The 72,089-nt window shown below is 46.8% G+C and overlaps 1 long non-coding RNA gene across 1 annotated transcript; it reads left to right on the top strand.

The window, feature by feature from the left end:
- Positions 1–10,816: 10,816 nt before the first annotated feature.
- On the top strand, positions 10,817–25,623 carry LOC139033822 (uncharacterized). The gene is made up of 5 exons (XR_011486305.1): positions 10,817–10,961; positions 11,445–11,541; positions 23,616–23,718; positions 24,549–24,656; positions 25,127–25,623. It is a non-coding gene; the product is annotated as an uncharacterized lncRNA (long non-coding RNA).
- The last annotated feature ends 46,466 nt before the right edge of the window (positions 25,624–72,089 follow it).

Consider the following 72,089-nt stretch of genomic DNA (forward strand, 5'->3'; position numbering starts at 1 on the left):
TACTTTGGCCACCTGATGCAAAGAATGGACTCATTTGAAAAGACCCTGATGCTGGGAAAGATTGAAGGCAGGAGGAGAAGGGGATGACAGAGGATGAGATAGTTGGATGGCACCACCAACTCGATAGACATGAGTTGGAGGAAGCTCTGGGAGTTAGTGATAGACAGGGAAGCTAGGCATGCTGCAGTCCATGGGGTCACAAAGAATCGGAAATGACTCAGAGACTGAACTGAACTGAATGTAGAGGACACAGGTGTGACCCTTGGATCAGGAAGATCCCCTGGAGAAGGAAATGGCAACCCACTCCAGTATTCTTGCCTGGGAAATCCTGTGGACAGAAGAGCCTGGCAGGCTACAGTCCATGGAGTCGAAAAAGAGCCGGACACAATTTAGTCACTACATGACAACATGCTTAGTAAAATTAGGGATTTTCAAACAAAGAAAGTATTTCATGTCGTTGCTCCCAGTGATGGAGAAAACAGTTACTGAGAAGAAAGTGGGCCAACGTGGGAAGAATCTTGACATTTCAAGAAAGAATTTCAGACATTTTAGGATCTTGTCGAAGTTGGAATTTAATTTTTTAAAAAATTCATAGCAAATAACCTATTTGCAAAGACAGTTTATGGAATTTATATGAACCCTTGAGAACCTTGTTCCTCTGGAATCTCTCCCAGCCATTTCGGTCCTTTAACAACAGCTTTGACCTCTGGCCGAGGCTCAGTGTTGATGGTTTTAGTATCTTTGAGGAGGATTTTACAAATGTCAGGAGTTCTGTGGACTGTGTGACCCAGGAGGAGAGGGCTGGCCTATAGGCTTCATTTGTTTCCCCTCAGAAGGGTGACCATAGCTGTGTCTGGGATCCTTTCCAACCTTTCTGCTGCGATGCATGCCTGGCTGATGTGAATTAATTATTCACGTACGGCCTGTGGGGAGGAACCCTTTTCCCCCCCCAGTTCAGTCCTTCTCTAGCTGCTGGTCCTCTGCTATGGAGGTGCACAAGCTCCATCTTGATGCAAGAAACATTAGTCCTCAGCTCTAGGCTTCCCAGGTGGCTTAGCAGTAAAGAATCCACTTGCCAATTCAGGAGATGCAGGTTCAATCCCAGGGTTGGGAAGATCCCCTGGAGAAGGAAATGGCAACCCACTCCACAATTCTTGCCTGGGAAAATCCCATGGACAGAGAAGCCTGGCTGGCTACAGCCCATGGGGTCCCAAAGAGTGGGACATGACTGAGCGACCGAGCTGCACATTCACTCTTGAATGTGTCTCTTCATGGTCCAGCACACCCAGGATTTGATAAGGGCCCTAGAAACACAGACCTTCCCACCAAACCCTGCACCTATCCCACAGGGTCCTCTGCTGGGTCACCTTCTGGAGGAGTTGCTGCAGATTGAACAATGATTTTGGTTTCCTCATGGGAACCCATGAGAAGCATGTCATGCTTGGGTTCTGTTGAGGTCTATTCTCTCCAGATTCCTGCAAGGAATGTGAAGATTTTCACTTTTTTTTCCCCTCTCATTGATATTCAAGAAAAGTTTGGGCTTCCAACTCAGGTGAGCCTCAGAAATGTCGACCACAAGTTGGCACTTGCTGTGGGCTTGCCGTCTTCCTCAACGAGGGTTAAGTCATGAGCCGCTGCAGCTGATGACCTCCAACGCCCTGAAGGAGCTGAGGGTGGAGAGCAGAAATGAGGCCCTCTGTGCTCCAGCCAACTGGCAGGACAGGTCTTCAGTAGTTAGATCTTCTCAGGAGCTGATTCTATGAGCCCAGTTCTTGTAGCTCCTCCTATCAAGAAAAGCACTGAAATCCTTCACGGTGGCGACTGTTTCTCGTGACTAAGAGAAGTGTCACAAGACCAGGAGAAATTTTCCACAAAGAATATGTGCTTGACTCCATGGAGTCCCCCTTCACCAAAATCACATACATATTGTCCTTCCCCCTGCCTCTTTGGAGCAGTTTCTCAGAGCTGTCTGAGGTGCTGTCTCCTGGGCGGCACTCCTCATATTGCCCCAAATACAACTTCACTCCCAACTCTCAAGTTGTGCATTTTTAAAATGGTGACAGAAATAAGCTGTTTTTCAGCGTTTTACCTCCAATAAAGCATTGTCTATTCATCTACTTGATGCTATTTATTTTTTACCAGTAACCACGTTAATCCTGGTGGCATTGCCGGGACAAATATTATTTCATTGATTTTTAACATCTGTTCATGTGAAATCTGATACTCAAATTCACCGGGTCCTGTTACCTGAGATACACTCTTGGGCCCTGGGGACAGTGTGCTCACGCCTGGGAGCAGCAGCAGTAGTTTCACAGCTCGAGCGCTCATTCCTTTGTTTTCTGAACTGATGCAAGCTTGCTTTAACACATGTAAATAATACCAAAATAAAGGAACTAAGAAATGTCCTCCGTCTTCCCCTCTGCTCTCTCGAGCACCACCCTGGGCCCCAACTTCCACTGCAGGACCTGCTAGGGCTGTTCTGGAAGGGTTTCTGCTCCCTGCAGTCATTGGCAGCTGTCTAGAGTTGCAGAAATCTGACATCCCTTTTCTCTTAGAAGCAAAACATGTTTCTTTCATGAATGTGGTCGTCACTAACCGCAGCCAAGCATTTCTATACTGATGGATGAATGTGGCTCAGCACATGTGTCCTCGGCAAGGACCCTGGGGACCCATGGAAGGGTGGACCACACGCCTGAGGGCACCTGCAATGAAAGGCCCTTTGGAGAGTGGCTGAGTCCTGTGACCTGGTCGTGAATGGACCTTGTTCTATTTAGTTACCACCCTGTGGGTCAGGTGTTTTCAGGTGGCTCAGATGGTAAGGAATCTGCCTGCAATGCAGGAGACCCAGGTTAAGTCCCTAGACTGGGAAGATCCCTGGAGAAGGGAATGGCAACCCACTCCAGTATTCTTGCCTGGAGAATTCCATGGACAGAGGAGCCTGGCAGGCTACGGTCCATGGGGTTGCAGAGTCAGATACAACTGAGTGATGTTCACTTTCACTCTGTGGGACATCTGGTCATCCCCCAATCCCAGCTCTTCCAGAAAGGACAATGCTTGTCTCTGAGCACTCTGTGGCAGGTCCCGGGACCCAGTGGAGCCAGCCTGAGGTGGGAAGGAGCCGGGTCACAGACTGCCGGGGGCGTTGTGCTCTAGGGCCTGGTGGTCCTCCCTCGAAGGACCCACGCGCCCCAGGTCTGAGGTTTGTAACATGGTTTTTCCATGGAGTGCTTGCCTACTTGACCTGTTGAATGGAGTTTTATAAGAAGCCAGGTTTTAACTGAACTTTGCCTCCCTCCATGGAAGAAGCCTGTCTGTGGACTTAAACACAACCTTCCCTTTCATTAATAGGAACTACCTTTCCACATTTACCCGGAAGTCTACATACAGTGAAAAGTGAAAGTGTTAGTCACTCAGTCAGCTAAGACTCTTTGTGACCCCTTAGCCTGCCAGGCTCCTCTGTCCATGGGGATTCTCCAGGCAACAATACTGGATTGGGTTGCCATTCCCTTCCCCAGGGGACCTTCCCGACCCAACCCAGGGACTGAATCCGGGCCTCCTGCATTACAGGTGGATTCCCTACATACAGAAAGGATACTAAAAGGCAAAGGGAAGAACTGATGACTTATAGATTAAGAAAGCTTTAATTGTGGTAAAATACACATAACATAGTCATTTTTAAGTGTGAGTTTCAGTTGTGTTAAGAACACTCCCATTGTCGGGCAGCCATCACTAACATCCATTCCCAGAACTTTCTTATCTTCCCAAACTGAAGCTGCCCTGGTTAACCACTTACTCCCCATGCCCTGGCAACCACCATCTACTTTCCGTCTCTGAATTTGATCCCTCCAGATACCTTATGTAGGTGGAATCATGAGACTGGCTAATTTCATTTAGAATAGTGCCCTCAAGTTCATCTATGTTGTAGCCTGTGTCAGAATTTCCTTCTTTTCAATGCTGAGCAATATTTCATTATATCTAGAGACCACATTTTGCTTATTTCTTCTTCTGCTCATGGACACTTCAGTTGATCCCACTTTTTGGCCACTGTGAATAGTGCTGCTATGAACACAGGTGTGCAATTTTCTCTTGGAGACCCTGTTTTTAATTCTTTGGGGGTACGTACCCAGAAATGGAATTGCTGGATAATACGGTAGTTCTATTTCAATTTTTTAGGAACTTTGAACCAGTTTACACTCCCACCAACAGTGCACAGGTGTTTGTTCCCCCCTGTGCTCACCAGCAGTTGTTCTCTGTCTTTTGGTAGAGGACATGCAAATAGACAGAGTGATATATCTTGTTGCGGTTTTAATTTGCATTTCCCTAATGACTAGTGATACTGAGAATCTTTTCATGTGCTCATTGGTCAACTGGTATATCTTCTCTGGAGAAACATCTGTTCACGTCCTTTACCCATTTTTAATCAGGTTACTTTTCTTGTTGTTGTTAGCTTATTGGAGCTCTTTACATATTCTGGATATTAACCCCTATCAAACATGTGATTTGCAAATACTGTCTCCTATCCCATGAGCTGCCTTTTCTCATTGTTGATTGTGTCCTCTGATACACAGAAGCTTAAAAAAATTTTTGATGTGGTCTGATTTATCTATTTTTTCTTTTTTTGGCCTATTATACATTTTTAAGAAGAAAAACTTCTTTTGGTTACAATATCAAAGGACCAGGTGGATGTGAGAAAGCATCTCATGTTGACAGATCTCCCTGATGTTGCCATGGTAACTGAGAAATCACCCTCTGGTTAAGAAGGGAAGCCCACGTCTGCTTCTGACTCTCTGAGGGAGGGGCAGCCTTCAACTAACATTCCTTTCTCACCACAAAGTCCACAGGCACAGCAATCATAATAGCCCTGGGCTTAGTGGTGGGACCTTCAAGGGGCAGGTGCCCACTTGTTTCAAAACCACAGACAGCTGGCCCATGGAGAACATGGCCCTGCATGTTATATATTATTTCCATACATCTGTGCACACCACACACACACACACACACACACACACACACACAACCGCCCACACGCATTCAGGCATAGATTATGTTCTTTTGTTCTTATGACATAACTGTGACCAGATATTCCTGGCATTAATTATTATAAAAAATTTTTAAAGTTACATGTTCTACATTGTATATATCATGTTTCTATCAAAATGAAAATTCTATCCAAAACTGAAGTTCTACTTCCAAGATTTATTTTAGTAAGCTTTCTGAGACAACTAGTTTTCTGTTCAGATCATAAAAAAAAGGTCCCCACAGACACCCTGGGAGCTCTAGGTTCTGTCTTTGCTAGAGTTTCCTCTTTTCTCTGCCCTCCTTCCCTCCACGTTCTTTCTCTTCCATTGGCATCAGTTGTGTGTTACTGTTCAAATCTGAAGCTCCATCTGGGATGGTTCTCAATCTACACTCAGATTTGAGGTGACTTACCTAGGCGTTACTGGTAAGGAACCCACATGCCAATGCAGGAGACGTAAGAGAAGTGGGTTCGATCCCTGGGTTGGGAAGATCCCATGGAGGAGGAAATGGCAATGTACTTCAGTTTTCTTGCCAAGAGAATCCCATGGACAGAGGAGTTTATTGGGCTACGGTCCATGGGGTCACAAGGAGTCAGACAAAACTGAAGTGATGGCACAAATAGCTGAAGAACTTGGCTGGTCCACAGCCACTGCAGCTCAGCACATCAAAATGAGGTTAGCATCCTTCCTTCATTCTAAGTGATCCTCTTCCATTGATTCATATTTCTGTAGGTGGCGCAATATGCCTCTGGGGGCTTCACGAGGATTTAACTGTTCTCTAGAGTCCTCATCCACCACTTTAAAAGGTGCCACTTATGGAAAGTCAATGCGATTTCTAGGAAATTCCTTGCATCTGCCCTCCCCATCACCATTCCCAAATTTTGACCTCTTTCCTACTAGTTGAAAGTGAAAGTGAACCATTCCCAAATTATGACCTCTTTCCTAATAGGTGAAAGTGAAAGTCACCCAGTCATATCTAACTCTTTGTGACCTCATGAACTATAGAGTCCATGGGACTCTCTAGGCCAGAATACTGGAGTGGGTAGCCTTTCCCTTCTCCAGTGGATCTTCCCAACCCAGGGCTCGAACCCAGGTCTCCCGCATCCTCAGGTGGATTCTTTCCCAGCTGAGCCACAAGGGAAGCCTCATAGCTTCCTAATAGACAGTTTGTTTCTCTGCCTCTGCCTTCTCCTCCTTCCCTGTCTCTCCCACCATCATAAGCACAAGCAACAGCTTACTAAGACCCCAGTGTGCGGCTCCGATTTTATCAGTGAGCTGAAAACAGCCAGCTGTCTTTCATCTCTCCCCAAGAAAGGCTCAAAGCCCTTTTATCTGGTTGCCAGTGCCCCGCTCAGATGAAAAATGGAGGAGATAAAGTAACCTCCTTTCCTCACGGGGCTGAGGTGAGGACAAGGTGGGCTGACATGAGGGTGTCAAAAAAGTCTGAACCAAGATGCAAAAGTATAACCGGACCACTGTACTATATACCTGAAACAAACACAACATCGTAAAGCAATGTCCAATTTTTTAAATAGTCAGCTGGAATCCCCTGCAGGGTCCTCGTCCCACAGCGTCAACCCTGCTCAGTTTGCTTTTCTTTGGAAAACGCAAAAACACTTTCCAGTTAATGTTCAAACACATTAGAAAACAAAACCAAAAAGGCAGTGGGCAAGCCGGTGAGATGACCTCAGCTGTGTTTTAGTAAATGCAGGGGTGAGAAGAGCAAGGGGGTGTTTGGGAGGCAAGAGACCAGAGTTAACCAGCAGATTCAATCAGTCAGAACCGTGGTTGGCCAGCCATCTGCTTGGCCAAGGTTTTTTCCTACCTTCCTGCTTTAAAGGGCTTCCCTGGAGGTTCAGCCGGTAAAGAATCTGCCTGCAATGCAGGAGACCCAGGTTTGATCCCTTGTTAGGGATGATCCCCTGGAGAAGGGAATGGCTACCCACTCTAGTATTCTTGTCTGGAGAATCCCATAGACAGAGGAGCCTGGTGGGTTACAGTCCATGGGGTCACAAAGAGTCGGACACAACTGAGCAACTAACACTTTCATTTTCCTGCTTTGAAATGATGCTCTTTGAAACTATGTACCCCGGAGTTACTCTCTGCAGAGCAGAAGGACCGATTTTGTCTATTTAGCAAAACAGGGGACTAAATTGAGGGTGACTGGGCTATTTGCTCTCTGAGGAAGAAAGGCTGCAACGCTTTAGTAGTTTAACCACATTTCTTACTCCTCCTCTTTCCATTTGATCAGCTGCCATATGCCCCATATGTCCTGGAAGTGCGTGAGTTGTAGGAAAGCCGAAGGAGCCTTGTGCTCAGTAAGGAATGCCACCTTTACTAGTTCGTGTGTTGAAACCATCATGAAGTGCATGGGCTGCCATAGAAACATCATGTAGAAGCAACTGCTTATGGGTTACGGGGCAATAACATTTCTTGCATTTCCCATGTCTGTTATATTATTTATTTTATCATTTTTTTAGGCATTCCAAAGCAATTGTTTCCTGGAATCTATGCAACTTTAAGAATCTGGGTACAGATATGCTTTACTGGCTAAGGAATGGAGTCATGCAATTCTCCAAAGCCAGTGGCCAGAAGTTGAAACCATGGCCAGTAAGAACAACTCCCCAAAGAACAGAAATACTATGCACACACCCTTGGTAACTGATGTAATGGATTTGAAAAGTGATACAATTTTTAAAAATATTGGGAAGTTTTGCAATCACCCGTGCCTTAAGCCATGTACTTGATATCTATGAATATTTGGCCACAGCACAGGTATTGTTAATAAATCTTTGGCCTCTGTCATTGTGAGATCTATGTTGTCAGAGCCGTAGTTTCCACTAAGAAGGTTGGCCAGTGGGATCCAGATTTTTCAGATAAAGTCCACCTCATCCATCCATTGACACGTTCACTGAACAAACACTTTCTGAACTTTCAATACTGAGAAAGTCCCCAAAAGTGGTGATTCTTTTTTTTTTGAGGAACACGTGGTAATTAAGTGTCAAATGCAACTGCTTGGCAAAAATTATTGGCTCTCTTCGCTCTGAAGAAATAGAGCACATGTTTGGGAATTACAGAGGACTCGGGGCAGAGAGTGTGGGGGAGACTAGGTCTCAGTTGTGAGTATAAGCAGTCCAGCTCTCAACCTGGGACTTGTAGAATGTGTTTCTCTTTATGCTCAATCTTCAGCTGTGTCTGACTCTTTGCACCCACAGGACTGTAGCAGGCCAGGCTCCTCTGTACATGGAATTCTTCAGGCAAGGATACTGGAGTGGGTTGCCATTTCCCTGGGACTCTTTCCAACCCAGGGATTGAACCAGCATCTCTTGTGTCTTCTGCATTGGCAGGCAGATTCTTTACCACTGAGCCACCAGGGAAGGCCAGACTAGGTTATGCAAGGCATTGTGACCTCTCTCTTGCTCTGTCCCTTGGTTCGTTGGCTCTGGCGGAAGCCAGCTGCCATTCTGTAAGGATGTTCAAATAGCCCTATGGAGGAGCCCATGGGTAAGAAACTGAGATCTCCTGCCCATAGCCTTGTGGGTGAGCCACCTTGGAAACGGATCCTTAGGCCCAGTCGGCCTTTAGATGACTGTAGGCCCAGCTGACACCTTGACCCTAATCTCATGAGAGACTCTGAGCCACAAGCACCCAGCTGGTCCACTTCCAAATTCCTGACCCACAGAAACTACAGCATAATAAATGTCTATTGTTTTAAACTACAGTTTTGAGGTCATTTGCTGTATGTATAGCAACAGATCATTAAAACAACAAGCTATTTCAGAATCTCCCACTCAAAAGAAAACACATTATTCTGTGCTTTGATAGCATTTGAAACTCTCTTATCTAATCAGGATCCCACACCACCCGGTGGGACAAGATGAATAAGGTCTGATCCCAATGACCACACCCTTGGGATTACCGTCTGTCCCTTTTTAAGACCTTACTATCTGTCCGTTTTTAAGACCTTCTTCAGAGTTACCAAGGAGCTCCAGTTCATTGTCTGTGACAGTGAGCTGAGAATCTGACTCACAAACCAATCCAGATAGGTAAATTTCAAGTATAGTTTCATTAGCCGGCTCAGTTCTATCTTCTGGGTGTGATCACTTTCATGCTTTCTCTCAAATTCCATTTCTCTTATCTCCTTTGGCTGCTATTCGTCACAAGTATTGCCCAGTGTTTCCTGGCTTCTGACCAAGCTAAGTCTCCCCCCGCACTGTTTCCTCACCTCTTCCTTTAGACAATGTTCACACTCCGTGTCTCATGGTCCTCTGAGTTGTCCCACTGTCAACTACAAATTGGCGCTTGCCATCTACCTCTCCAAGGATCAAATCATGTGCTGCTGCAGCTGTTGACCTTCAACACCCCCTGCAGGGAGTTCGGGGTGGAAAGCAGAAACGAGACACTTTGTACTTCAGCAAAAAGTTGGCAGAGGAGGTCTTCAAGTAGTTAGATATTTTCAGGGACTGATTTCATGAGCCCAATTCTAGCATCAGCTCGTACCTAGAAAAACACAGAAGTTCTTCATGGTGATATCTGCTCCTCCTGACTAGCAGCAACCTAATGCAAAAATACGTGCTTGATTGCATATACTACCCACCCCTTCAGCAAAATCACAAACACACTGACCATCCCCTTACCTCTTTGGAGCAGTCTCTCAGAGCTCTCTGAGGTGCTGTCTCCTGGGCTGCAGTCCTCATTTTGCCCCAAATAAAAGGTAAGTTTCAACTCTCAAGTTGTGCATTTTTTTTTTTAAAGTCAGAACAATCTTCGAAATCCTCCCACCAGTTTCTCCCCTCACTTGGGAGACCCAGACAACAGCTGGCTGGTCACCCACAATCCCCACCACGCCTGGTTCTTGCCAGGACACTCACTGCTACTCCCATAGGCCAGATGTTTGCATCAGTCAGAATCAGAAAACTACGCTGCAGTAACAAATGAGCGCAAAGTGTGAGTGGATTAAACAACTTTGCTTTTGTTTGTTTGTCCCCTTCACTCAGGCTACATGTCCATCACTGCTTGGTTGGGACCTGGGCTTCTTGCTATCTCATGGACCGAGGATGAGTGAGGCTCCATCTTGATGTTTCCATGATTGGCAAGACAGGAAAAGGGTATGTTGAAATAACACATTTACTCCTAAAGCTTCTCCCTGGAGGTGGAATGAGCTTCTCTGACCACATTTCATTTGCCAAAGCAAGTCACATGGCCACAGCTAACTTCAAAGGAAGTAGAGAAATGTAACCCTAATAAGTGCCTGGAAAACCAAGAATTGTGGACATTTGATGTGTCAGTGGTGTCTGCCACAATGCTTTTGGCCTGTCCAACCCGTTTGTAAGCCCTCTGGTTCTGCAAACAATTGGGTAGGATTCTTTTAGTTGCAATAGACAGAAATATAGTTCAAGTTGGCCTCAGAAGAAACAAATTCATTGGCTTAGAAGAACTGCAAGTCCCAGTGGGAGCTGAATCTAGCTTTAGGGGAAACTTGTTCCAGATATTCGGGCAATGTTGTCAGAAGCTGGTTTCCATCTCTTGGTTCTGTTTTCATCTGTGTTGGTTGCATTCTCAGTTAGGGTCTCCTAAGGATGGAAGCTCCAGGTTTACAACAGGTAGAGAGGCTCTTTCTTGGGAAATTCAGCAAGTGTCTCAGGGCTGGCACTCAAGTTGGCTGGCTGGTCTGGGTTGAGGACCATACATCTCAAATGGATCACTCTGTTTGAACAGCTGTGACCTCTTGTTATTCAGGATGACGTCACAATCTAAATCATGTGACCTCACTTTTCCTACCAGCCCTTCCCACTGTGGCCTCCACTCCACCAGAACCCAGCTCAGCTTTGCTCTGGGTCAGCCTTGGTAGCAGTCAGAGAAGCACAGTGGCTCCAGCTCATCAAGTCCTGGACAGCAGGGATGAAGCTAAGAACCTGAGGGTGATATTTTCCTATTTAGCAGGTACTGCATTTTCTCAGGGCATCAGGAGCATAGATTCAAATATAAGCCCGAAGACTTTTAGAAAACCAAGTCCAGGAAAATTTTTTAAAAAAATCACTCTGATGAAAATTCATGCCCCTCTCTCTTCTAGCATTTTAAGATGGAGACATGATTCTACTTTGAGCAACTGGAAAATAAGCAAATAATTAGGATGGAGAGATAGTGCTGGTCCAGTTTTAGCCACTTATACCCATGGGGGTCATTGCTTCTATTAAGCCTGTGGTCCATGTGAAAATTCGGGCATAACACTTTCCATAAAAGGAACAAGATGGAACATCTCCTTCAAGCTCAGACTTGTGAGCTGGATAAATGGCAAGAATCTAGAAATGACTTTCAAGTAGATGGTTTATTAGCCTCTGGAGAGGGAAGATGGTTGTTTGAAGCCAGTGGGAGTTCAATAAGGGCTGATCAGGCAAGATTAGTTTCATTTCCTTGTTTTGACAGGGAAATCGGGCTCACACAGCTGAAGCCATCTGCAGACATAATATATCTGGATGGAAACAGCATTTGGGGGAAGTTTCTCATGATCGCCTCTGGATTTGTAAGCTGGGGCATCACCCTGGATGGGGATGGGATTAACGGGTACTCCAAAATGGAGCTGATGGCTCTCAAATTAGTGGGTAGCCCCTAGCTTTCCAAAGGGCCCTATCATTTACACTCTGCAGTGAAATATTTCCATCCATAATTTAGATGACACTGATGTCACACTGGGCATTATTATTGATAATGTTAATATTTCTTATTAATGAAAACAGTGACAAGGGCAACCACAACTCCTGGTAACTATCTTGAATGCTCACAGCATCCTGGGCACTGTGCCCAAAGCTCCATGTGGGTTAAATTATGCACTATAATCCAGGTAGGCAAGAGTCCTGATTTTTCCATTTTCCTGAGGAAACAAATGCTGGTGCTGGGGAGGGGGAAATGGAGGGGTGGGGAGGACAGTTAAGTTTCTTTCATATTCAAAGGGGTCCCATTTAAGGGGTTGAGGGGTCTCAGCAGCTGGAGGCTCACTGTAGATGTCACAGCAGCCTCCCCCTGGGTGTGCTCATCCTGACCCAGGAAAAGTCTGCCTAGTTTTAGGAAGAGCTCCAAGTCCTGGAGCTCTCTTGGGAGTCCCTTGGACTGCAAGATCAAACCAGTCAATCCTAAAGGAAATCAACCCTGAATATTCACTGGAAGGTCTGATGCTGAAGCTGAAGCTCCAATACATTGGCCACCTGATGCAAAGAGATGACTCATGGGAAAAGACCATGATGCTGGGGAAGACTGAAGGTAGGAGAAGGGGATGATGGAGGATGAGATGGTTGGATGGCATCACTGACTCAATGGACATGGGTTTGGGTGAACTCCAGGAGATAGTGAAGGACAGTGAAGCCTGTCATGCTGCAGTTCACAAGATCTCAGAAAGTCAGAGATGAGTTAGCGACTGAACAACAACAATGGTTTTTCCAGTAGTCATCTACAGCTCTGAGAGCTAGACCCTATAGAAAGCTGAGTGTTGAAGAATTGATGCTTTTGAATTGTAGTGCCAGAGAGGACTCTTGAGAGTCCCTTGGACTGCAAGGAGATCAAGCCAGTCCATCCTAAAGGAAATCAGCCCTGATTATTCATTGGAAGCACTCACGCTGAAGCTGAAGCTCCAATCTTCTGACTCCCTGATGCGAAGAGCCAGTTCATTGGAAAAGACCCTGATGCTGGGAAAGATTGAAGGCAAAAGGAGAAGAGGGTGGCAGAGGATGAGATGGTTGGATGGCATCACCAACTCAATGGACATGAATTTGAGCAAACTCTGGGAGATAGTGGAGGACAGGGAAGCCTGACATGCTGCAGTCCATGGGATCACAAAGAGTCGGACATGACTGAGAGGCCAAACAACAACCCGTTCCTGGGGACAGAGATTTGGCAAGTGACAGGCTGGTGTCAGAGCTTGCTACAGAAGGTGAGCCTCAGAGCAGCACCTCATCCCAGGGAGAGCACCGACAGCAGGCTGAACAGTCACAGTCACAGGCAAGGAAGCCTGAGATGAAGGGGGGCATCTGGATGGCCCCAACCCCAGGTGGCTCCTCAAGGATGCTAGGCTTGGGCTGTTGGAATGAGTCCTGACCCCACACCCTGATGCCAGTGGAGGATGTGAATTTTGTGTCTGTTAAACTCTCATGGTTCTCTGCAAGAAAGAGAAAACATGATTACAAGTTAAGTGAGTATTCATTTATACTTGAAAAGAAATCATGACAAACCACACATTTTGAAAAGCTGATATATAACACTTAAGTTACAAAATCCAAGAAAGCAACTTGCTTTATGACTCTTGGAATTACGTTAATATATTTTATTAACTGCCTACCCTCACTCTATCACACAGTCCTATTCTACTTGGCTGCATATTCTTCAATCACTTCTGTATTCAATAATAATTCTGAATTATTACTTTTTACAGAGAGACTAGCAGTCAATTCAGTCCTTCCTTTGGCAGTGTTGGTCAAAATTAGTTTTATATTTTGATGGTCTAGGTACATGTCTTTCAGTTCTGCAGCCTGTTGTTGGTGAGGAGATGTAAGGGTACAAATGCTGGAAACTCAGGTAAACTGTAGAATTGTTGAGCTTGGAAAAGTGGTTGTTGAAATTCTTTCCTGTTCAATTTCAGAGCATTTCTGCATTTCTAGCCTGGGGGTGATTCTCTGTGTTGGTGACACTGGTAATAAGTTTCTCACAATCCAGATGTTAGCATGCTCCATGTGCAGCTAGTGGGTGATAGGAGGATTCACAGAAGCTATACCTAAACCTGGATGGTGACCAGCAGCATGACTGTACGTGGAAGTGGACACAAACCACAGACAGCTCTCCCAAGCCCTGGAACTAATCAGTTTCCCAGCTCAACTTGCCCTGATATTGATCCTCAAATTCCCCCAGCACCCTCCCCCACCAGCTGCAGGAGGATGAAGAGGAAGTTGGATGGAAAAGAGACGGTGGGCTTAACCAGTAGTGGTCCACATACATCACTCTGCAAAATGCACACAACACATTCCCACGGGGACATATAGCTAGGCTCTTCTCAGTGCCCTTAAACTGAGGCTCTGTCCTCTTCATAATCAATCCTGCTGACGGCCCTGGGAGCTCTTATGGTGCGGCCCAGCCAGGGGAGGGCGTGGTGAAAGTGCTCACCCCAGTGTCTGGGGAGACGGGCAGATGCTGGGACTGGCTGCTGGAGGGGAGCCCGGGCAGGCAGGTCTGGCCTAGATCACATCTGAGGTCTCTACCACCCCTAAGGCATGAGATGCCCTGTAAAATCCATTCACTGACCTCTGGAGCCAAGCAGTACAAATGGAATGCAGCCCTCTACTGATCACAGTTCTCCAACGTTTGAAACTCCATTCACTGTGTGCCAACCTGAGCATCAGCAGACAGAGACCCACACGAGGTCTCCTGTGGAACCAGGAGGGCTCAGGCCAGCTCTGAGTGACCGTGACAGTCTTGGATGCCCATCCGCGGAATAGCGCCCCCCTCCAAAAAGGGGAATGGAGAGGGTGGAAGGACATGGCTCATCTTTATTTTTCACTCTGTTGAAAACTGAGCACGTTTAGATGCCATGAGTGAAGAGCCCAGAGAGAGGGAGGGTGCAGAGGCAGGAAGGACTGGGATAATGAGGGAGCAGGACCTAGAGGAACAAGGATTCTCGTCTAGAGGAGATAAGGCTTCCTAAGCTTTTGCGAATGTGTTAGTTGCTCAGTTGTGTCCGACTATTTTGTGATCCAATGAAAAAAACTTCCCTGGTAGCTCAGACGGTAAAGCATCTGTCTACAATGCGGGAGACCCGGGTTTGATCCCTGGGTTGGGAAGATCCGCTGGAGGAAATAGCAACCCACTCCAGTATTCATGCTTGGAAGATCCCATGGACCGAGGAGCCTGCGGGCTACCATCCATGGGGCCGCAGAGAGCTGGACACGACTGAGCGACTTCTCTCTCACTTTCATGAACTGTCGCCCACCAGGAGTGTCTGTCAATGGACTCTCCAGCCAAGAATACTGGAGTGGATAGAAATTCCCTTTTCCAGGGTTTCTTCCTGACACAGATTGAACCCACAGTCTCCTGTACTGCAGGCAGATTCTTTACCATCTGAGCCACCAGGGAAGTCCTTATTTTGTTCCAATTTTGGAACCACCAAAATTAGAAGAAGAACCACCACCGTTGGAGCCAATGCCCGATTTCCCAAGTTTACACAGGGAAACATACGTTTTGTCAATGGAGCTGCAACTTGGGTTAAAGATATACTAACCCTGAGCTTATTTTTCACCAATGTATCAATGATTTATTTATTTACTTACCTACCTTTTTCCACAAATGATTTTAGGTGATGTTCACAAAATGGATTTGTGAATCAGGGGAAAATGAATACAAAATTATGTGCTAGGACTGAGGACATCACAGATGGGGTGAATCAAGGTGGCAGAAGTGAAAGGAAGGCAGAAAAGCAATATAGACCCATAGGTATTAGCCTGACCGAAGAAGCTGAGATACAAATTTGGATCTGATGGTCCTGGTAGCCAAAGCAAAAACTGAAACACGAATCAGTTATCAGATCTCAGTGTTCTTGAAAAGAAAACAAATGAGTCCCTTAGGGAGGCAAAATGTCTCCTGGTGTGTGTGTGTGTGTGTGTGTGTGTACACGTGTGTGCCTGTGTGCGCACTACCATTTCTTACATCAGGCTTCTTAAGTGATTTGATGCACAATGTCCTCAAGAGCTCAAGGCTCTCTTTTCTGACACCACTGTACATATGCAGAGAGTCTGATGGTGCAAATCCATGGCAGGGAAGGGAACAAGATGATAAAGGACACACTTCATACAGAAAACTCTGGAACCCATGGAAACTTAGATGGACTCTGTGCCCCTTCTCAACAGGAATGTGGATAAGAGTTGCTGTGGATGTGGATAATTGCCTTTGAAAGTGCACCAAACCTTTGGTGTTACTGGTTGAGGTCAGACTCAGGTATCTCAGAGAGTTTATCAGATGGTCATGTTGCATGGCTGTTTTGGGGTACTGAGAGTCTAAGCCAAAATTTTCCTGTAGAAGGAAACTGAAGGGAGGGGAAATTAGGAAAACATTAAGAATGAGTGGGTTTACCAAAGTTTTGTTCCATACAGAACACTGGAGAAATTATTTTAGCGGGGAATTTTTTTGTGGCAGGATTCTCATCATGCCCAAAGGGGGGAAAAAACCTCAGTAATATTCCCATAACACCATTTTGATGCTGTATGATTTCTCAGTGAAGCCAGCAAAAGGAAATCATTGCCAAATATACCCTTCCATTGCCCTCTACCATGACATTTTTTGGAGAAGTTCTGCTAGAATGAAGATTGGAGTTAAGACAAGTTGATATCACACTCCAATCTCTGGCAATAGTTACTCAGAAGAACTGGGTTCCCCACTGACTCCCAACTCATGACTACAGCTCTGAGGCCCACATAAGAGGAGCTTGTCTGAAGCTTTCCCAGTCAGGAGGGTGGGCAGGCAGTGCTGCTCAAAGCCATTTTAATTATAAGGTCCTGTTTTATACCATGTGAAATTATAGCTTGATTTGCCCAGATTCATGCAACTGTGTTTAATACAGATCAGAAAATCAACCCTGAATATTCATTGGAAGGACTGATGCTGAAGCTGAAACTCCAATACTTTGGCCACCTGATGCAAAGAGCTGACTCATTGAAAAAGACCCTGATGCTGGGAAAGATTGAAGGTGGGAGGAGAAGGGGACGACAGAGGATGAGATGGTTGGATGGCATCACCAACTCAGTGGACATGAGTTTGGGCAAATATGGAGAGATAGTGAATGACCGGGAAGCCTGGTGTGCTGCAGCCCATGAGGTCACAAAGAGTTGAACAGGACTGAGCAACTGAACAACAAAGGCATGAATAAATCTTGGAATCTGCTGGGTGTGCACACTGCTTACCCTGCAGCCTGGCTGGGTCCTCAGTCAAAGCCTGGAGACAGGGCCCTGAGGGCTACAAACCTTGTACTGCTTATTAACAATTCTTTAAAAGCGCACTGAGTGTAGGCAGGCTGAGATAGAACTGCCTGAACCACGTTGAGACTCTGCAATCTTCACCCTTGGTCCGGATGCTTCACCTAGCTTTCTCTGTGACAAAGTGCTTTGTAGCCAGTCTTCACTCAAAGCATTCATTACAGGTTTTACATTTATCCCAATAGCCTTTTTAACAGTTACGTTTAATTCATTCTTCTTCTCCCTTTCCATCTCCATCTTTTCAGAGGGAACAGTTGCCTGTGATTTTGGAAGACAGCAGGTTTTGTGCCAAGTTTAGAAGCTCATGCGACTCCTATTATGCCTTGCTTGGGGCAGTTTCCTGAGCTGCCAGGATTATCTAGAAGCATATCATGGGCAATTTGCATGTCTTGTCCAGGGACCCACTGTAATGCCTGCAGCTCATTTTCATACTGTCCTAAGCAAGTCCCCTCAATGAACTTAGACTGCACTGTATGCTATGCCCAGGATGTCTGTCCCCGGGGGCTGGGATGAAGAGGTAGGCATGATGCTGACTCTCATTAACGTGTGAAACATAGAGATAGCCCTGCCTGCATCGCATGACAGCTTACCAGGTTATGGGGCTGAATTCTGTCCCTTGCAAAGGGCACCTCAGAGACCTAACCCCTGCACCTCCAAATAAGACTTAATTTGGAAATAGGGTCTTCAAAGAGGTACCCAAGTTCAAATGAGGTCAGAGGGTGGGCCCTGATCCAGGGTGTCTTATATGACCGCAGTCCTTGTGAAAAGGAGATATCTGGACCCAGAGACAGACTCGTACAGAGGCAGGGCTGTGTGGAGAGCCACAGGGAGCATGCTGCAGGAGGACTGGAATGATTCTGCCACAAGCCAACAAAAGTCTGCAGGTGCCAGAAGCTGGAAGGAGCCAGAAAGGATCCTTCCTTTATATTTCAGAGGGAACACAGCCCTGCTGGCACCTGGATTTTGGGCTTCAGCCTCCAGAGCTGTGAGATAATAACTTTCTGTGGTTCTAAGCCCCCTGGTTTGTAGAACTTTGTCACAGTAATCTTAGGAAATGAATACTCTAAGCGATATTGTAGTTCCTATTTTAGAATTGAGGAAACTGAGTCTCGGGATTTCTCCAAGCTATCTCAACTTGTGTCATGGCAAGAACTCAAGTATCTTCATCTTTAGAGTTCCCTGGTGCCTCCCACCCAGGAGACAAGGACATTGCCTACTTCTGACAGCCATCATGCACACCAAAAACCTGCTTTTGGAAAACGGTGGTGATAAACATAAGCTTCTGCATGACTGACATCAATGCACACAAAGTGCTTTTCTGCATATTTCACCATTTGCCTGGCTCACTAACTTGGACACTATGAACAGGTAGAATGGCATAATTATAATGATGAAAGCCCTTCCTAGAGACCTTGGCCCCCGCTTCAGCCAAAGGATAAGAAATGGATGCACTTAACATCTACCTGCGAGGACGTGACAAAAGCAGGCAGATGTGTCATTTAGAGATGAGAGTCCCTGAGCAGAGCGTGGGGGGAGAACGAGTCAGCCTGATGGGCTGCAGGAGTCAGAAGTTGGCATCTCAGTGACTGGCTTTGAGTGCAAGATTGTGAGAGCAGAGAGACTTGTCAGCATCACTTCTGGTTAAAGCCCAGAAAAGTCTGGGTTCAGGTACTCCTGCCATCTCTGATTCTGGGAAGCAGGCAGGGCTCTGAGGAAGAGATCAGCGTTGTAGAAACATCATAGCATGTTCTGTCACTGTGTTATATTTCCTGCAGCTTCTTGATCACAGCCACCATCTGCATAATGTAGGCACTCTTAATCCATATTCTGGTAATTGTGACCATAGATCACAGAAATTCATTCACGTGGCACACAAGATAAGAGATGAAGAGACTGCTTTATGCATGCAAATCGAAACTGCTTGTATTCCTGAATATAATGATGGGGGAAAAAAAACGTGAGTTTCCAGATGTGCTCACGAGCGATTTTCAAGACGTACAGTCACTCGGTAATGCATTCTGATGAATTTTTCAGAGATGAAATATGCCTTTGATTAAGGAAGGTTTTTTCCCCTTTATGATAAGTCCTGTGTGCATGGGGGTACTCATTTAGTCAGGATGTCGTATGCAAAATGAAAGGATAAAACCTTCACTTTGATTTATGATCATGGTTATTAATTTCTGATGCAGCTTTTGGGTTTGGATTATTTGGGGGTGGAGAGATTTGGCAACGTCTGTGAGGAGCCAGAGAGATTTACTGGTATAAACATCACAGCAGAGGTCTAGCGGTAAATAACACAACTTCTAAAAGAAGTATTAAATCCCGTGTTATTAGTAGGTACAGGAAGAAACTTTAAAAAATAAGTTGATGCAGACTGTGATGTCTGCACAGGTAACTTCTTAAAGGAGTCCTGTGTGCAGGACACCTTTCCTTATTTCCCATGAGAGCTGTGATTCAAAACCCTTTCCTCTGGGCCCAGGTGCAGTCAGCTAGTTAAAACTGGTTAATTTTCCTAATAACCGTGAATCACAGGTTATAATTTTGATAGGGTATTTTTTATTCCTTTTCTTGCATATGCAAAGTATGGGCTAGCTGTACCCAAGTGCCAACTTTGGGTGCAGGGGGAATTCATACCCTTTTTAGCCTGGGCATTTCAAGTTGTTGGTGGCTTGGGCAAACAGCCCCAAGGTAGGGTAGGCATGTCAAGCTGGCCTGGCAGGAGGGAGTTTGCATCTGGGGCATGGAGGCGAGGGGTCACTTGGTACCCAGCGTCCACTCACAAGGTCTGTGCTTCTCAAGACAGTTCTGAGGACCGAGGGAAGGACCTGGCCTGGGGCTCTCTAGGCAGAACTTGGGATGGGGTCACGATTCCAAAGAAGTCCAAAGAAGGCTCAGAGGCCAGGTCTGGTCCCTAACAGTGGGTTTGGCTGCTTGTTTGGGACTGCACTTAGTAGATGGAATCCAGAACCATGGGGGAGACCTTGGGATAGGGCAGGGGGCTCAAGATGGAAGCCAAGATGTAAGACATCTTGCAGGTGCAGAAAAGCCTAGTCGGATGGTGGCGCATAGGGGTGGGGCTGGGGAGGGGAGGGAAAGGAGCCCACAGTTTGGCAGTGGGGGATGCTCTGCTCTCCTCGTTTAGCATGTGAGATTCTCCCTACTCCACCTAGACTCCAAGGCATCGGCAGAGTGCCAGGAGAGACCTGTGCATAGGTAGGTAAGAGTCCGCGTGTCCTCCTGCTCATGGGGATTTATGGAAAAGCCAGGAGTGCTGTTCCCAGAGAAATGATAAGAGCTGGGGTAAGCGAAGTGCCAGCGGCCGCCTTCAGTTGTCCCCTCCATGCCCCACGCCCCGCGGCGCCTCTGCTAACATCTGCTCCCACTCCTCTGTGCCCTGCCCTCCCCTGGCACATCACCCTGATGAGGATGGAGAACGTTCACCCCCTCTCCTTAGCCAGATAGGGAAAACGTCCCTGCCTGGCCTTGTTTATCTGATATTTCCCAGAAAATCATCACGTGGGATTGTCTTTGATCAGATGTGACCCAGAGCCGGCTGGGAGGAGAAGGGACATGAGGCTGTAGAAGATGGTGCATCTGAGAAGAGGGGACAGAGGACGCTGAACTGCTTGGAATTAGCTGAGAGCATTTGCCAGAGAAACTGCAGGAGCAAGCAGAGACGGGGCAGCTTGCAGGCTGCCTGGCTCCCCGTTTTCACCCTCTGATCCTCTTCTGAGGTCCTGGCAGGGAGGACGGAGCTTCCTCTCCACCCTCCTCTGAGCTGTTTGTCCGGAGGGATGCTTGGCCCCCCACCTAAGAGGTGAAGCCCTGAGCGGTGTGGTCCTTCCTGTGGACCCGGCCCGCTCAGGCACGGGGAAGCATCTCTGGAAACACAGGCACAGGCCCGCCTCCTGGGAAATGCTCGTGTGGATCCAATCCTCACATGAGAAAGAAAGACTGAGGAGCAAGGAAAGAAATTGTTCAACCGTTTCATGCAATTAATCATCAAATGACTGTGCGCCCCCACTCCCCACCTAGAGAAATTAAATTTAATGAAACAACCGGTTCAAGTTACAACATTTAGGCAAAGCAGATTTTTGATGAATTTTTCGAAGAAGCCAATGAGTCACAGCAATCATAATTCAGTCAAAATCCTTAAACCAGAGCACAATCACAAAAGAAGCGGAAGTGACTGACTTTTAATGGTTTAAACTGAGACACGAGAAGACAAATATATTTAGCGGATTCTTTTGCTTTCCCCCCCCCAAGTCTGAGGCATAATCAGTTTGGAATGCTTGGTGGTAATTAAGATTTGTAGAAGGCTGAATTTTAGAAATATGGATGTTCTGTGGGAAATTTGGGGCCAGAGGACATTGGTGGAGATGAAGCAGAGTCCTCAGGCCCTGGGGGCCAGCCTGCTGTTTTCTGAAGCTCCCTGTGCCCTTGTGAAGGCTCGAGGAACATCTTCTGGATGATTTCTTCACTGCATCCACACGAGCAAAGGCTAAACAGGCCACAAGAGCTGCGGGAGGTGTCAGAAGTGTTCACAGTGTCAGCGAATGGGCACCAGATGGACAGGTTGACCCGCTCAAACCTCACGTCCTCCTTGGAATGGTGTTTCCGTCACTCCTTCCAAACCACACGTGGGCAGGATGCACCTAGATTCTAGGAAGACTTCCAGGAACTTAATTCTGACCCCTCCACCAGAAAACTCCCTTCTTGTCTCCTTGTTTGTGGATAACTGAGCAGACGAGGGGCCTTTCCAGGTAGGAACCAGTGGTAAAGAACCGCCTGCCAATGCAGGAGATGCAAGAGATGTGGGTTGAATTCCTGAATCAAGAAGATCCCCTGGAGAAGGAAATGGCAACCCACTCCAGTATTCTTGCCTGGAGAATTCCATGGACAGAGGAGCCTGGTGGGCTACAGTCCATGGGGTTGCAAAGAGTCAGACACGACTGAGCACACATGCGAGCAGGCAAGGGAGAGAGGAGCACTCTCAGCTTCCCCATCTCTCCTTTTGTTCTTGGAGTCCATCCTGCCAGAGTTGTGAAGCTCGTCTGGAAGCATCTCTCCCACCCAACCTTCCACCCTGTTTGCTTGGATAAGCTCCCGCCTTCTCCCTGGGGCCAGAGGAGGCTTCACCCTCCACCTGCTTTGTCTCCATCACCCAGAGTTCTCCTGGTTCTCCCCCTCCTGGATCCCCATGGCTGGCATCCTCAGGAAGTCTGCTTTGATGGGGGAGATGCTTGCCCCTCATCCCTCGAGGTGGGGCTACGTTGCAGATCAGAGGCTGGTCCTGTTGGTGCCTGTCAGAGAAATATGCTCTGAGCATCCTGGACCACATGCGACCTGGCTGCAGGTGCTTCGCTCCTCGGGATGCAGAAGTACCCTGAATCTGGGGACTGTGTCAAATCCACAGGATGAGTCAGCTCCTTCTGATGAAGTCATCTGCTTTCTCAGGAACATCAAAGAAGTGTCAGAAACTTAGAGTGAAATCAGTGGCTTTGGAGATGTCTGATCTGGCCTTGGGACAGAGTCACCCAGCTTGTCAAGAACATTTTGAGGTGTCTCCTCTGAGAACAGCTCTTTACTTCTTTTTTTCTCCTCTAATGCATAAAGCAGCCTTCAGGTCACAGCAGACCCTGCTACATCTCAAGAACAGAATGGAATACAATCAGAATGAGGTGTCTGTACAGAGATGGACACAGAGGTCAACCCAGCATGGGAGTCCTGGGAGGTACCTGGTGTAACTCAGGTGTTTCAAATTGCCCACACCTGTCTTGTGGGCTGGGCCAGGTCCTGGGGCCAGTGGTGGACACAGCCCAGCTGCAGGTAGGAAGTGAGGCCAGAATTCCCCCGCAGAGACATGGCTTGTCTCCAGATCCAAACCCAGCCTCCATTTCTATGATTCTGTAGGAAAGGACACACTGAGAGATTGTCAAGCACTTTGCTACAAAATATAACTTTTTCTCATTCCTTTTTCCTAGTCTAGCAAATCTTTTATCATTTTCTTAAGGCAGTGACCACAGTCCCACTCCATCTTGGCAGCCTGTCCCTGGCATTGAGTGGCACCATGTTCATGGGCACAGACATCTGCTCCATCATTTGCCCTAAATGCTCGTGTTCTATCATGATGGGACACAAGCGGAATCTGTAGACACAGTGAACAGTATACACAGCGTGATCACCACTGAACTTAAAACTTTTTCATGTGGCACAAACTGGTGGGAAACATTAGAAGGATGCCAAGAATTGGCTCTGGGTGCTGGATGTTTTATATAATTTCCTTTATGTTTCTTTCTTACCTTTGGTGTATATTGAAAATTTCCACAAATGATTTTGTCCTGCTTTTATGATGAGAAATAGGGTCAAAACAAAATAACAGATCATGAACGAGGCTGGGAGGCCAGGCCCCAGACCTCATTGGGCAGCTGGGTAAGTTTAAAGGAGTTTCAGCGTTCCCTGGATGCTGGTAGACAAGCTGGCATTGCTGACAGGTCTCCTGGGGATAATTCAGACTCTGACCCCAGGAGGGAGTGCCCATGTGTCAAACAGTCCACCTTTTGAGGCCTGTGACATCTTTGCTTTCACACAGATGCAAGGATAAGTCATCAAACATGAAGAGCCCTCCTCCGGGCAGGAGCTGTCTCGTCCCATTCTCGCCTTACAAAATCAGAAGACCTCGCAAGTCAGGGAGGGTGAGACCATCTATTTGAACTTCTTCATGCTGCAAACGAGATGGCACAGAAATATCTATCAGAGTGCTTCCAATTAAAAGCGGGTTTGGACCAGGGGGAAAGCACTTACCTAGTTTACATCTCTGCATCCATCACTCTCACACACATTCGTTTTGCCACTTTTATACAAGAGACAAATATTTCTCATAGACAAATATTCTACGAGAGTAGAATATTTCATCAGAAAGTGGGACAAAATCCATTTGTGTATAGTCATTAGGAGTTTGACTGCAAATACCATTCTCCAAATTAATTTGGTTTAGGCTTAAGTAGAGAAAGATGCCGTCTGGTGCTTCATTTTTCACTGGGAAGAGATCCAGCTCCTTCTCGTCGTGACCTGGGAGGCCTGGAGCAGGGCGCCAAGAGGGCTGGGAGGTGCTGCGGGCGCTGGGGTCAGGGTGCTGGGTGGAGGTCTGGGGTCAAAAGTGGGACGAAAGTCACCTTTCTGGAAGGAAGATGCTATGTGAAGTCAGCAGACGTGGGCGCTGAGGATGAAGACAGGGGAAGCAGAGCCTTGGGCAGGGGTGCCCGGGGTCAAGGTTGAAGAGTCAAAGGAGCATGGATGCTGGAGTCTTTGCTCAGCCTCCACCTAAACGGGTGGGTGTCTGTTCAGCCCGCTGAGAGCCGACTTCCAACAACTCGACACCTTGAGATTTAAAGCCTTTACTATTGTTCTATCCTCCATTCACACTCCCGATCGTGCATTTCTGTGTCTAGTTCCCTAATCCCTTTCTCATCCTTGGGCCTTTTCTCTTGACACCCGGTTGCTCTGGGGTCTCTCTCCTCCACAGGCTCAAGCCCATCCCCTGGCCCCTCCCTGGGTCTGAAGCTTCCTTTCCTTCTGGGCTTGTCAGATCCCAACCCTCCTCTGTCACCTCAAGGTCGGCGTGTCCCCGGCGGTAAGAAGTAATTGAATGAATCGCATGCCACGATGGGAACGTGGATAGTTAGAAAGGGGGTGGAGACAGAGATGGAGGTGGGGGAGATGAGAATACCCACAGACTCTCAATGGGGCAAATTGGGGAAGGCTTAGTGGCAGACGGTCTATCTACAGAAGTGTGGAGACCGAAGGGGGCTGAGAGGAAGCAGAGCAGGAGGCAGCTGGGCTGGGGCCCCCCTGGGAGCCTGTTGAGATGCCTGTTCCAGTCAGTGGGGATGGTGGGTGCCCTGATTCCATGTGTCACCAGGACCCCCCAGAGTGGACACGCTTTGAACAGCCAGGGTGAAGACTCAGCTGCCTTGAGAAGGCAGGGACCTTTGATTGACGGACAGAGACGGCCCTCCTGGGGTGCGTGGTGACCTCTCTGGGGAGCGGGAGAGGCCAAGAGGACGATGCCTGACCTCCCCCACCCCTGTCCTCCCACACCAGGCTCTTTACTGACCAAACCCAACTAGAGCTTGCAGGAGGGGAACCAAGTTGGTGCTGCACCCCAGGGTAGAGACAGGATGGGGAAGCATAAAGGTGTGACACCACAGACAGGAAGTCAGAAACGGGCAGCCCCAGTGGAGCTGGTGTTGCTCCTATGAAAAACGAACGCTGAGCAACAAGGTCCTGCTGTAGGGCCTGGGGGACTATGTTCCATATCCTGTGATGAACCACAGTGGAAAAGTGAATAAGAATGTATTATATGTATATGTGTGTGTGTGCGCTAAGTCGCTTCAGTCATGTCCAGCTCTGTGCGACCTTATGAACTGCACCCCGCCAGTCCCCTCTGCCCATGGGATTCTCCAGGCAAGGATACTGGAGTGGGTTGCTGTGCCCTCCTCCAGAGGATCTTCCTGACCCAGGGATCGAACCTGTGTCTCTTATGTCTCCTGCATCAGCAGGCAGGTTCTTTACCACTAGTGCCACCTGGGAAGCCCCATATATATAACTGAACCACTGTGCTACATGGCAGAAAGTAGCACAACATTGTACATCAACTACGCTTCAATAAAATGCATTTTAAAAAGTGTTCAAAAATATTTTTTTAAAAAGACAGAAGGACAGCCCATGTTCTGCCCAGGCCTGCCCGGCTCTCTCTCACTGCAGGGACCAGGCTTGTTTGTCCTGCCTTCAACCTCTTGTCATATCCCTCAGAGGCCTCTACTTTCAACTCCTCCAGGGTAAGTGCAGACTGTTCCCAGGGGCCCTGCCCAGCTATGAGGTCAGATCAGGGACCTGAAGCTCTGACTGTAACAGCATAACTCAAAAATGATTAAAATTCTGCAACAATGTATGGTAATGCCCAATCAATGCAACTCATAAGACATCTGGCAATGTATTTCCTTTCTCTGGTGATGTTTTGCTGATGGGCCCCCTCCCCTCACTCAATGCAAGTGTCCTGATCTCTCAGAGGTCTTACAAGGGCCCAGGAGAGGCACCCAGCACCACAGAGCTTGAGCTGTGGATGACATACACTTTATCGTTAAGCCCTTAGAAACACAAGTCAGGGCACAGCACACAGCATCTGTAAAAGGGAAACCACTGCTGATTAACTTATCAGGAAGCTCAGAGAAGGGTTTACAGCATCTGTAAATGCTCCTCTAATATTCACAGCCTTTCCATTTTATGATCTTCTAATTTCTGTCTTCTAAACATGTGCCAATTCACAGTCCCAATTCCCATTTTCTCTCCTGCAATTCCCTTCGCTTAGAGGGTCAATCAAATGTGATTCCGTTTGTTCTCTTTAGCCTAAGATTCTTTAGGATCCAGTCACTCTGCGCACAGGGCTTGATAACAGCCCCCGAGCTGGCTGGGTTGTCTGGGATCTGGTGCTGAGATGGAGCAAGACAAGGGTAGGAATGAAGAGGTGCGTTGGGGGTAATTGTTGCGAAGTCAAAGGGAAGGAGCAGGATGGGCAGGGGGCATCACTGGGCATTGGTGCAGACCCAGCAGAGTGCCCCAAGGAGCCCTTGGATGAGTGGGAATGGCCAGGCCCTTGGAGGCTCTGCTAGGTCACTGGTTGGGAGCCAGGAGAAGAGGAGCAGGACTCTGGCTCCAAGCTGAGGCGGACCCTGAAGAAGCCTGCAGCTGCAGGTGTCAGACGCACACAGTCCTCCAACTGGGCAGGGACTCCTTTCCAGAAGCTTCCTCCAAGTGGTGCAGCACCGGGGCAGCGACCACCTCCTTTGAGCTTGAAAGAAAGCCTGCATTGTTGGCTGCCATTTTGGTGGATGATATGCAGAGGTTTGCAGACAGAGGTCAGCCTTCTAGGAAGTAAGATGCCCGCATCTGGAAGCAGACCCTGAGTGGGGAATCTCATGATCCCACCTGCCAGCTCCATTCTTGCTTAAGTTTCCTTGAGAGGAACTTTTCCAGGCAAGTTTAGACAGAGTGCTGCAGACCTCTTATACCCAAGAAGGTAGAGTTCTAGGGAGCTGAGGAGCCCCAAGCATTCCCCAACATTGAGTATCATTTCCTGAGAGCAGTGACCTTGCAGCCAGGAGGTGATAGGCACATCTCAGGGTCCAGGCGGGCACTGTCGCACCAAGAGGTTCACAATTGGGAGAAGCCAGGCCTGCCAGGAACACGTGTGTGGTTTTGAGTGGTCCAGACCAGGCTGCCCATCACAAAGAGATTAGTTTCTGGAACCATGGTCCCTAGAATCTGTATTTATTCTGTAATTTCCAACTCACAGGATGATGTTTAGTTTGCATAGTTGTGGAGAGCTTTTCGGATTACGAATGATTATGTAGTGGTATTTTCAAAACTTCATTCTAAAAATAATGGATTTAGAATGACTCAGAGCAACCTTCTAAATATTTCAACACAGCCCCACATCGCTGTTTCAACTTTTGCCTACTCAGGCTGAAATTGCTTAAGATTTATGAATCTGGTGAAAGAATGCTCTAGTGTTAAAATCTCTGTAGAAAAAGCTAATTAGAAATAGCATTAATTTGCATGATTTAATTATTATAGCATGAAGCACTGCAGAAGATTAAAATGGTCTCACCAAGGCCATCAAAGGGTTTTATGATTAGAAGGATGTTGGTTTTCCACAGTGCTTTTCTGAAACATGTGTCCTGCTGTGTTGAATCACCTCTCCTTCCACAACTGCTTCAGTCACTGACTCAAGGCCCATGATGAAACTTACAACAGATCAAAAAATTGAAAGCTTAGAAGGCTGGAAGGAAAACAGAAATATCTGCTTGTCCTAGTTCCTAAACTGCCACATATGAAGAAAAAAACCAGTTCTGTTTTGCTTTCTGACAAATGGTCACACTTTATCTCCTTTTGGGGCCTAGGTACTATGACTTTTCCCACCAATCTTGTCTTTGAATCTCATTCCCACTCAGAGACATAGAGGCTGAATGCAAGGAAACCACTTGTTACTTCAGCTTATTGTTCTATTGTTGTATAATTTTAACAAACACTGCAGTATCTGTGAGGCTTAATGCAGGATTTATTTCTGGAAGCTCTGTTTAAACATTGCCACAGGTTTTGGAGGCCTTAGAGAAAAAGAAGCTAGAATAACTGGAACTTTCACAGTCGATTGTGGCCAAAGACAAACAAAGTACAATTCTTTTCTTAATACATACCACAGTGTATCAAACAATAGCTGTGTGTGTCAGAATACTTTCATTGGGGGTTGACTGTTGAGGGTTATGCCCCTTTGGTCAGAAAAAAAGTATTTATAGCACATTGTATTATAGAACTTTGCACTCATGGTCTTCATTTATTATTGAATACGTATGTGGTGTGCGTATGTGTGTGGTGTGGGTGGTGTGTGTTTGTGGGTGTGGTATGTGTGATGTGTGTAGTGTGTGTGTGATGTGTGTGATGTGTGTAGTGTATGTGTGGTATGCAGTGTGTGTGTGGTGTGTAGTGTATGTGTGGTGTGTGTGTGTGGCATGTGGTGTGGTGTGTGTGGTGTATGTGTGTGGTATATATGTGTACGTGGTGTGTGTGTATGTGGTATAAATGTGTGTGTGATGTGTGTGTATGTGTGGCATGTGGGGTGGTGCATATGGTGTGTGGTGTGTGTGTGTGTGGTATATATGTATATGTGATGTGTATGTGTGACATGTGGTGTGGTGTGTATGGTATGTGTATATGTGCATGTGTGGCATGTGGTGTGTGTGTGGGTGTGGGTGTTTGTGGTATATATGTGTATGTGGTGTGTGTGTGTGGTGTATATGTGTATATGGGGTGTGTGTGTGTGTGGTATGCAGTGTGGTGTGTGTGGTGTATATGTGTATATGTGTGTGTATGTGATGTGTGTGTGTGTGTGTGGTATATATGTGTATGTGGTGTGTGTGTGTGTGTGGTATGTCATGTGGTGTGTGTGTTGTGGGTGTGTGTATGTGGTATATATATGGTATGTGGGGTGTGTGTGTGTGTGTGTGTGTGGTATATATGTGTATGTGGTATGTGTGTGTGTGTGGAATGTCGTGTGGTGTGTGTGTTGTGGGTGTGTGTATGTGGTATATATATGGTATGTGGGGTGTGTGTATGTGGTGTGTGTGTGGTATATACGTGTATGTGGTGTGTGTGTGTGGTATATACGTGTATGTGGTGTGTGTGTGTGGTATATATGTGTATGTGGTATGTGTGTGTTTGGTAAATGTGTGTGTGCGTGTGTGTGGTATATATGTGTATGTGGTATCTGTGTGTGTGTTGTATGTGGTGTGGTATGTGTGTGTGTGGTGTATATGTGTATATGGGGTGTGTGTGTGTGTGGTATGCAGTGTGGTGTGTGTGGTATATATGTGTATATGATGTATGTGTATGTGATGTGTGTGTGTGGTATATATGTGTATGTTGTGTGGTGTGTGTGTGTGTGTGTGTGTGTGTGTGTATATGTGTGTGTGTATGTGTGTGTGTATGTGTGGTATATATGTGTGTGTGGTATATATGTGTGTGTGGTTATATGTGTATGTGCTGTGTGTGTGGTTATATGTGCATGTGGTGTGTGTGTGTGTGTGTGTGTGTGTGTGTGTGGTTATATGTGCATGTGGTGTGTGTGTGTGGTATATGTGTGTATGTGTATGTGGTGTGTGTGTGGTTATATGTGTATGCGGTGTGTATGTGTGTGTGCGGTATATATGTGCATGTGCTGTGTATGTGTGTGTGTGTGGTTATATATGTATGTGGTGTGTGTGTGTGTGTGTATGGTATATATGTGTATGTGGTGTATGTGTGTGTGTGTGTGTGTGTGGTATATATGTGTGTGTGTGTGGTATATGTGTGTGTGTGGTTATATGTGTATGTGGTGTGTGTGTGTGTGTGTGTGTGTGTGTGAGTGTGGTTATATGTGCATGTGGTGTGTGTGTGTGGTATATGTGTGTATGTGTATGTGGTGTGTGTGTGTGTGTGTGGTTATATGTGTATGTGGTGTGTGTATGTGTGTGTGTGGTTATATGTGTATGTGGTGTGTGTGTGTGTGTGTGTGGTATATGTGTGTGTGTATGTGTGTGTGTGTGTGTGGTATATATGTGCATGTGGTGTGTATGTGTGTGTCTGGTATATGTGTGTATGTGTATGTGGTGTGTGTGTGTGTGTGTGTGGTATATGGTGTGTGTGTGTGTGTGTGTGTGTGTGTGTGTGTGTGGTTGTGTGTGTGTGGTGTGTGTGTGTGTGTGTGTGTGTGTGTGAGTGTGGTTATATGTGCATGTGGTGTGTGTGTGTGGTATATGTGTGTATGTGTATGTGGTGTGTGTGTGTGTGTGTGTGTGTGTGTGTGTGTATGTGGTGTGTGTGTGTGTGTCTGGTATATATGTGCATGTGCTGTGTATGTGTGTGTGGTGTGTGTGTGTGTGTGGTATATATGTGCATGTGGTGTGTGTGTGTGTGTGTGTGTGTGTGGTATATGTGTGTATGTGTATGTGGTGTGTGTGTGTGTGTGTGGTTATATGTGCATGTGGTGTGTATGTGTGTGTGTGGTTATATGTGTATGTGGTGTGTGTGTGTGTGTGTGTGGTATATGTGTGTGTGTATGTGTGTGTGTGTGTGTGGTATATATGTGCATGTGGTGTGTATGTGTGTGTCTGGTATATGTGTGTATGTGTATGTGGTGTGTGTGTGTGTGTGTGTGGTATATATGTGCATGTGGTGTGTGTGTGTGTGTGGTATATGTGTGTATGTGTATGTGGTGTGTGTGTGTGTGTGTGTGGTTATATGTGTATGTGGTGTGTGTGTGTGTGTGTGGTATATATGTGCATGTGCTGTGTGTGTGTGTGTGTGTGTGGTATATATGTGTATGTGGTGTGTGTGTGTGTGTGTGGTATATGTGTGTATGTGTATGTGGTGTGTGTGTGTGTGTGTGGTATATATGTGCATGTGGTGTGTGTGTGTGTGTGTGTGGTTATATGTGTATGTGGTGTGTGTGTGTGTGTGTGGTTATATGTGTATGTGGTGTGTGTGTGTGTGTGTATGGTATATATGTGTATGTGGTGTATGTGTGTGTGTGTGGTATATATGTGCATGTGCTGTGTGTGTGTGTGTGTGTGTGTGTGTGGTTGTGTGTATGTGGTGTGTGTGTGTGTGTGTGTGTGTGTGTGTGTGTGTGGTTATATGTGTATGTGGTGTGTGTGTGTGTGGGGGTGGTTATATGTGTGTGTGGTGTGTGTGTGTGTGTGTGGTTATATGTGTATGTGGGGTGTGTGTGTGTGTGGTATATGTGTGTATGTGTATGTGGTGTGTGTGTGTGGTTATATGTGCATGTGGTGTGTATGTTTGTGTGGGTGGTTATATGCGTATGTGGTGTGTGTGTGTGTGTGTGTGGTTATATGTGTATGTGGTGTGTGTGTGTGTGTGTGTATGTGGTATATATGTGTATGTGTATGTGGTGTATGTGTGTGTGTGTGTGTGTGTGGTATGTGTGGTACGTGTTGTGGTGTGAGGTGTGTCTTTTTCACCCGGACCCATCACCACACTGACCCTAAACCCTCCCACCCCGCGGGAAGGAGAGGGCAGAAGGCGAGCCCGCTCGTCTCTGTGACCACCGACCACAAGGAGCAGGGCGTAAATAACCCCGTCCCCTCCAGTCCGGAGTCTGGGCGTCAGGGACCTGCGCTGCCTCCGCGGCCCCGGGGAAGCTGCGGGTCCGGCCGTCCCGGTGGGCCTTGGCGCTCGGGGCGTCCGGCCAGCCTCGCCTTCATCCCCCATAGCCTTGCTCCCTGCCAGCGTGTCTCCTCGCATCTCTGTTTTCAACCAGCTCTCTGTAAGGACATCGGCCTCTGCGTCAGGCCCCACCCTACCTCAGCGTGAGCGCATCTTAACTTGATCACATCTTCAAAGACTGTTTCCAAAGAGGGTCATGTTCAGAGATACAGGGTGTTAGGACCCACCCAAGCATACCTTTTGGGGGGACACAATTCCACCCACAATAAAAAGGCATAGAAGTAGAAAATGGTTAAATGGGGGTTGAGAAACCAAAGAACAAGCAAGCAGTCACGTGGACAAAATGCTTGGACCAGACTCTGGAGCCAGGGTTCTGGGATTTAGGGCGTGTGAGCTCCCTGACTCACCGATGGTGACTGCTCGGCTGGTAAGGCGGGTCGTGAACCAAGCTGAGTCGGTAGGGGGCGGCTGTCTGGCTGATTAGCCAGATGTGCTGTGGACATGGGAGGGGGGATGGTGGCATTTACACACCAGATTTGCCAACCTAGTTCAGTGTTCCTTTGCTAGAATATTCATTCATGGTTGTTACCTGCCTGTGTTCATGATGAGAACCACATCCAAAACCTAGTTCTACCTTTAAATCTGATTTTACCCCTGCTCCCAGAACATATCCGTGATGTTGTGCAAATGATAACTGGCTTAGCCTGTGTCCTTGGGCTTCATAGGGCCAAATTCTAGTCATTCACCATAGAGGTACAGGATACACCCATAAAAGAATGCATTTTTCAAAAAAAAAAAAGATGTATGCTTTCGGAAATGACACCATAAATCCTTGATTAGAAAGCTAAGAAATTTAAAACTGATTGGAAGGGAAAAAATAGAATTGTGTTTCTTTTGCTCTTTTATGTTACATTTTAAAAGTCTTATTTATGGTTAATCAGAAATACTAAAATAAGAGAAGAATTGATGCTTCTGAATTCTGCTGATGAATTGATGCAGAGAACTGTGCCTAAGATTTTCGAACTGTGCTAAAGAATTGATGCTTTTGAACTGTGGTGCTGGAGAAGACTCTGGAGAGTCCCTTGGACTGCAAGGAGATCAAACCAGTCAATCCTAAAGGAAATCAACCTGAATATTCATTAGAAGGACTGATGCTGAAGCTGAAGTTCCAATACTTCAGCCACCTGATGAGAAGAACTGACTCATTGGAAAAGACCCTGATGCTGGGAAAGGTTGAAGGCAGGGGAGAAGGGGCACAACAGGAGAAGGGGACAACAGGATGAGATGGTTGGATGGCATCACCAACTCGATGGACATGAGTTTGAGCAAGCTTTGGGAGTTGGTGATGGACAGGGAAGCCTGGTGTGCTGCAGTCCATGGGGTCGCAAAGAGTCGGACACAACTGAGTGACTGAACTGAACTGAACTGAAAAAAATGAGGAACTATGATGCCATTTGCTTCCCTATTTTGTGAGTCTTATTCATAGATAGTTTTTCTCCAGTCATTCAAATAGGAGATGAAACTTACAAGATATCAGGTCATTGTGTTAGTCTGCTCAGGTTGTTGTAACAAAATACCACAGGCTGGGTGACTTAAGGAACAGAAACTCGTTTCTCACGATTCTGCAGGCTGGAAGTCAGAGATCAAGGTAGCAGCAGGGTAGATTCTCTCTGAGGCCTCTCTCCTGGGCTTGAGGATGGCCGTCTTCTCTCCATGTCCTCACGTGACCCTTTGGTCTCCTCCTCTTGTTACAAGGCGTGCATGCGTGAGAGCTAAGTCATGTCGGGCGTGTCCAACTCTTTGCTACCCTACGGACTGTGGCCGCCAGGCTCCTCTATCCATGGGATTCTCCAGGCAAGAATACTGGAGGGAGTTGCCATTTCTTCTCCAGGGGATCTTCCCAACCCAGGGATTAACCCAGATTTCTTGCATTGCAGGCAAATTCTTCACCATCTGAATCACCAGGGGAACCCCCCAGGAACGATGAACCACATTTCATATTTTAGTTTGTCTGTTTCATCTGTGCTGGGAAGAATAATAAATGAGCAAAACACAAGAATAAAAACATGCTTCTGTGAAAAACCCCTTAAGTGTTGTCATAAATTAAGTTTTATTCTGCATTCCCCCCCCCCCCACAGGCACTGAATAAAAGGTTCTCACATAGGCACCCACGATGTACCGATCTCTAAAACACAATTCCTGACTTCAAGAAACTTTAAGTCTAGAGGTAGAAAATAGTCAAGAAAGCAGAGAGTGAGATAACTTTACTGAAGTAGAAGGACTTCTAAGCAGAGAGATGCTAAAAATGGCTTTCCAGGAAAGGAGTGTGAAAGATGTCTAATGTTTGTGAAGTAGGCGAGGGTGCGTGTCTGCCTGCGGCCCTCCTGTGCCCTTCTCCAAGCTGTGTGCCAGGGCACAGGCCCTTCCCCATCCCTGTGCATGACTGTCGTGGGGCCCCCAGAGCTCCAGCTCTGGTTGAGTTCTGCCACCAGGGATCCTGGGCGGAGGTGGGGAGGGGAGGAAGGATCTGGGCCTTCTGGGCGGGGACCTCAGGGAGAAGCCTGCGTCCTCCACTTGGGTCCCATCTCCTCTCAGCTGCCTTCAGTGGACCAACTCTTGGGTTTCTGTCACCGTCTCCTTCTCTCATTCCTTCAGGCTGAGAGTGGAAACAGCAGGCAGTAGGTGAGGGTATTGCCAGATGCCTTTCACGAAGGGCCCACTCACAAAACTGCGGGCTAAGTGGGGGGAATATGAGAGGTTGGCCAGGAGGACGGGGCCTCTCAGGTGAATCCATGGATGTGACAAGCCGTTGCCTTTTACACCCCTTCGGTAAGTTACAGTTAACCAATTCCCCACATCTGTCTCTTCCTTCAAGTCATCCTTCCCTTTCCCTTCAAGTGGTCTGAAGACAACTGATAGAATTACACGGAAGCAGAATTGTGGTGTTGTTTTCTTGGGATTGAGCCAGAGGTAATTGAACTCATCTTCTCAAATGAAGAAAGAGTTGGAGAAAATAGAATCATTATGTGAACTGGTCCTACATGGAGAAGAAACTACACTACATGGAGAGTAAACCCACTGTGGTTCATTGGTTCCTTCCAGCTCTAAAAATTGAATTCCAGGTTTCCAAATACCCAATACAGGTGTTTATGTAATGAGGTAAAAAACAAACAGAAAAGCCCAGCTGGAACCGCCTTTCTTGAAGGGTTATTGTGAGAACTGGATGCTTAAAGAACTTAAGACAACGGCTGGTTTGGCCAGTTTATACTCAATGTTGGATGGTATCACCGACTCAACGGACATGGTTTTGAGCATAAGCTGGGAGATGGTGAAGGACAGGGAAGCCTGGCTTGCTGTAGTCCATGGGGTCACAAAGAGACATGACTGAGCAACTGAACAACATAAAGGTTATTGGCAATAAAATATCTCAACTTCTAATTTTCTCATATAAAAGTAGTAATAAGATAAAAACATTAAACAGTAACAATTTATTATAATAACAGTTTCATTAATGAAAACAATTTATCACTCCACCCCTACAAGAATCCCACTAGAAAGCTGTGATATCAGGATAAAGAAAAGAAATTTCCCAAATGAGTCATTACAACTACACACACATGTAAATATCTGTATCCCTGGGGTTTTCATTTAGCTTTGGCCTCACAAAGTCTTTTTCATTGACTGACACCAGTTTATGGACTAGTGTTTGGGAAATCTTCTGACTCAGGCAACTGAGGCCAAGAAAACTTAAATACATTGCCCATAATTCCCCAGCTAATTAATAGCAAAGCTGGGGTGAGAATTTCAGATTCCTAATCTGTGCCCAAAGCAAGACTCTGCCCATTGCAAGGGAAGAAGTAAAGAATCATATAGTCCAGTTGTTTTTAAACATGGCTGCTCATTAGAAACATATCTGGAGCTTTGGAGAAAAAAAGCAATACCTGGGCATTTGTATTTTTCAAAAAATTCCAAGATAATTCTGATATGCATCTGGATTTTAAAAATTTATTTCCAATTTCTCCACCTCTTTTTTTTACTGTTCTTTTGCAAGCCTTTCTCAAGCATAGTAAGGAAAGCTTCTGTATACATATATGTAAATAGTACGAATAGTACACATATTTCAGAAAACTTACAAATATTTGCCTAACTAAAAAATTTATGACATTTTGATTCTACTTGTTTGACTTAGTATGAATAGAATGCTAGATTTCTAATTTAAAAAAATAGATATGCAACAAGCAACAAAGGTTTACTGTATAGCACAGGGAACTATAGTCAATATCTTGTAATAACCTATGTGGAAAATAATCTCAAAAATAATATATGTGTATATACAACACATGAATTACCTTGCTATGTACCAGAAGCATTGTAAGTCAACTATACTTCTATAAAAAATATATATACATCAAGAAAAAAAGACCAAAATAAATAAATACTTTTTTTAAAAAAGAAGCAAAGAATTAAAAAATGTGAATTTGAGACAAAAGAGCTGAAGACATACGCAGAGGTCACCTGTGCCAGCAGTTTCAGTCCTCAGGCTTACAGAGAGTGGAATGGCCTCCCAGAGGTGGGGCGAGCTGGCGGATGTGGTGGACAGTCACAATAGCAACACCTGGGGCTCCAGGAGGCACCAGGAGCCTGTCTGTTCAAGGCTGGCTGAGGTCCAGGCACTGATAAGGCTCAGAGAAGCATCTGGAGTCTGCTCTATCCTCCGCGTTGACTCAGGAGCCTGGGGCTCCAGGATAGTACGGGCATCTTGAGGAGTGCGGTCTCAAGCCTCAGATGTGCAGCAGATCCAGGAGCCGTAGAGAGAGGCCTCTGTTGTCTCCCTTCTGCAGTGTTTTAGCATGAGAGACACTCTGCGGTTGCAGGGTCCCGCAGCTGGTCACATGGTCCCCAAAGAGGGGCTGCCTGCCCTGGGGTGGTGATTGAAAGATTGTTGCTGAACCAGGAAAGACGCTGGGATTCTTGGCCTCTGGAGGAGAAAAATTCAATCTGGGGCCAGAGACGAGGCTTGATCGCTCAGAGCTTTTGTGTAATAAAGTTTTATTAAAGTATAAAAGAGATAGAGAAAGCTTCTGACATAGACATCAGAAGGGGGCAGAAAGAGTGCCCCCTCGCTAGTGTTAGCAATGGAGTTATATACTTTTTAATTAGTTATTACAGTGAATCAAAAGAATGTCTGGAGGTTGTAAAGACCTTACTAGACCCACTCCCCTAATTTACATTTTAAGATAACAGGATTAGCCAGAAGGTTTTTCTTTCCCCAGAAACTGTCCTCAAGCAGCATACATAATTGTAATATAATCCTAAGGAATACAGAGGGAAAAAAAAAAGTTTGTCCTTTCCTCCTCCTTGAGAATTCCAGACCCCTATCTCCTCCTCAAGAACCCCAGACCCCTCTCTCCTTGGGGACCCCCAGACTTCTTATCAACCTGCCTAATTGACTCTCTCATGGTCACCCTCGCTCCAGTCTGGGTCCAGCTGTCTCAGAGGCAGAACTTGCCGTTTCCCTAGAGCCTCACCCTCAGTTTTAGAAAGCTCCATCTTGCCCCCTGCAGCCCCAGGGCAACCCACCGCACTCCCACCTGTGGGCCCACCTCTCAGGCATGGCCCCCGTGAGGACAGCCGCCCCCACCGCCCTCATCGGGACAGCTCGTCCTCCTGCCCTCCCCTGGGGGGTTTGGGAGCAGAGGCTCTCTTGACTTCACTCTGGGGGTTCAGGGGAGACCGAGTTCTGGGAGACAAAGCAGTGGTCAGTCACTTCCGGGAGGGATGATACCGCGCCCATCCTTCTACCGGGAACCTGAGTTCCCACGGTCACCGCTCAGTGATACTACCCCGTACCACACTTTCCCTGGAAATGAAGTTCTCCTCCGACTTCCCATCATCTGGAAGGAGAGAGACAGCAACCCCTGCCTAGTCTTCCACAAGTGGGGGTGACATGTCTGCGCTGGCTGCAGTGGACTGGCCTTGCTGCCCTAAGAGTGCTGCCCTGTGAGGAGGTTGTGGAGACTGGGGGCGGGTGCTAGGATCAAAGGGATGGTGGGAAACGGAACTCCTGCTGAAAAAATAAACAGGGGAAATAGAGTTTAGCCAGTTAGAGAGAAATTATTTTTAAGGGCCAATTAATGCATTTTTAGCATTTCTCCATCTGTTTAGCTTATTGGTTTGGAATGGCTGTGGCTTAACTCTTCAGATGGGAGTAGATGGACACAGGATGATTGAGAACACAGGAGGAGGTCTGTCCAGTCCTGGGCAGAGGAGATCAGTAGGAGAAACCCAGTGCAACTCACAGTGGTGATTCCTAAAGGCAGAAAGCCACAGGGTCTAGATAAGGCTGGGTTATAGAATTTTAATAAGGAAGTGCTCTGGTTAAAAGGTCTGTATGGCCGAAGCTATGGCTTTTCCAGTAGTCATGTATGAATGTGAGAGCTGATGCGCCAAAGAATTGATGCTTTCAAACTGTGGTGTTGGAGAAGACTCTTGAGAGTCCCTTGGACTGCAAGGGAGATCAGTCAATCCTAAAGGAAATCAACTCTGAATATTCATTGAAAGGACTGATGCTGAAGCTGAAACTCCAATACTTTGGCCACCTGATGCAAGGAGCCAACTCACTGGAGGAAAAAAAAAAAACCTTGATGCTGGGAAAAATTGAAAGCAAAAGAAGATGGCAGAGTATGAGATGATTAGAGAGCATCACTGACTCAATGGACATAAGTTTGAGCAAACTCTGGGCAATAGTGAAAAACAGGGAAGCCTGGCATGCTGCAGTCCATGCGTTCTCAAAGAGTCACATACAACTTAGTTACTGAACAACAACAACCAGTTAAAATGCTGATACCAAATATATCCCCAAATAAAGTCAAAGTCTAGCGAATACAATATGAGTTATGTTTCTAAAACAGAAAATGATGGCTAATTTAATCACATAATTTTTCAAAAGAAGCTGCTGTGCAGGGAGGTTCCCTGAGAAAATGTAAGTAAAGGCAGAGTTTCTGGCATAAAAAGGAATCTCAACAAACACCAGCTTCTCTTCCCTTACTTAAAATCCTATTCCCGTTCAGGGTTAAGCCAGGAGGACCCCGCCACTTCTCAGGGTTCATGAATAAATGAGAAGGATTTGCAATGAGTCTATTTGCATAAAAGCACTGCTTTTTTAGACGGTGGGTCAGAGTTGCTGAGAAAGATTTGCCCTTTAGAATTCTTTAACATCTTCAGCCCATCAAAATCTGGCTCCACTCAATTTACTGGTGAGAACTTTTCCTAAAGTTAGAATTTATTTTAACCTAGGCTCATCTGAATTATTCTGTCTCCTGAAGTAGCCTCTTTTAAATTAATAGTCTTTTTTAACCTAGTTACTCTACTTCTCAGAATTGCTTAATAATTAACCAACAGTGGCTTGAGCCAGAAAGAGTTGTGAGTGAAACTGTTACAGCCACACATGTTTTTCAAGTCCTAAACTGGAAATAACGTGGATGTCCAACCATGGCCACCTCTGGCCTATATGGTATACTAGAGGGAAAAAGTGTGCCCTCTGAGTGGCCAGCTGTCAGCTCATGATCTGACAAGCACCCCTCTTCCAAGGAGACAGAGCCCCAGTCAGGATGCATGGTTTGGCAGTTCCACGTGAGACGGATTCATCTCTCGTGTCCTTCTGTTAGGTGTTGTTGTGCAGTGAAAAGCCTGTACAACCATACCTGGAAACCCTGCCCAACAAAAGAGGATTAAATATAAGCATCAGAGTAACTTTATAGGATGGAATATTACACTGGGGCTTCCCAGGTGGCTCAGTGGTAAAGAATTCTCCTGCCAATGCAGGAGATTCAGGTTCAATCCCTGGGTCATGAAGATCCCCTGGAGAAGGAAATGGCAACCCACTCCAGTATTCTTGCCTGGAAAATCCCATGGACAGAGGAGCCTGGCAAGCTATATAGTCCGTGGGATCACAGAAGGCTTGGACACGACTTAGTGACTAAGCAACAATAACAAATGAATGATCAGGTTGTAGGTGAAGGCTTACTGAGAAAGGCAACCAAGGAAATATTAAGAAGAGAGCGGCAGCCACGAATGGTGTAAAGGACCAACACTGACACCTTGAAGAAAGGCAGAAAGGGCAGAGACCAAAATTTACTTTCCTCATCTCTAGGAGAAGAGGTGGCAGGTAAAGTTTTCCTTGGTGGATTTATATTTTGCTTTCTTTATGTACAGCATTCGTAATTAATGAAATTGCAATTCATTCTCACTATCCACAGAGGTTATTTTCTGTCCAGGTACCACAAACACTGAATTTGCAAATATTGAACCATTGTTCCCAAAGGACACACAGGGTTAGGTTCCTGTGAGCCTTTGTTTGTCAACCAATCGATACATAACCTTGTCATAAGTGTGTTTCTGTTTAAAAACATTTTATTTTATGTTTCTGATGAATAAAAAAAAACATGCAGTATTTCTTTATAATAAAACACTAGCTTAGAAGGATTTAAGATTTTCATGATCTTGGGAAACATGGCCATAAATTTCTTTGGCTTTTAGTGTCACAGCAACTAGATTTAAAAAATCAGTCATCATCTCATGAAAGCACAAATTTAGCTGCTTTTCCATCTTTTCCATTGCTTCATCATGCACTGTAGATGTTCTGCCATTTCCCAGAGCAGCCTCCACAGAGACGGGTGAATTTCCTATTCCTTTTTCTAAATGTGCTGTTCTGTCCACTCATTAACACTGCGCCCAGCCAGCAGCGCTATAGAAGCTCAGCTAATGCACATATATCCTCAGAAGGCACATCGCCATCTTCTTGTGTGGAACACTGAACAACTCATCAGTGTTACATCTTAAACTTCAAAATCACCTACAAAATGCTCAAAAATGCAAAAAGAGAAACACGGCACCAAGGAGACTACAGAAAGGCCACTTGTCAATAATATGAACTGAAACAAAAGCCAGAGAATCACCTTGTATGACCTCAGCTGGGAGCACGTATCTGGACACTCCTGGCTTTCACTGCTATCCACGTGTACCAGTGGCCAGGCACTGTGTGTACTAGTTCGGGAGTTACCAATAAATTTCAGCGAGAAGATGAATTTGCAGATTTGGAATCAGCGCATAAAGAGGACAACAGTCATTAAAAATAACCACAGCAAATTTTCATCATATCTGTGGTTTGTAAGTGAAGTCACTTTGATTCCATTTCAGATCTTCTTGATACCTCATGTGGATCTAAATGCACTAAATTTCTGATGCTGTCCACTAGGGAATCGTAATCCATAAATTTAGTGACATTTAGTGTGTTTTACGTTAGCAGTAATTTCCAGTCAAAATCATTATGTCTCAGTTTTATTTTTCTGTTTGGAATTTTATGTAAAAAGCATGGAATCGAAGCAAGATGTGCTGGACTCTGAGTGCAGCCCTGGTGATGGGGTGGGGGGCCTCTGGCATGAGGGGCAGGGTTACTTTAGGGGGGTTTCACACTTGGGGGGATCCCATTTCACTTCCCTTGGCCAGGGCCCCACCCCAGCACCTGGGAAAACAGGCCCCCTCCACACACCCCCAGGCAGCCTTGCCTTCCAGCGCTGCTTCAGAAAGAGGTTTAATTTAATTAACAGAAAACAGCATCAATAAACATTAGCTCAGCAGACTCTCTGGACAACTCCGGGGCCACAGGCTGGAGCAGTTAGGAACACACCCTGGGTCTTGGCAGGGCTCCCTGACTGGGGGTCCCTTGCTGGGACTTCTGGGAACCTTCACCACCCCCTGAGAAGCACAGACTCTTGACATGTCCAGACAACCCTCTGTCCTGTCACAAGCTCAGTCGCCACCTCCGTTACGAGGGAAACCACTGTCCCTCATGCACTCTGGCTGGGCCAGCTGGAGGGGGAGATGCTAGCAAGTTATAACCGTCTTCTTCTGTCCCCTCAAGAGTCCTTGCACTGTCCACATTAAGGATGAGCTGACAAGATGGAGAATTTTCAGCAAGAATCATTAAGTATAAAAAGGAAGGTAACTGCGCTTGTAGGCAAAACAGGCCTTGCAGGTCCAGAATTAACTGTGACAAGTTTAATGGTGGCCTGTATTGGATGGAGTTTGAGGATAACAGAAAGGAGAGTGTTTGTTACAGGGAGCGGGACCCTTTCCAGGGCTCTTGTCTAACATTCAGAGACACACATGCTGACAAAGCAAGAGACTCAGTCAGGAAGGGGTGCCTGGGGGGAGAACAGGAGGGTGAGGGAACCCAGGAGGACTGCTCGGGCCCCTGGCTCACAGCGCCTGGCTTTATGCTGGTGGGGTTAGTTTCCGGCTTGTTTCTGGCCAATTGCTCTGACTCAGGTTCCTTCCTAGTGGTGCCTATGTGGCTCAGCCAAGATGGCTTCCAGTGAGGAGGATTCTGGGAGGTTGGTAGGACATACGGGCTGGCATCTCCTCTCTCCTTTGACCTTTCCCAAATTCTTCTGGTTGGTGATAACTTGTGAGTACTGTGTTCCTTTCCAGGAAGATAACTTTAATATAACTCATGCCGGTGGCTACCTTCAGGCCTGGCCATGGTGGGTGGTTTTAGTTGGTGGTTCCCCTAACAGTTTCGCCAGGTCATCTGCTCTGGGCACTCGGGGCTGGGTGCTGGAGAGCCAGGACTTGGCACTGAAATCAGGTCTGCCTCTGACCAGCCAAGGCATGTGCGGAGAAACAGTTCCTTATTAAAAGATGAAAATATAGTCTAGCCTGCCAATGTCACAGAGGTGCTGCCATCAAACAAGAAAATGTAGAAACACTTTGAAAACACAAGATGCAGCATTCAGGTGAGACTTTATTACTGCCAAACAGGCTTCTTGCAGGAAAACAGGAATTGAGTTTTCCAACCTCTTTATTGCTTTTTCTTTTTAAAATTTATTTATTTTTTAATTGAAGGATAATTGCCTTACAGAATTTTGCTGTTTTCTGTCAAATCTCAACATGAATCAGCCATAGGTACATACACATCGCCTCCTTTTTGAACCTCCCTCCCACTTCCCTCCCCATCCCACCCCTCTAGGTTGATACAGAGCCCCTGTTTGAGTTTCCTGAGCCATACAACAAATTCCCGTTGGCTATCTATTTTACATATGGTAATGTAAGTTTGCAGCGATGGAGAAGCAGACATAGAGAATAGATTCATTGCTTTTTCATAGTAGTTGCAGCGGCATGAGCCCCTTTGACAGTTGACATTGGCACACGGACGGTTGTATATATAAGAAAAAATATAATAAGGAAAGCCATGATGAGGTTCAGCAGCTGCATTTCTGTGCCTGTTAAAACAGCATTCATGCGCAATCCCTTTGGCCCTCGTGAGACCTAAGCCTTATGAAAGCAACATTCGGGGTTGGCAGGAAGATGACGTGATCCAGGAATAACAAGTCCCATAGACTTGACACAGGCGTACTTGTTGGAAATGTAGCTGAAGCAGCTTCACGTGGGTGAGGTGGCCGGATGGATTATCACCTGTCAGTTTTCCTCCAAAGCAAGAAAACCAAAGTCCTCCTAAGCCATGTGCAGCAGGTGGTTGTGTGACTGGCCTGCCTGGGAGGACCAGGCGCCCTGGGCACCTGCCTGATGCAAAACGGTTGTGAGCTGGTCATGTGAGGAGGGGCCTGACTGCTGTGGAAGAAGAGTCTGCAGAACAGGGCTAAGGTGTCTACCTGCCCCTCTCCTTTTAACTCTCAACTTGATGAAGACAGCAAGCAACTTCATGGTGATTGTCTCATTGAGAAATGAACTGTGTATATGTTCCCTGGTGGCTCAGTGGTAAAGAATCCACCTGCCAATGCAGGAGACACGGGTTCAATCCCTGGGTCAGGAAGATCCCCTGGAGAAGGAAATGGCAACCCACTCCAGTAGCCTTGCCCTGAAAATCCCATGGGCAGAGGAGCCTGGTAGACTACAGTCCATGGGGTCACAAAGAGTTGGACACGCTGATCGACTGAACAAATCAATATCATGTGAACATATGCCATATGTGCCTGTGCATGTACATACCCTTACCCCTGTTCCCTCTGATATAGGCTTTGCCTGTTCCCACCTTCAGGATGTCATTGCTCTACTAGAAGACACCTTGTCTGTTGCGTTCACTGCTGAATCTCCAGAGCTTATGCTCTAGACTGAATATTTGTGTCTTCCCCAAATTCATGAGCTGAAACTGAATCCCCAAGGTGACTCTAATTTTGGAGGGGGCACCTTTGGGAGATGATTAGGTTGAGAGGGAGGCGGCTCCATGAGTGGGATTAGTGCCCTTATGGCAGAGACTCAGAGAGCTTGCCTGCTCCTTCCACCCTGTCTGTGAGAAAGCAGGTCCTCACCAGACACCAAATATGCTGGTGCCTTGGTCGTGGGCTTCCAGCCTCCGGAACTGTAAGAACTGTAAGAAGGCCCTGTTGTCTACAAGCCATCAGTTTATGGTACTTTTGTCCTAACAGCCAGAGCAAGCTGAGATGGCTTCAAATGATGCCTGGCAAAGGATTGGTGATCTATACATATTCGTCGAGACAATGGATGAACACAGGGATGGCAATCCTGGACTTGATTCGGGCCCCACCAGCTGTTGCTGCTATTCAGTGGCCAAGCTGTGTCCAGCTACATCTGACCTCATGGACTGCAGCACTCTAGGCTTCCCTGCCCAAGAAAATAAAGTCTGTCACTGTTTCTGCTTCCCCCCGCTGCTATTTTCCATGAAGTGATGGGACTGGATGTCATGATCCTAGTTTTTTGAATGCTGAGTGGGCCCAGACTGGGTAACTTTGCAGAACATGGTCCTGGTCCTCCCCATCCGTGGCCCTCCTGTCACTGCAGGGAGACTCCCTGGCCCTGTGATATCTGGGGTCTTTCCCAGGTCTTTCCCTGGGGCTCTGACAGGTCTGGTTGACAGCTTCATGACATCAACCTTTTCTGGGCCTCACTGTCCTCCCTTGGGATGTGCCCAGTGGGCCTGGCTTTCCCTGCTAGGCATGGCTGAGGACTTCTAGACCTGGACTACTGGAGCCCAGCCTCACATGCTCTCCACTGCTGTGCCTGCCCTCTCGCTGGGGGGCACTTCCTTTGTCGAGGCACCAGGCAGTAGGGTTTCAACCAAGTGCAGGTAATGCCTTTCCAATGGTTGTATTTTTTTCTTTCTTTTATGCATCCCTGTATCCACTTGGATAATTCCCTTCCATTCTTTTTTTTTTTTTAATTGGGGGATGATTGCTTTACAATGTGTTAGTTTCTCCCGTACAGCAATGTGAATCAGCGAGACACATGCATGTGCCCCCTCCTCTTGAGCCCCGCCCCACCCCCAACTCCCCGCTCTGGGCAATCACAGAGCCCTGCACTGAGCTCCCCGTGCTGTGCAGCAGGCTCCCACTAGCTAGCTATTTGGGACATGGTGGTGGATGCTCAGTTGCTTCAGCCATGTCTGACTCTTTGTGACCCTATAGACTGTAGCCCGCCAGGCTCCTCTGTCCATGGGATTTTCCAGATTCTCCAGGCAAGAATGCTAGAGTGGGTTGTTGTTGTTCAGTCACTCAGTCATGTCTGACTCTTTGTGACCCCATGGACTGCAGCACACCAGGCTTCCCTGTCCTTCACTATCTCCTGGAGTTTGCTCAAACTCATGTCCATTGAGTCGGTGATGCCATCCAACCATCTCATCCTCTGTTGCCCCCTTCTCCTCCTGCCCTCAATCTTTCCCAGCATCAGGGTCTTTTCCAATAAGTTGGCTCTTTGCATCAAGTGGCCAAAGTATTGGAATTTCAGCTTCAGCATCAGCCCTTCCAATGAATATTCAGGACTGATTTCCTTTAGGATGGACTGGTTGGATCTCCTTGCAGTCCAAAGGACTCTCAAGAGTCTTCTCCAACATCACAGTTCAAAAGCAACAATTCTTCATTGCTCAGCCTTCTTTATGGTCCATTTCTCACACCCATACATAACTACTGGAAAAATCACAGGTTTAACTCTACACACCTTTGTCAGTAAAGTGATGTCTCTGCTTTTTAACAGGCTGATGGAGGAGAGAGGGACCTCTGGTGTCTCTCCCTCTTAGAAGGGCATCTAGAGAATTCAGGCCCCACTCTCATGACCTCATTTAACCATCATCGCCTTCTCACAGGCTTCATCTCATCTTCAAACACAGTCACACTGGGGGTTAGGGCTCCAACATGTGAATTTAGAGGGATCAGAAACATTCAGTCCATAACACTCTGCCCCAGTCTCTCCAAATCCATGCCCTTCTCACATGCAAACACATTTATTCCATCTCAACAGTCTCAAATGTTTTAACTTGTTCCAGAATCAACTCTCAAATTGCGAGTCCAAAGTCTCATTTAAGTTTCATCTAAATCAGATGTTGGCGAGGCTGGGCATACAATTCATCCTGAGGCAGAATTCCTCTCCATCTGGGAACCTGTGAAATCAGACAAGTTATGTTCTCTCAAAATACAAGGTTGGTACAGGCGTGGGGCACACTTTGCTAGTCCACAGGGAGATGCTGGAAAGAATGAAGGAGTGATGGGTCCTAAGCAGGTCCAGAACCCAGCAAGACAAATCTTGCTAGGTCTTGAACTGGAAAGTAAATTTTTTTGGCTAAAGGCCCTGCCTTCCAGACCCTCTGGGTCAGCAGTGCTGCCTACATGGTTCTGCTGGGCTATAGCCCCAGGCCTCTGGTTTTGGGTGGGGTCCTTCTGGTGGAGGAGTTGATGATCTCTGTATTTCCCTCAGGGTCATTTTCCCTTTTCTTGAAACATACCAAATGTTCACACCCCAATAGCTTTTTGATGCCATTCTGTAGAATCTAAGTCCTTCCTTCATTTTGTCTTGTCTCCATCCACTTCTGTGACTCTGGTTTTCATCCTGGAGGCCATGGGATTGAAGTTCTTGCTTCTTTTGTCTGCCCTCTGATGGATGAGGATAAGAGGCTTGTGCAAGCTTCCTGATGGGAGGGACTGGCTGTGGGGAAAACTGGGTCTTGCTCTGGTGGGCAAGCCATGCTCAGTAAATCTTTAATCCATTATTCTGCTACTGGCTGGGACCGTGCTCTCTCCCTGTAGTTTGGCCTGAGGTGACCCAGTCCTGGAGTCTACAGTCTCTATGGTAGAGCTACAGGCACTATGGTAGGGCTAATGGCGACCTCCTCCAAGAGGACTTATGCCAACACACCATGCCTTCTAGGACTGCCCTTGCCAGTGCCCCTGACCCCGTGGCAGGCCACCGTCTGCCCATGCTTCTGCTGGAGACTCCCAAACACAGGCAAGTCTAGGTCAGAGGATGAGATGGCTGGATGGCATCATCGACTCAATGGACATGAATTTGAGCAAACTCCGGGAGACAGTGAAGGACAGGGAAGCCTGGCGTGCTGCAGTCCATGGGGTCGCAAAGAGTTGGACATGACTGAGTGACTGAACAACAACAGAAACCATCCCCTTCGGCTCCAGCTGGCGTGCTTCTGCTGGTAAATAACCACGTCTGCCCCTGCTTCCTCTGTGCTGACTGATGCAGCTCCTGGTTCACACCACACACATCTGCTTGTCGGACGGTCGTTCAGTCACACCCTCAGTGTTCTCTTCAAAACAAGGTTTCACTTTTTGCAACATGCATAGACTGAGAATTTTCCAAATCTTCAGTTCTGACTGCTTTTGGCTTAATAATTCCTTCTTCAATTCATCTCTCTCCTTTTGCATTTGACTATAAGCCACCAGGAGGAACCAAGTTGCTCCTGCAACCCTTGGCTTAGATATCAGCTCAGATAAAAATCTAGAGTTGTTGCTTACAAGTTCACCCTTCCAGAAAACTCCAGGGTACAGCCACTTGCAAACTTCAGTTACTCTATAACAAGGACCACCTTTCCTCCAGTTTCCAATGACAATTTTCTCACATCTGCCTGAGACCCCAGTAGAATGGCCTTTAACATCCCAATTTCCATCACTGGTCCCTTCCCAGGAATCCAGGCTTTGTGAGCCTGAACCTCAACACTCCTCCAACCTCTACGCATCACCCCATTCCAAAACTGCTTCCGCACTTTTTTGGTTTTGTTGCAGAATCAGCCCACCTCTCAGTACCAAAACCCATGTTGGTCTGCCTGGCTGCCGTGACCCTTCCCCACGACCTCACCTGTGCGGCCACATCCTTTCCAGGCCTCTTGGCAGGGTCTTGCTCTCAGCTCCTTCTGTAGGATCCCCTTGAACATTAAGACCCAAGCTCCTGCCTCACCTTCCCCTCCTGCTCACAGTCCTCAGCATCAGAGGGTGAACCTCTCACATGTTTGTCAGCGTTTCCAGTTCTATGATGATGGAAGCTGAGATTGTGATCTCTGCAATGTCTGCTTCTGACTCTTTGGAGTTTCATTTCTTTTGTGGCTTTGTCCCGTGTCCCAGGGATGCTGCATATGACACCCCATAATTTATGGCCCTGGTCTGGGCCGGCCCTCCCCTCCCTCTCAGCAGAGGGTGGACCCCTGTCTCCGTATGATCAGTCTTAGGCGCTGGTGGAAAGGCCCTGAGTCCCTGCACCATTGGTGCAGAACTGTGGTCTCTGCTTTTTCTTCTGAGTTAGTGGTGGAGTTGGCTTAGTGCAAAGACCCAAATCACTAACTTGGGTCAAGTAGGCAACATTTATACATGAAAATCTAATTAAACTAATGTTGGGTCTATTTTACTAAGTACATATTTTTAAGAAAGCTATGAAGATTATGGTCCTATATTTTCCCCCTTCCTTATTTCATTTTTTATACACCAGGTCCAACAAAGCCTAACTGCTGCCCTCAGAGCTCACCATAATGGATTTCCAGCATCCCACGGTGAAAAGAGCTAAACAGCCCCCTTAGGACAGGCTCCTCAAGGTCACTTTCTCAAGGAGCGGAAAAGTCACTGAGATTCCCTGAAGGCCCCCAGTACAGGCATATGTGGCCAGGGATGAGGACATGTGGAGTTTATCTCCTTATTAGATGGCTAGGGGCTACAGAGTGGTGGGGCCTGTAGGCGTCAAACCAGCCCCAAGTCTGTTAGGTCCGTGATCACAGACACCCCCCTGGGAAACCCTGAGGTGCCCTGGTGAGACCCACGCTCCATCAGGGCAGGAACTTGGACTGGTCTGTGAGGTCCTCATGGAGGGGGACCAGGACGTGCCTCGGGAGCAGCTGGATCAGGTCCCAACATGGTTTGGAAGGGTGACGATACGCGTGGAAGACCCCAGGCAATGGCTCTCAGCCTCTCCTGAGCGTCTGGGTTCCTGGGACGTGCATTAGAAAAGTTCTAACCCAGGTGGCCACTGCTCCGAGGTGGCCCTGATGGGGAAGGGGAGCAAAGCTGATGGACAGCATCTAAGCTGCCCCCATGATCGCCCTGCCTGAGTGGGGGACGAGTTAGCAACGATGCTCCGGCTGCGGTCGAATGTGAGCCAGCTTCCCTTGCTTGTCAGTGGTGCTCGTGGGGGGCGTGTGATGGTGGGTTTGGCACAGGCTCCACGCTTCACACTGCTCTTTCCTGCTCAGTGCTTTACATCAGATCCCCCGATAAGAGAACAGCTAATCATAACATTTCACTGGAGGAAGCGGCGGCAGGAGGAGGGGGCATGCCAGGAGTCAAATAAGTTGACATTCTTGGGCATCAGTAAGGTGAGAAATGGCTTTCAGTGAAAGTCGGCTCCCCCGAGAGTGTAAAATTCCAGACATAAGTGGAGTCAGAACCCAAACCCAGCACATCCATCACCCAGCACCTAAAGCCTTTGACCGCTCTGATCATTCCCTGGAGGGTGGCGTCCCCTCCCGGGCCACAGAGGCCTAGGCAGCAGCTTCCTTCCTACTGTGGGCGACGGGTCACGCCCGTGGATGCCGTGGGCAGCCTCAGACGTGACCCAGCGCTGACCAGGCCCTCCAGGGATGCTGTGGTACGTAATCAATCAGGGAGGTAACACCCACAAGAATCCTTTTGGAAAGGCAGGACTTCATTTATTGAGCTTGGAAATCCTTGGAGGTAGATATCAAGACCGAGGCATCTGTTGCTGTTCAGTCGCTGAGGCGTGTCTGATTCTTTGTGACCCCACGGACTGCAGCACCCTAGGCTCCCCTGTCCTTCACTGTCTCCCAGAGTTTGCTCAAATTCATTTCCACTGAGTCACGATGCTATCTAACCATCTCATCCTCTACCTCTCTGTTCCCCTTTTTTCTTCAGCCTTTCCCAGCATCAGGGTCTTTTTCAGCGAGTCGACTCTTCACATCTTAGGCCTAGAAGAAAATGCCATCTTGAAAAAAAAAATCTTTTTTAAGTAATTTCAGTGCTGCTTTGTAACTAGCATATAGTCTTGTCTAATTCAGACAGTCTGCTCTAATGGGCATCAACTGGGCAGGGCCACCGAGCCTGTTTGTCAAAGGAGCCAGCACTCAGAGCCTTGCCCCAATTCTCTGTGGAAAGGTGTTTTGTGGTTTGGTGGTAGGAAGCTGTGGTTTTGGAATTGACTGGATGCTGAGAATGAAATAGAGCAACATGCAAAACACAGCTTTTAGTGCAGTGGCCCCAAGGGAGGCGAGGCCAGAGCAGGACTGAGGAGCAGACGGTGTCCGGGTGACCCTGGAGTGCCCACCAGGCAGCTTGGGGGGCCTCCAGGGAGTCAGGGGGCAGCTGAGGAGTTTGGGAGTTACCAGCCAATGCCTGCACGGCAGGGTGGCCTGTGATCCTTAACCCAAGCATTTGTCACACACAAGGGCTAACCCTGGGGTTGTCCTGCATTCAGGCTGGATTTGGGGGGATGGAGATGGGGTGGAGAGGTTTGGAGGTGATGGAGGAGATTCAGCACAACCATTAGGAGGAAGAGGGAGTCACTGTGTGCACCTCCTTCTCTAGGCCTGGTCACGGGAAAGAGGAAAATGACACTCAGTGAATCCTGCTCCTTGACCGAGAGGCCGGTCACGTTTTATCTGAGCGTTTCTGGGTGCTAGAGGAAATTTGTCGGAATGGAAGTACACCGGTAATTCAGAGAGGCTACTTAGTGGAGGAGTGGGAAAGCTGAGCCACAGAGGGCTGAAGGGTGAGTGGAGGGGAGGAAAGCTGGAACACTTGTTTTCAAGCAGTTTGCTAGTGAAATAACTTGGATAAGAAGGTAGGACTGGGACTTGCCTGGTGGTCCCGTGGTTAAGACTCTGCACTCCCAGTACAGGGTCTGCAGGGTTGGAAATGAAGATGCCGCTTGGTGCAGCCAAAAAAAAGAAACAGAGCTGAAGAATTTCTGATTTTTTCTTTCTCTTTGTGTCTTTTTCTCTTGTTTGCCTTTGAGTCTTTTTCCTTCCCCTCTTCCTCCCTCCCTTCCTCCCTGCTTTCCTTCCTTCCTTCTCTTAATAAGAGGAGATATTTAAATGCACTTATTAGTTTAGGGAAAGAAGCCAGTTTAAAGACACTTAAGATAAAAGGGAAAAACATGTGTCCTTCTAAACAAAGGGCAGACGTCACTGAAACCTCCTTGTTTTCCGGAAGATGCCATTGCCTCAGCAATTCCCGAGTGTTTACTGATGTCACTGTCTGTGCGTGGGGCTGGCTGTGCAGACGTGAAGACACGCAGCATCTTTGACCTAACCCTGGGCTTAGTCAGGGTGATGGACAAATGTCTACACGAACGTTTGCCTGTGATTTGCAAAGAGGAAATGAACTGGGTGGAGAGACAGAATGAGCACAGGAGATCCAGCCAGGATGGGGCATTGTGGGACCTTGCCAAGTCTGGGGACCTGAAGGCAGGACAGTTTGAGTCCCTGCAGACTGAACTGTCTTCTGCCCCCAAGACTCAGATTTTCATTCACTAGTAACTACAAGATCTAGCTGCCTCCTGCACTTATAAAGGGAAACTTGCGTGTCTTTCCACGCTCACTTCGTGGAAGTAGGAAAAAAAATACCTTTGTTCAACTTTCACAGAACAAAAGCATTGAGCCAAATCCTTGTGAACTCTGAGGACTTGAGGGCTTCTTTCAAATGCTAATGAGTTCTCAGCTTTGTCTCAGGTGTCTGTAACCATCTGGCCCCCTCCACATCATAAAACACAAATCCTTATCTCCCTTCTGGCTAAACACCACCTTTCAGTGGAATTTACCCCCACCCAACCACAGACAGGATTGGGAAGGAACGGCTTTCATCAGCTCGGTAAACAAAGACTGTGTGTTGAATTAAAAGGAAGAAAACCCCTTTACTGATGGTGAGAACCTGTTAATAAATCTCTGATCTTTCAAATCATGGCTCCAGGAAATGGAGCTCCTTCAGGGATCACCCTTCACCCTCCTTGAACAGAAGGTGGTCCAAGAAAATTCTGGCGGTGATGTGAGTCCCTTGATGCAACATGTTAAACACGACCTTGAATTTCAAGACTGATAGATATTTGTTTTGAATGCAGGATTTATCACTAGGAAAACCACTTCTGCTTGATTTGGAGATGTCTTTGAGCCTGCCTACACTGGGCAGAAACACTACCTCTCCAGCCTCCTTGCTCCTCTTAGCCAAGATGACACAAGAACAAAACATGGTTGTAATTACTAGAAGGATACTTTTCTGATCTTTTTATCTAAGCGTCCAGTTTCTTTCTTGAATATCAGGGAAGAAAATGCCATTTAAAAAAACATGGACATATCATGCGCGTTATAAATTAGGCACTCTGTTCTGGTTGCCAGACATTTTTGAAAGTGTTCATTGAAGATGAAACAAAACCCATTGAATAGCTGCTTTGAAATACTTTCCAGGGAAGGCAACAATGGAGACTGGCATAAATCTGCTGTCTCTGCTGGCTTTTTTCTTAAGTTTTTTTTTTTTGGTCCCTTGGTGGCAGAATCTATGTTTGAAGGTCCCCAGCCTCTGCTGGACACAAAAATTTGCAAAACACTGCTCTTTAGATAGGCCTGATGGAGGAGAAAACAATAAAAAGCCAATTCTGCACACGAGCACTTACACCTTATCTGGCCTCATTTTCCCAAGGTGGCTCTACCGGAGTCAGGATCCAGAGTCAGGTGTTGGAAATAGACCCGCTCACCTACGGAGAGGATGCTATTTGCCAGAGTAATTACATTTGCTCTCAGAGGGTCTACCAATGTCAATGTTGACAGTCGAAAGGAAATGAAGTCAGCAGATGCTGTCACTTGCCCAGGTGGCCTTTGTTTATGCAGGACTTTTGTAACCTGATAATTAAGCCAGGCCGCCCCAAGCCCTGGCCATCCCCTTGCCTGGCCTCAATGCTGTCCTGGCCCCCTGGCTCTCCCTTCTTGATCTGCACCTGCTTAAATCTGTCCCATTCTTCAAAACCCAGCTTCGATTCTACCCCGATTCTGACGTGCCTTAAACAATGGTTGACAGAATTGGTCACTCTTACTGGAAATGACCCCATTAATTTTCTGTAATGCATCCTGTTGGTTCTGTTCCTACTTTCATGTCCACTTAAAATAATTCACATCAGTAATTTATTTGTCTAGAAGGCCCTTCTTCAGAGAGAGATTGGATCGACATTCATATATTTTCTCTTTTGTTTATTAATTCATTGATTTGCCTAAAATTTATTTGGACATGATTCAAAGTAAAGATCTTATGATTTTTTTAAACCAAAGAACCAGCTCCCCTGGTGCTGTTTGGTTGCTTGATCATTTGAATTCTGCTGGGCTGGAGTGTGTTCTCTTCAGACACCAAGTCCTTCCTCACATGAAAGTCTGGTTAGAATCTCTTCTGTCCCAGGGTCGGTCTCTGTCTGCTTGAATCAGTCCTATGGGCTTTTAATCACTCTGGCTCCAAGTAGCTCTATCCAGGTACTGTGGAGTCTGGAAAATGGCTGATTTATATTCTCCAGTCCCCAAGCTTAGTTAATTTCACAGCTTCATGAGTGAGATGCCGTGTGTGTTCCAGTGGACTTAGGGGGAGACCAGCCTGGGGCTCTTGTCTCTACCCAGAAACCTCCCTTCCAAACTCCCTGACTTCTCTTTCCTGCCTCCCTAATCACTTCCTCTCCTTTTAAACCCTGGTGGGCTGCACACTCTGCCTCCCACTTTCCAGTCTGTTTGGTTCTCCTGGGTTGGTTTTTCCCTGGCCCACGGCTGTGGCAGGCACGACCAGGTCTACACTTGACATCATGTCCCACTGGTCCTGTAAGTCCATGTGTCTCTGATGGCGCAGCCCCCCTCCTCGGTGGTCCTTCTATGGATCCCAGCCTCATCCATCTTCAGAGGCAGTCAGGCATGTAGAGCTCCCCACTGTATCTCCATTCTGGCCTTTCCTTTGCCAGTGTCCCGGGTCATCGTTCCATCAGATCTGAGCAACTGTTTCTCGGATGGCCCCTGCCTGTCCTTGCTCATTTTATACAGGCTGCTCATCCGAGGTCTGCAGCTCACAGTCCCTGGCGGAAGTCGCAGCTGCAGCAGTGTGATACTTGCAATTTTCAACATACTTGTGAACTTAGATGTTGTTCACACACACACCCCCACACACACACACCCTGTAAACATACGTACAACTGAAACGACTCACAAAACAATAGTTTCTGTTTAAGCATGCTGTATCCTCTGACATTCCCAGTCTGTTAATCCGCCACACCACACCTAGCTTATGAAACTCTCACCTAAAAGATAAATTAGACCTCCTTATACAGTATACATGGTTTATCCCAACCTGGCGCCATCTCTTGCCATGCAGACTTAAATGCCTGCTATCATGGAACATGCCACTTCTTCCAGAAATGCAATGTACACTCTCTATCCTCAGCGTATACCCACCCCTCCTGCTCACTCATCCATCAAGTGTCCCTTCTGGAAAACCCATATCACTATGCCAGACCCACCTGGAAGATCTCCATGTGGAGTCTGCCCTGTCTCTAGCAACCCCAAATAACTTCCCCATTAATAACCTAAACCTTATTTTTTTAATTAAAACAATGTATATTCTAATATTTTGCAAAGGATGAATTTTAGACATTTATTGTTGTCCAGTCTCTCAGTTTTGTTCAACTCTGCTTCCGTGGTGGGTGAGACAGTAGAGTCTGACTGTAATGTGTGAGACCCGGGTTCCATCCCTGGGTTGGGAAGATCCCCTGGAGAAGGAAATGGCAACCCACTCCAGTATGCTTGCCTGGAAAATCCCATGGATGGAGGAGCCTGGAGGAGCTACAGTCCACGGGGTTGCAAAGAGTCGGACATGACTTCACTGCTACACTACTTGTGACCCCATGGATGCAGCACGCCAGGCTTCCCTGTCCATCACCATCTCCCGGAGCTTGCTCAAACTCATGTCCATCGAGTCAGTGATGCCATCCAACCACCTCATCCTCTGTTGTCCTCTTCTCCTCCTGCCTTCAGTCCTACCCATCGTCAGGGTCTTTTCTAATGAGTCAACTCTTCGCATCAGTTGGCCAAAGTATTGGAGCTTCAGCTTCAGCATCAAACCTTCCAATGAATATTCAGAATGGATTTCCTTTAGGATAGACTAATTTGATCTCCTTGCAGTCCGAGGGACTTGCAAGAGTCTTCTCCAAGACCACAGTTCAGAAGCATCAGTTCTTCGGTGCTCAGCCTTCTTTGTGGTCCACTGTGATAGGGGGCTTCCCAGGTGGTGCAGTGGTAAAGACTCCACCTGCAGTTCAGGAGATTCAGGAGACCCGGGTTCAATCCCTGGGTTGGGAAGCTCCCCTGGAGGAGGAAACGGCAACCCACCCCAGTATTGTTGCCTGGGAAATCCTGTGGATGGAGGAGCCTGAAGTCCATGGGGTGACAAAGAGTGGGAGCTGACTGAATGATGGGACACAGGCACATTGTGACATAATAAAGAATGCATCTGGTCTTTGTCCCCGTCGCTGGCACAGAACTCCAAAACTCCTGGAATCGCCTGAGTGATGGGAGGAAGCGGCACCTTTTGAGCAAACCTGAGTTTGTGCTAATGAGGTGGGACCTGAAATGGTTGCAAGGGAGGAAAAACCCGGAAAGACCAAGCCACACCATGAACATCAAGCTTATGATTAGAGGGTTGTAGGTTGAGTCCCACACCCGGATCTCCATAGAGGGAGGTCAGAGATCGAATGCAGTCATATGGCCAGGTATTTAATCAACCAGGCCCAGGTAGTAAAACCCTAACAAAACTCTGAACCCAAGAAGTGAGGGGGTTTCCTGGTTGGTGAAGACACCCATGTGCTGGGAGGGTGACACACCTGGGCTCCAGGAAGAGAGGGTGTGGGAGCTCGGTCCTCCTGCCTGACCCCCCTGAAGACTTTGCCCTGTGCATCTCTCCATCTGGGTGTTAATTTGTACACTTAAAAAAAAAAATCTAATTGTAAGTACAGATCTTTCCTGAGTTCTGTGAGTCCTCCTAGCAAGTTAATTATCAAATGTGGAGTTGGAAGTTGTGGGAACTCCCAAATTTGTAGTCAAGTTAAGTCTAGCATTGTTGGGGGTCTCATTTTTGGCTGCCTCTGATGTGAGGTATCTGATGCTGACCACAGCTAGGTAGTTCTGAACGGAAGAACTTTGCCCATGGCTTGGGTCCTGTGCTAATTCTGGGTAACTGATGTCAGAACTGAATTGTCAGGTATTTCCCTCCCTTCTCTGGCAATGCTGTTTATTTTCATAAGTGTCAGGCATCTGAGAATTGATTTTCAAAATCTCCTAGGCAGTTAATAAAAATGTGGATTCCAGATTAGATCAGATAATCTGGGCCAGGTAATTCTCATTTTTAAAGCGTACCTCAGTGATACTTATATTGGCGAGCCACTGGCATGCTCATGAAATCATATTTGTAAAATATAAGTATGTAGAATGAAATGAAATCACTCCAACCCAATCAGAAAAGCATCCTGGTATGTTTCTTTGGACTTTCCGTGTAATTCCTTTTTATTTTGGTTTTGATCATGCTGTATATTCAGGTTTATGTTCTGCTTTTTCCATTTAGTTTTCCAGCAGACATGTTTTTCTTATTATGATACACACTTTAAGGTATAAGTCATCACACTGGCAGTGTGTTTTCCTAATAATATTATCAGCTTGACATTATTATGAATTGTATTGTGATGAAAATCTTTCTGTCTGAAGCTTTTAAAGGTATTTGTTTTCATTACCTCGGGATTCCCAGAAGTTAGACTATTTGGTCTGTCACCACAGATGGTTTCAGAACTCTGGATCAGTTTTGTCCACTGGTGACCTAAAGGGCTGCGTTTCCCTACCTTCTCGGGCAATGGTGTTTATTTTCATAAACTTTGCTAACTTGCTAGGTCAAATGGTATGTAATTATTTTAATTGTATTTATTCCATCCTTAATGCTGCAGGAAATTTTCCCAGCTATTTATTTACTAAGTGTATTTCCTTTCGTAAATCTTTGATTCATGACCCCCAACTGTATTCTTCCACTGGCATTTTGCTGTGAAATTAACCCTCTGTCTGTGTATTTACTGCAATTATATTTTCTTTATCCATTTACTCTGAAATCCTGGTTATATTTTCATTATACTGGCATTTAAGTTTTTTATCTACCAAAATCTGACTACTTTTTTTCTTGGTGATTTCTTCCATTGCTTCAAAACTTAGAGAGTTCATCCTTTTCCAAAGATTTAATGATCAATGCTTGCTTTCTTGAGTTTTTCTGATTTTTAAAGAACAATTGGTAACATTGTTGTTGTTGTTGTTGCCATTTAGTCGCTAAGTTGTACCCGACTCTGCCACCCCATGGTCTAGAGCCTGCTAGGCTCCTCTGTCCATAGAATTCTCCAGGCAAGAATACTGGAGTGGGTTGCCATTCCCTTCTCCAAGGGATCTTCCCAATCCAGGGATTGAACCCCTGTCTCCTGCATTGCAGATGGATTCTTTACCACTAAGCCAGCTGGGAAGTTCAGTTGATTACATATGTCCCTCTTGAACCCGTCTAAGGGGTATGTGGTCTATGGTAAAGCAAGCAAGCAAGCAAGCAAAGTCGCTCAGTCGTGTCCGACTCTTTGCAACCCCATGGGCTTTTTTCTAAGTGTTATTGTTCCACAATCACATACTGAAGGATTTTTCTCTCCTTCTCTGATGATCTGGGGCAGTTGCAGTTTTGGATTCGAGGCCTTGGTCCACTTTGCGGGACAACGGTTTGTCTTCAGCTCTGATGAGAACCTGCTGTGTCCAGGTCTGCAGCCCAGGATGCAGCATAGCGCACAGACTCTCCAGGGAAGCTATAGAACAAACCTTAGGATGTACAGATATGTGGAAAGGAGGCAAGTCTACAAGGTGGCTGTTCCAAAGGGCAGTGGTTCCTGTCCTGGGGAACCATCCTGACCTTTGACCTCCATGCCTTTGTATGATTAGTCCTATTTATTCCTTTATTTACACTTTGGCACACAGGAAGATTTTTTCCCAGCCAAGTCTCCATCCATTGGCACGACTGGTTCTTCAGCTTTTATTTTTACATTGCTTTTATGACATGGATAAATATTTTTAGACCTTCTCTTTTGCCACAAATGGAAGAAAAGGATGAGGTCTCGGAGCCTGTGTATGATTTCATTTTATTGCCTGCTAAGTTTATTGGTGAGAAAAGCACTCTTTCTAAAGCACTGAGGCCCCACGCTGGACTTCGAGACTAGTCACCAGAGCCCAGAGAATGAACACAGTGCTGGCTTTTCATATTAGATTCCCCTGACTTTGAAGATTCACAGTCACAGCAGTGTGACTTGGGGCTGGTGACTTGACCTCTCTGAGCATCTGTTTCCACATTTGCAAAGTGGGGAGAAAATAACTGATCTCAGAGTCCTTGTCCCTGGCACATAGAAGGTCAGAGTTGCAAGTATTATTATTTTTTGACATTGTTATACTAGTAGTAGTTATTGTGAATATTACTGATATTGTTCCTATTTTGGTTTCTGTCATTTCTGCCAAAGAATGGCTTCCACAGATGAAGGGGGACTGTGCTGGACCCCAGAGCAAAAATCACAGAAAGAACTATCCAGTCTTTGATTGTGAACTTGAATTCCATCTCTTTGTTTGCAAATATGAGATGAAACAGGAAGATGTCTTCATAGTAAAACAGCCCAGTATTTCAGAGCTGAAGGTGGCCCCAGGTACACAGGCGACAGAGACGATGGGATGCAGGCAGGATTTCTGACTCCTGTGAGGGGCGCCTATCACTGTGTTTAGACTTCCTCTTGGAATTTCATTGCCGTGAATGGACTGAGCATTGGTGGGAAATTGACTCCCTTTGTTGGGCTTTGGTTTCATTGTCTGTAAAATGGAAATGAAGGGTCACATGATATGTGTGAGCCCTGCCTACCTTCCACTGTTGCTCTGTGTAGAGCAGGAATCCCCAGGGAGGAGAATCCCGACCCCCTCCTTATCTCCAGCATCATGGACTCATAAGCCAGGGGGCCTGGCAAATGCCACCTGCCTCCCCAGCACTCTCTGTTCATTCAGCCCAACCCCAAGCCCCAAACCCAAGGCTCTGTCCTTCATGGAAGGACCTGGTTGCTTCTCAACTGCCAGCATCCCAACAGGTGCAGGCATTTCTCCACCGACATCAAAGTCATGGTCAGGGCCAATCTTGCTGCCTGATTCTCATCCGATTGGAATTCGACTAAGGACAGTTCAGCGTGAATGAAGCTTCCCATGGCGGTCCAAGAGGTGAAAAGTTCATTGAAAACTCAGCTGTGAGTTACATCCTGTTTGGCACTGTGGGAAATCACTGGGCTTAGGAACATATCTCTAGCCCTGAACCTCTTTCAGGAAGTTTGTGCTGCCCTTTCTGATGCTCTGCCTATGAGATGCCATGGGAATTCCATTACACACAAGTCCTGCTGCTGTCTCAGCGCTGTACCTGATGGGAAGAACGCCAGCCTTATCTGACTTGGAAAACACAACATTTCGTGGAAAAGCCCTGGAAACAATTAAAGAGATTTCAAAAGTCAGGGAATTTCAAACTACTCGGAGATGCCAGGATCTGGAGGTCATCCCATGCCACCAACCTGGAGAGGAAGGGCGAGCAGCGAGAGGCTCCATAAGGGTCATTGTCGAAGTTAAAGCAGGAGGATACTTCTCCGCTGTTTCCCTCAGTTGTCGATTGCCCATTAATTTCATCGCAGGGCAATTTTTCCCTCCTCATGTCAGCAGACCAGCATTTCTGGATAGACTTGAAATTTCTGACCTTTGCTTTATGCATAACATAGTTACTACATGACAAAGAACATGATTTGACCAGTTGTAGTATGTTTTATTTGATCAGAAATTCATTAAATGTCTTTCTTAATATTTTGTTGATTGACTGAATGATTTTGTCTGTGGTGGGTCTTTGTGACCGTGTGGGCTTTCTCTAGCTGCAGTGAGTAGGGGCTACTCTTTGCTGTGGCCTTGGGTTCCTCATTGCAGTGGCTTCTCTTGTCCTGGGACGTGGGCTCTAGGTGCACGTGGGCTCCATAGCTGTGGCTCATAGGCCGAGTGGCTCCACAACACGTGAGATCTTCCCAGACCAGGGATTGAACCTGTGTCCCCTGCACTGGCAGGTGGATTCTTAATCACTGAGTGACAAGGGAAGTCCCTATTAAATGTTTCTGAACATCTCACACTTTCGCTTTGAATCAAAGAAAGTAATAGGGGTGGGAGCAGCCTACCTGTCGCCTGGCTGGTGATGGGGCTTTGGAATGAGGAAATATGACGCTCAGTCATTCAAGAAGCAATGCATTCACAGGGCCCTGCCTGGGCCCAGTGCTGGGTTTGCCACACCTGCCCCCTGCCTCTCCGGCTTGAACTTGGCCTCCTGCTAGCATCTGAAAGTGAAGTTGCTCAGTCACATCCGACTCTCTGTGACCCCATAGACTGTAGCCTACCAGGCCCCTCTGTCCATGGAATTTTCCAGGCAACAGTCATGGAACAGGTTGCCATTTCTTTCTCCAGGGGATCTTCCCGACCCAGGGATGGAACCCGGGTCTCCCCACGTTGCAGGCAGATGCTTTACCGTCTAAGCCACAGGGGAAGGCCAGTGTGGCTAGCATCTGAGCCACATTCTTCTGCGTCTGCACAGAGCAGGTGTGGGCAGGGACTTTCTGAGTGCATTCTGAATGGGTTAGTGACACCAAACTCCTATGCTTATGACAGTTACCCATTTCCTCTCAGTCCTGGGGTCCTGTCCTGTCTCTATCATGGATCCAGCCACTGGGGCAGGACAGCAGACCAGGAGACCTCTCGAAGAGTTGGATTCTCAAGCAGATGCTCAGCAGGTTGTCCCAGGGAGCAAGGGCAGGACTCCTTGGGTTGCTGGCTCCCTCTCAACAAACCATTTACAAACCCTTTCAAATCTCTTGCCAAAGGACCTGGTCTTGGGCTTTGGGCTCTGTTCTGAGTGGCCTGTGGTCCTGGGAACCAGGTCTTACTTTTACTCTGGTCTCCTTGGCAGAACTCCCGTGATGCTCCCATCTTAACACCAGGCCTCTCTCCAGTGCTGTTTGCCCTACTCTGAGCATCAGTCTCTGGCCCCAGCAGACACTGGTACCCTCTTCACTGTCCGTGGGAACCTGGACCATCTTCTCAGGCTCCATGGCCTTCACTGCCTTCCAGCTGCCCCGCCCCACACTCCGGCTCAGCCTCTGCCTCCAAGCTCAAAGGCTTGACCGGACTCTTTCTGACTATTAGCTCAGCTTCACCTCCCTGCTGCTGGGTACATTTCTGGGGAAGCAACCAAGAAGGACCAGGTGCCTCTCCTGGTCCCCTCCTGCATCAACAATGGGCAGCCCAAGAGCCATTCCACGCTCTGAATATTTGACATGAACTAGACTCCCCCATAGGTGTGAATGACAAGCTAGAGACAAGCTTCAGACAATCAGTTCAGTTCAGTCGCTCAGTCGTGTCCAGCTCTTTTCAACCCCATGGACTGCAGCATACAGGCCTCCCTGTCCATCACCAACTCCCGGAGTTTACTCAAACTCATGTCCACTGAGTCGGTGATGCCATCCAACCATCTCATCCTCTGTCATCCCCTTCTCCTCCCACCTTCAATCTTTCCCAGCATCAGGGTCTTTTCCAGTGAGTCAGTTCTTCTCATCAGGTGACCAAAGTATTGGAGTTTCAGTTTCAGCATCAGTCCTTTCAATGAATATTCAGGACTGATTTCCTTTAGGATGGACTGGTTGGATCTCCTTGCAGTCCAAGGGACTCTCAAGAGTCTTCTCCAACAGCGCAGTTTAAAAATCTTCAATACTTCAGACAATAAGGATTCTATTTCATATACTTACAACTCAACTTGGAGATTTACAAGCAGTTTTATTGAGATATGATTGACACACAGCAAACTGCACATACTGTAACTGAACGGTTTGGTAACTTTGGACCTTTTTATGCACCTTCGAAACCATCACTGCACTCAACGTGGAGAAGACCTGCATCACCTCCCAAGGTTTCTTCCTGGTCTACCTCATTCCTTCGCTCCCACCTGTACCCACCCCTCCCATCCCCAGGGAACCACTGGTCTTGATTCTGTCACTATCGGTTACTTTGCATTTTCCAGAACTTTAGGGGAATGCAATGACATAGTCTGTAAACATTTTTGTCTTGCCTCACATTCAGCGTAATTATTTTGAGAGTCATTGATGTTGTGTTTGTCGATGATTCTTTCCTTCTTATTTCTGAGTAGTGTTCCATTGGATAGATACATCACAATGCTTTTTATCCACTCACCTGTTGGACGTTGGGCTGCTGCCAGCCTTCGGCTGTTGCTGATAACCTGCTCTGTATGTCTATGAGTCTGTGTGTGGATATTTCCTGGGAAAGTACCTAGGATTGGAAGAGCTGAGTCCTGTGTCAGACTCATCTTAGACTCGTCAAGAAGCCATCAAGCTGTTTCCCAACACGGCTGAGCCGTTGGCCGTTCCCACCGGCAGTGCATCAGCATGCTCGGCACTCCCTAACCTGCATGTACGTCTGGCTGAGTACACACTGGTGGCATTTCAAATGCCTGATGCTGAGGAAATTTGGAACTTTCTCAGGGGCACTGAAATGTCTGGGGTTGGAAGCATGTGTAACATCCCAGCTATTCCAGCCCACTTCACAGGCCCTGCCCGGCTCTTGGTTCTCAGGGTGGGGCCCTTCCTGCAGGTCAGCACTCTCTGCCCAGCTTCTGGGCCGAGTGCTTCCTTGCTCTAGTGACCAGGGTGTGGAGGGGGGAAGGGGACACTTGGAGAAACCAGGCTCTTCCCATCTGTACTGGACGACACCGGCTTCCCTTCCCTTGGCCCGGCCACTGTAAGGCTTAGAGTGTCCTGCGTGGACCTGCAGTCAGAGTCTGGTAAATGCATGAGCAGACCAGTCTCTCTGGCTAAGGAGCAGCAGTGTTTGGATTTCTGTGGTGTTTTTCTAACCCTCAAGATTATGATATTCTAACTTAGTAGATCCTGATTTCAAGAGCGCCAGGAAAGTCAGTGCATGACAAAAGCTGTGGATTCAGAAGGAGCATGTAGAAGGGTTTGTGTGATGACTGCTAACTCTGGATGGCATGTCGCTCCTCTGATATTTATGGAGAACCTGTTCTGTGCCAGGTGCCATACCAAACACCACAGGGAAGGCAAAGGCGCACGGTGAACGGGCAAGCAGAGACAGGGGCCTTCTGAGGCAGGCATTCCTGGGGGTGGCTCAGCGCGCGAAGGCTTTCAAAAGAATGAAAGTCTCGCCAGACCTGGGGAGATGCTAGAGAGCTTTATTGGGCTGGAAACTTGCAGCGCAGGAGAGGTATGGAGTCGGTAGGATTCCATGTGTTTTGGCAGCAGGGGAGCACTTTGTTGTGCAGTAGAAACTAACACAATGCCAATAAAATTTTTTAATAAAAATTTTTAAATAAAAATTTAAAAAGACAGCAGGGGAGTAGGAAAACTTGAGTTGGGGTGAAGTGGAGGGAATTATGAGTTGAGAACAAAGCAGGTGGCTCCTGGTCGGGAAATGACCTGCCACCGAATCTGCTGGAAGTAAACCCGAGAAGTGAAGTCACAGAGATAAAGCTGGAGGGCACTGGGCTCTCTGCAGAGGTCCTTTAATAACCAGGTGAGGGATTCGTGCCTCTGAAGGCGGCAGGAGGCATGGGGAGTTGGTGAGGCGGTGATGACAGTCAGAGCTGCACTTGAGGAGAAATGCCCCAGCCTCGTGTGGAAGGAGTGGATTCAGGGAGGTGGTGGGGCAAGGAGCCAGTGAGGACGCTCCCATGAGAGTAGGTGGGACGTGCTGAGCGTCTGCAACAGGCGGTGTCCTGATGGGCACAGAGGGAAAGGTGGACAGGAGAGGAGACCCAGAGGGAGACTGGAGGCCTGGAAAGCAACCAGATTCAGGGTTGGGGCGGGAAGGGCTGAGTGGTTTGGAGATGATACTGAGGCTGGTGAGACTTGTGCGGCCTGTCCGTTGTAACAGGGCAAGTTGAGGCAGTTAAAGATGGATTTAAAGGATGGAGTTAGAGATGGAGACGGAATGACAGTAATGCCCCTGTTCTGACCTGACTCCAGGTCTGCCTCGGGTCCTCGCTAATAACACTAACAGGTGAGAACTAGTTGTACAGCTTAGGAAGTTGAGCCGGTATTACTTTTATCATCATGCTCAGACAATAAATGTGAACATCCAAGGATAAAGTGTTTAAGTCATCCACTTAAAGACACACGTCTATGGTGGTTACAGATGTCCTGTGGGGTCTTTTGATGCCGAATCTCATAGATCATGCCTCAGACAAGAATAAAAAGTTAGAGCTGGATGATATCGCGTGGAAAAGTGAAGAAGTAAATGGTCATTGTGTTAATGAAGGTTACACAAGCTGCCAAACAAATCTGACACTCAGCCCAACACGTGAGCCCTCCCCTAGGTAGCAGCGTCCCTGGTCAGTGGTTGAGGTCTGACCACGCAGGGACCTGGCCAGCTCCGGCTCTGCCCTCTTCAGCTTGTGCTGTCTGAGGCTGCTGCAGGTATTGACCTCCAGGCATCAGGTGGGGAAGAAGAGAGGGAAGATGCAGGTGTTGTAACTCAGCTGCGTGGCCGCTCCAAACTGCAAGGAGGCTGGGGGAACAGAGAGGCTGGTGGTCAGTGTAGAGTCCCCACTGTGGTCACTGACAGTCCATACTCTGGTGAGTGTTTCTGAGACCATCCAAAGGCCAAAGCAGGTCATCACATCATGAGCGGAAACGCCTTTAACCTATTAATGTGCTTCATCACCCAGCTGTGTCCGACTCTTATGCAACCCGTTGGACTGCAGCCCGCCAGGCTCCTCTGCCCATGGGATTTTTCAGCAAGAATACTGGAGTGGTTCATCATTTCTCCTGTCCCAGGGATCGAACCCTCATCTCCAGTGTCTCCTACATTGCAGGCGCATTCTTTACGCACCAGGACTTCCCTGGTGCCTCAGACGGTAAAGCGTCTGCCTACAATGCGGAAGACCTGGGTTCGATCCCTGGGTCGGGAAGATCCTCTGGAGAAGGAAATGGCAACCCACTCCAGTTCTTGCCTAGATAATCTCATGGACAGAAGGAGCCTGGTAGGCTACAGTCCATAGGGTCACAAAGAGTTGGACACAACTGTGCAACTTCACTTCACTTCACTTCTTTACCCACTAAGCCATCAAGGAAATCCCTGTTAGTCTATTAACAAATATTCAAATCCTAGTGGGCGGATCACAGTCTTTACCTTGAAACTCAGCACTGAATCTTCCGGGCAGTGGTGCGGCACTGAAGGAACACTTAGTTCCAGGCTTGGCTGCATCTTATCAGCTTGTGACCCTGACAAGGTCCTACTTCTCTGAGCCTCAGTTTCCTCACCTGTAAAGCCCAAGACTAAAACCTGGACCAAATAGATAAAAGAGAGCAATGCATCTTATAGATGGTAGAATGCTATGAAAAATCTGAGGAACTATAACTTTTCTGCATGTATATGGTTGTTCTTGGGTGGAGAAGATGCCCATTAAATGAAGTTAGAAATGAACACCCTCATTTAGTGACTCTGTCTCCACTACTAAATACCCAGTTGCTTGACTGACAAAGCTGGCACGGACCCCAGGCCGACTTCCAGAGTGGATTATCGTACAAGTGGGAGTCGTCGGAAAAGACGGCACGATCAGTGGAAGGCACTTTGTTTTCATTAAGAGCAAATCCTAACAGTTTACACTTAGCCTGTTTCACTTTTACCAAAACCACACAAAGTTATTATGATACTGCGAGAGATGGCAGATGTCTTCATCTGCAGATCCACAAGCCCAACAAATCACATTGCTTTCACTTTTCCCCGTCTGGGTTCCTTTCTTTCCCTCAGCAGCGTGAACACAAGCACATGATCATGGCGTAGTGGAGAGTCTTGTGATTTAACAGTAATATTTAAGAAAATACAACATCCTGGGATGAAATCAAAATTGGAAGCTATAATGTTAATGATGGCAAGACAGTCCTCTTTATTTATGTATCATGATTTGCTCAGCTTCTTATTGTGGGATTACTCTTTTCCCACATGAGTGTGTGATACTGTGTTGAAAAGTTATCTGGAGCAGTTTTGTTCTTTTGAATTACTTCTAGAGTGTTCAGTCAAAAAGGAGGAATATTTATGCAGTTCTCAGTCAATGCCTTACTGACTTTCAAAAATATTCCCACCACTTTATATTTTCATAAATTATATAAGAGTATGATTGCTTCACAACAGCCATGCTAGCACTGGTATGTGGATTTCTTATTATTTTATTGATATAACAACTCTAAATTTCTACTTCATTTTTTTTTTACTTTTAAAAAATAATAACTATAAGCTTATTTTAGAAGAGTTGTGGAATTTGGATAGGCAAAGAGAATAAAATAAGAGTCATTTGTAATTCCATCCTCTATAGATAGTCTAGCATGATAATGTCTTTCCAAAATTATTTCTATTCACATATACAAGGATACAATAGGTCATGCTTATTTAAATAAAATGATAGGGTTTGTACTGGATATCAGACTTTAACCTCTTTTTTAATTTAATATGTCACAAGCCTTTGTTTGGAATCAAAGTTTATTTCTCTTAATTCCACATTTTAAGACAGTTAACTTATAGTCTTGACTCTTGTTTTAAAACTCTAATCAATCAGCCTTGAGTCAAGCCTTTTGCCAACATTCTCAGTATTGTCCTTAGAATAAAGTGCAGCAGTAGGATTCATGGTGAAATTTGTTCTTTTGTTTCATTTCCACACATTTATCCTCAAAATCATGTCATTGCATGCAGTTTGAGTTTCCCAGACCTGAAGCCAAAGAAGGCATTATAGAAGTCTTTTATCTTTCCCGATCTAACAGAAGAAAAACGCATCAATTTTTAAGTTTGAATTTTGTTTGCAGACAAAATTAAATATTTTCAAAGCTTACTTATCATGTGATTTATTGTTCTATAAGTAATTTATTCATGCCTTCATTTTTAGATTGTTTTGAGAAGGCTCGTATTGTATGAAGGAGTCCGGTTATTTCTCTTAGTTGCTGAGAGTATTCCCAATGTGTGTTCTACTTTTAGTTTTTTATGGGTTATTTTAACACGGATACTTCTGATTTTTAGATTTGAAAAATCAGTGAACATCTTCTTTGGGTATTCTAATTTTGGTTTTATGCTCAGAAAGGCCAAAGCAGTTTTTGCTAACTTTAATTTTTTTTCATTATTTTATGATTTCATTTAAAAAGAATCTAGCTTTAATTCAGCTGGAATGTATTTGACTCGTCAGCTGAGATAAAGATGTACCCTCAGCAGTAAACCTCATCACCATGTTTAATAATACATCCTTTCAACAATTACTTAAAAGGCCATCCAGGTAAGAGGAGAAGTTAGCACTCTTACTTGGGTGACCGGATAACTATCTTCAAATACTTTGATACGTCTGTTGTGGACAGAGGTTCTCTGAGGACCTAGAGAGCAGAGACTGGAGCAGTGGATGGAAATAAATGTGAAATTCACCAAGAGGCACAGAGAAGCCAATTCATTGCCAAGGGGCACCAAGAAACTGCCTGGAATTGAAATGATTATGTTGGCAAAGGTCACCCCCATTCCAGAACTGCCCTCAAGATGCTCCCCTGGGGAGGTTGGCCATATCAAGAGGCTCCAACCCCATCTAATTCTGAGAGCCCCTGATTCTGTCAATCTGGGGCAAACCTGAACTAGAAAATCCCCATTCCACAACATAGCATTTGGTACAGAGAAACCCAGGACTGGTGAGGGCTGCACCAAATCACAACAGAGACCTTTCCGACAGGCCTGTACAGAGCAGTGACTGCATCACCCTGGCCGTCTCCATGCATCCGGTTCACAGGGGTACCCTCGACCCAGCTCAGCCCAGTGTGAGAACGGAGCCGAGCCAGGGGCCGGCAAGCACTCTCTCATGGAGGGACTGCCGTATCTGGGAAACTATTTGTTCTGTTTATTTTGAGTTAGAAATATTGCATCTTATTTGTGTGTAGTTGTTTAGAGACAGAGAAAGACTGAGAAGTCTAAATTTAACAAACGCTAAATATATTCATGTTCCAGTAAAAGCTATGGCAGCTATTTTCCCACCTGGTAGAAAAGTGCAGGAAGTAAGGCTCCCACTGTCCCACAGGCAAAGCAAGGCCCAGCTCTCGTCCTTGGAATGGTTTCTGGGGTGGAGTCTGGCATTGCTACGTGATCCAGTCTGGTCAGAGTTATCCCATCTATGTAAAGGGCATGGCACTTGACCCCCGAAAGTTCAAAAGATGAGGCAGAATGCCCTTAACTGGTGTTCTCAGCACAAGTCCAGTGGGTCTGACCACTCTTACTCTGAGAAAAAAAGCAGCAGCAACCCCAGGCCTTCCTTCTGCCCCATGTAAGGGCATGACTCATGGGCCTCGGCCTGGGAGTGAGCCCGTGGGAGCTGACCTGAGCCTTCAGCATGGTCCATGTGCCCTTGAGATGCTTGTCTGTCTAGGAGAGGGAACAGGGGCAGAAGTGCCTAGAAGCCTGGGATGGATAACATTACCAGCATAGCCCAGATTCACACAGTCTATACTGGGGACCAGGGGCTGGGGATATGTGGGTGGGTGGGGGGGCGGTGGCAGGAGACAGGAACCTGCTCTAGAAGTCTCCCCGATTTTGAGTCTACTGTGTCATTTTCACCAACCCTGACAAGTGTTTCCCATGACCTGTCCCTGAAGGCAGCCACAGAGAATGGTGGCTAAGAACATGGGCCCAGAAGTATGGGTCTGAATCCTGGCTCTTGGCTGATTCACCAGCAGGATACTGGGCTATCTGGGCCTCCACTTCCAATCGCTCATCCATGAAATGGATGTGATAAAGGCTCCTGTCTCACAAGGTTGTTATGAGGATTTTGCTGCTGTTCAATCACTAAGTCATGTCTAACTCTTTCAGACCCCATGGACTGCAGCACTCCAGGCTTCCCTGTCCTTCACTATCTCCTGAAGTCTGCTCAAATTCATGTCCAGTGAGTCTGTGATGCCATCCAATCACCTCATCTTCTATCACTCCCTTCCCCTCCTGCCTTCATTTTTTTCCCAGCATCAGGGTCTTTTCAAATGAGTAGGCTCCTTGCATCAGGTGGCCAATGTATTGAAGCATCAGCATCATTCCTTCCAGTGAATATTTAGCGTTGGTTTCTTTTAGGATTGACTGATTCCATCTCCTTGTTGTCCTTCTCCAGAACAAGTGCTCCTTCTCCAGCACTCATAATCCAAATACGCACACTCACTGCCATGCATGTGTGTCTCTGGACAAGTGTTTGATGTCAGTATTTATTCAAAATATACACCAGGTGCTAGGCAAGAGATGCAGGGAGAGGCCTGCCCTCGGGACCCTGTCCTGCATTTGGCCCTTATCCAGAGCACTTCCATCTGAAAAGGAAGAAATGTGCTCTTTCTCCGAAGGACAAACAGATAACCTTTGCTTATCTCCTTCTACACTTTCTGAGATAGATTCCCAGCGACTCAGAAATTAGAATCATTATTTCCTATAACAGCCAAGTGAAAGTGAAAGTCACTCAGTCGTGTCCGATTCTGCGACCCCATGGACTATAGTGTGTGGAATTCTCCAGGCCAGAATATTGGAATGGGTAGCTTTTCCCTTCTCCAGGGGATCTTCCCAACCCAGGGATCGAACCCAGGTCTCCCACATTGCAGGTGGATTTTTTACCAGCTGAGCCACAAGGGAAGCCCATAACAGCCAAAAACAGCCCCAAAGAACAGGTGTCAAACTTGCAAAGCCCATCTCAGTGGCCCTGCCACCCAATTTTCTTTTGTTCCAGGTGCTTTGTCCTGGTGTCAGCTACACTGTTGTAGACTCACTCCTGCTTAGACCTAATTCCCAGTTCCTTTCTGCCTCTCACCCCGCCTGGCTGCCTCTGAACTTGGGCCTCTACATCTAGCCCTTCCCCCAGGACCTAACCTCCCTAGAAGGATGGTGACTGTGACCACTTCTGATTTGCCAGACAAACACCGGACACCTGAAAGATTTGAATTTCAGATTCTTGGGACATTTTTCTGCTAAAGAGTTAGTTGTATTTTTCTGAAGTTCATACTGTTCATGGGATTCTTAAGGCAAGAATTCTGGAGTGGTTTGCCATTCCCTTAGCTAGTGGACCACGTTTTGTCAGAATTTTCCACCAGTCCATCCTAAAGGAAATCAACCCTGAATATTCATTGGAAAGACTGATGCTGAAGTTCCAATACTTTGGCCACCTGATGCAAAGAGCCGACTTATTGGAAAAGACACTAATGCTGGGAAAGAGGAGGAGAAGGGAGAGACAGAGGATAGGTGGTTAGATAGCATCACTGATTCAATGGACATGTGTCTGAGAAAATTTGGGGAGATAGATAGTGGTGGACAGAGAAGCCTGACGTGTTGCAGTGGGGTCTCAGGGAGTTGGACACGACTTAGCGATTGAACAACATCTAAAGTAACTGGCATCCTGTGTTTTCATTTGCTAAACCTGGAAGCTTCTTTCTTGCTTTGGGTTAAGTTGGAGACTATACCAACCCTAGTCAGCCCTGAGGGCATGGCCCCCAGTCCCCCAATTCCCATTGTCCCCGTCCCATTCCCCACGTCCAGAAAGAGGACAGGCCCTAAATATGTAAGCCTCCTCTCCGCCAAGGTAGAAGAGAGAAGAGCATCACTTCCAGAGAAAAGCGTCACTTCTGGCAAATATTGGCTGTGTCCCCCAGAGGGTTCAACCTCCAGCTCAGCAGAAAACCAGAGCTGGCTCTTGCCCAGGTAACTGACATGTTCTTCATTACAAATGAGTGAACAGATGAGTTTGAGACTTCCAATATCCCCCTTAAGAGCCCGGGCTTTCTGGATTTTTCTTTCTTCAGATATTAAGCCAGGTTTTCATCTCTCAGACAAGAATCCTCCCACACAGCTCTGCACAGTGGAGTCAGGCCACAGAAAATGGAAAGCAGCCCATAGGACCGCTTGACCTTTGAAAGCCCAACAGAAGTAGAGAGAAGCGAGAGAAAGGGAAAGCTCCTGCTTGGAGACCCTCTCCTGGGGACCACAGATTAGCAATCAGGGGATGAGAGTTGAACGGGGATGGGGTTGAATAACCCCCCAGGGGTCCAAGATGGGAGGGAGGGAGGCAGTGGGTAGATGTAATCAACACGATCATGTTAATAAATGGAGAGCAGGCACAGAAGCCCAGTGGTATCTGTTACGACGGATCAGAGATCAGCCCAGCAAGAGACCTTCTCTGTGCAGTTTCACGGCTTAATTTATGCTTAGATTAGCATGTGAGATGCTTTTCTTGGGCCGGATACAGGGAAGCAGGCAAGATGGGGAAATTGGGTATACTAGAGTCACACCAATTTCCTTGGTATTCTCAGAGCACGTGCTCACACAACCCACTGCTCTGGGGTTCATCACAAGTGGGTTTATTCCTGTGGGACAGGAGAAGTGGTGGTGAGGGGGCTGCTGGATCTGAGGATATTTGCGTATGTTCGCAGGTGACAAATGGGTTCAGAACGATCCTGTCTTAACATCACAGTTCTCAGGTTTTGCTTGAAAATGGGGAAAGGGAGGAGGCAAGATACTGCCAATGAAAGATAAACTAGCTCTTCCTTTAACAGATTAACATCCCAGTTTTTGTAGGAAACACTGATGCTAGAAAGCACTTTTGTGATTAGAGGTGGAAATCCCTGTCTAGTCAGGGCGTGGTTGGCTGGGGACAAAGGAGCATGCCAGGCAGCTCTCACGCTAAAGGGACCATCCTGCAGAATTTCACATGGAAATCATGTGCTTTCTGCCTTCCACCGGGGACTTTTGAGAGGTCCAGAGTATGGAAATGCATCAAGAACCCATTCAAATGCAAAGACACCAGCGGCAATAGAGAGGAACAGAATTCCCCCAGTGTCAGTTCTATCCTAT

The sequence above is a fragment of the Odocoileus virginianus genome, unplaced genomic scaffold (genome assembly GCF_023699985.2).
Source record: "Odocoileus virginianus isolate 20LAN1187 ecotype Illinois unplaced genomic scaffold, Ovbor_1.2 Unplaced_Contig_4, whole genome shotgun sequence".
NCBI lineage: Eukaryota > Metazoa > Chordata > Mammalia > Artiodactyla > Cervidae > Odocoileus > Odocoileus virginianus.